Source organism: Gorilla gorilla, chromosome 1 (genome assembly GCF_029281585.2).
Source record: "Gorilla gorilla gorilla isolate KB3781 chromosome 1, NHGRI_mGorGor1-v2.1_pri, whole genome shotgun sequence".
Taxonomy (NCBI): domain Eukaryota; kingdom Metazoa; phylum Chordata; class Mammalia; order Primates; family Hominidae; genus Gorilla; species Gorilla gorilla.
In genome coordinates this window covers 217,746,566-217,817,793 of record NC_073224.2, presented here as the reverse complement: position 1 = coordinate 217,817,793, position 71,228 = coordinate 217,746,566, and the positions used below count along the sequence as shown (strand labels likewise).

The following is a 71,228-nucleotide window of genomic DNA, read 5'->3' as shown; positions in this document are numbered from 1 at the left end:
AATAATACATGTGTGTAGTTAGAAAACAATGCAGAAAGATGTAAAATGAAAAGTGTTTCCCCCTTCTACTGTTTCTGCCCTTCAGAAGTAAATACAATTAATTTCTTTGATAACTTTCTATTATTTGGATATGTCAGGTTTTATTTATTTATATCTGTATTTATGTATTTTTAATTTCCTCAGGGGGGTCATACTACACATCTATCGGGACCTTAGTCATGTTGTGATATGGACAGCTTTCTTACCAGTACTCATAAGCCTGCTTCATTTTTTACGTGGCGGCACCATTGAGTGGTTGACTGTACTTCAGTCATTTCCCTGTTGATGGTCACTTAGGTTGTTCCCAAGATTTTGCTTTCCCACAATGTTTCACCCAACCTTTCTTGGGCGAAATATTTTAGTCCAACTCACCCTAAGTGATTCTGCTTTTCCCTATTCACAACCCTAGGTTAGTAACAGCTTACTTTGGGGGATGAGCACACCTTATTAACTGAGCAAAAACCAAGATAATGTGAGAAGAATTGGTGTACTCCCAAGAATATCCAAGCTGCTGGGTCTAGAATCAATTAAAGTCTCCTAAGAAATGGGTCAGGGAACCTTTAGAGAAGGGATGACTAGGTGCTGGGTGCACGGCAGCTAGTCAGCGTTAGTGATTGTTGGCTTCTGTCAGTTGTTGCTCAGGAAACAGATTTGAGAGATTCTCTTAGGTGGGAAGGATTTTAAATGTCAGCTCTCCTGCTATGTATTATATGTCTGGAAAGGATTAGTTCTTTGAGGGAAGAGTGTATTAAAGAAAACAATGGGCCGGGCGCGGTGGCTCACACCTGTAATCCCAGCACTTTGGGAGGCTGAGGCAAGGCCGGTGGATCATGAGGTCAGGAGATCGAGACCATCCTGGCTAACATGGTGAAACCTCATTTCTACTAAAAATACAAAAAAAAATTAGCTGGGCCTGGTGGCACGTGCCGTAGTCCCAGCTACTCAGGAGGCTGAGGCAGGAGGATTGCTTGAACCTGGGAGGCAGAGGTTGCAGTGAGCCGGGATTGTGCCTGGGCAACAGAGCAAGACTCTGTCTCAAAAAAAAAAAAAAAAGAAAATGATGATCCTTGAAAAGTGACTGCATCATGGGGCTGTACCCTAATGTGAGAATTAATTTGGTCATTTCTGTTATTTGAACTCTCTTGTTTTAAAGTTAATTAACATAGGATGTGTTTTCCTGTAAATAACTCCTCTTTTGAACTGGGGCCCTAGCCCAAATGAAGCAAAGGCTTTTTTTCTAGCATTTTACAGGTATTTAATTTGCCTCCCACCCCGCCCCCCTCCCCCCACGGCTATAGCTGGTTTGATAATCCTGGAGCTTTCAAATATCCAAAGGGTTGGAAGTGTACTCTATTAGGATTTTGACAAGTCCCATACACTGATCAGAGGTGCTTCATTCTTGATCTTAACCTGGGTTCTTTTTTTTTTTTTTGGAGACAAGGACTCTGTTGCCCAGGCTGGAGTGCAGTGGCGTGATCACGGCTCACTGCAGCCTCTACCTCCCAGTAGCTGGGACTACAGGCATGTGCCACCACACCCAGATAATTTTTTTTTTTTGTAGAGACAGGGTTTTGCCATGTTACCCAGGCTGGTCTCAAATTCCTGGGCTCAAGTGATCCACCTTTTTTTTTTTTTTTTTTTTTTTTTGAGATGGAGTTTTGCTCTTGTTGTCCAGGCTGGAGTGCAGTGGCACGATCTCGGCTCACAGCAACCTCTGCCTCCTGGGTTCAAGCGATTCTCCTGCCTCAGCCTCCGAGTAGCTGGGATTACAGGCATGCGCCACCATGCTCAGCTAATTTTTGTAATTTTAGTAGAGACAGGGTTTCTCCATGTTGGTCAGGCTGGTCTCGAACTCCTGACCTCAGTTGATCCGCCCACCTTGGCCTCCCAAAGTGCTGGGATTACAGGCGTGAGCCACCACGCCCGGCCATAATTTTTGTATTTTTGGTAGAGATGGGGTTTCACCATATTGGCCAGGCTGGTCTTGAACTCCTGACCTCAGTTGATCCACCCACCTTGGCCTCCCAAAGTGCTGGGATTACAGGCGTGAGCTACCCCACCTGGCTTTCTTTTTCTTTTTCTTTTTTTTAAGAGCTCTCGCTGTGTTGCTCAGGCTGGAGTGCAGTGGCTATTCACAGGTGCAATCATAGTGCACTGCTCCTTTGAAGTACTTGTTAATGTTTGCTATTCTTTAATCATGATGAAAGAGATGGAGGGAGGTGGAAAGTCAGTAGATTAGATATAAATGAACTGACCTTATTCTCCTCTTTTAGCTCCTCTTCATAAATTGCTTTGTAGACATAGCAAATGTTATATAAAAATAGTTGGAGGGGCTGGGCGTGGTGGCTCATGCCTGTAATCCCAGCACTTTGGGACACCGATGGGGGCAGATTACGAGGTCAGGAGTTCGAGACCAGCCTGACCAACCTGGTGAAAGCCTATCTCTATGAAAAATACAAAATTTAGCTGGAGGTGGTGGCACGTGTCTGTAATCCCAGCCACTCAGGAGGCTGAGGCAGGAGAATTGCTTGAACCTGGGAGGCAGAGGTTGCGGTGAGCCGAGATCGTGCCATTGCACTCCAGCCTGAATGACAGGGCAAGACACTGTCTCCAAAAAAGAAACAAAAATGGTTGGAGGAAGCAAACACCCATGATTTTAAAGCCCTCTCCCAAGCAAATCATGTGCATATGCAATTCTTACTTCAGCATAATGTAAAACACTTCATAGTGAGAGACAAAATGAATGCACGATTCTCTAGCAAGGCCAGTATTCTTCAATCAGCTTTGAGAACCTACATTTCTTATTTTGGTAAACTACTGTCATGTTTCCTCAATTGTGTTAATTGATCTACCAAGAAGAAGACAAAAATAGAGTTTCTAGTAGCTTTATTAAGAAACCCTGTTAAGACTGGAAGGCTGATGGAACCTGGGTCTGGACCAGATCCGTGAGATCAGAGTGGTTTAACAGCTTTTATGGTCTGTTTTTGCTGATTCTTACTTTTCTGTTTGTGCCTAGAAGTCTGGAATGTTTTTTCTTAGAGTTCCAGAATTGAGACTGAAGTGTACCCAGAGACACAAAGAAATACAGAAGTCCAGAATGATCAAATGAGATCACTACCCAATGAAATGATGGGCCGAGGAGCCAGAAGTTGTCCTACTACCTGCTTTCCAGGTCCAGATTCCACGAGAGCCTTCTGGGCTCCCACCAGAGACCCTCAGTGAAGACTCTGTTGAAGACTTTAAGACCATGCTAGAAAGCCTCCCGGCAGAGGTTCAGGAAGTTCTGCTATGAGGATGCAGCTGGCCCCAGGGATGTCCTCAGGCATCTCTAGGACCTTGCTGGGCGGTGGCTGAGACCTGATATCCACACAAAGGAGCAGACTGTGGAAATGGCTGGTGCAGGAGCAATTCCAGGCTGTCCTGCCCGAGGAGCTCAGAGCTCAAGCACAGAGATGTCAGCCTGGAATCAGAATCACTGGCTAAGTCTTGCTGCTTGCTTCTTGCTCAGCCTACATATGAGAAGTCAACCAAGCGTTCTCTTGGATGCAAGATCCAACTGCACCCATGGGAAATCTGAACTTCCACTTTCTTTGAGCTTGTCTTTGGTTGTAATAAGAATCCATCAAAACCCATGTCTGGATCTCTCTTTGGCTGAGGCAGCTTTATTTCCTACAGAAAGAGTTTCTCTGTCCTCTTGTTAGGACAATCAGCCTGCTGCTTTGGGCTTTTCCAAGAGCCTATTTTTCATCTGCTGGATGCCTCTTTTTTTTTTGTTTTTTGCACTTTGTGACATGGTTTAATATATATTTTTTTATGTATCCAAAGAGGTAATCAACTTTAACTTTCAGAATTCATGAATCTTGGTTTGGTGGCATGAATGAAAGGTTATGTAACCCCACCAGTAACTCATTTGGGGTGCCCTTGAAATATTAAAGTTTGGTCCTCAATAAATATGTGCTGTGGTGATTAATCAGGTTAGCGCTTAGTAGTCAGCAATTGGAGACAGGTGAGATAATTATCAGGTGTAGATGAGAGCTAGCGATAAGAACTATGGCTGTGGTGTTTGTTGTGCTGGGAAATAGGAACAGTCCTGGCCTTTGTATTCAAAGTCAAGATTTAGATTGGACAGAACTGAGAAAGGGGTCAAACGGTCATAAGAGGTAAGTAACTTGTACACAGAGCTGTTTGATTGGCTGTTTCACCATGTCCATCACCTTTGTTCTATAGCTTGCCTTTCTGCAAGAGAACTTACTGTAAAGCTCCCCAACACTACTGTGTTTTGCTTTTTCCGTAACAGGTCATCTTTGTTTTTCTGTGTGTGGAGACCTGTTCTGTGGCTGACAGCTGACATAGAGCAGTAGCTGTGTCTGTGACAGGCAGGGTAAACAGCAGCTGCCTTCCCGGCACAACCCAGTTCGGAGGAACCTGTCTGCCTCTGTGGTCTGGCTCCGGGACTTGTAGCTCTGCTCCTTCTCTAACAAACTTGGTGCCACTTCAGAAACAGCTTTTGGTATAGGGAGTGGTCAGCTGCATGCTGGAACTCTTGTTGATTCTGCTAGGGTTTGTTGAGTACTTCCTGTGCCTCTGACTCTTCTAGAATGGAAATGTAAAACCCACTTTTAAGGAAGTGTGTCATTTTTGAAGAGAGGAAAAAGCATTAAAAATACATTGTTAGAAATGTTGGCCGGGCACAGTGGATCACTCCTGTAATCCCAGCGCTTTGGGAGGCTGAGGCGGGTGGATCAAGAGGTCAGGAGATCGAGACCATCCTGGTTAACATGGTGAAACCCCATCTCTACTAAAAATACAAAAAATTAGCCAGGCGCTGAGGTAGGCGCCTGTAGTCCCAGCTACTCGGGAGGCTGAGGCAGGAGAATGGCGTGAACCTGGGAAGCGGAGCTTGCAGTGAGCCGAGATCGCGCCACTGTACTCTTATCTGCCTGGGCGACAGAGTGAAACTCTGTCTCAAAAAAAAAAAAAAAAAAATGTCGGAGTAAAACCAGCCTTGCTTTTGGTATCTCGTTTGAAATAGCACCAAGATAAAATATTTTTTAATTTTAAAAAAATTACAGGCTGGGCGCAGTGGGCGCAGTGGCTTACACCTGTAATCCTAGCACTTTGGGAGGCTGAGGCGGGCGGATCATGATGTCAGGAGATCGAGACCATCCTGGTTAACACGGTGAAACCCCGTCTCTACTAAAAATACAAAAAAATTAGCCAGGCGCCTGTAGTCTCAGCTACTCAGGAGGCTGAGGCAGGAGAATGGCGTGAACCTGGGAGGCAGAGCTTGCAGTTAGCCGAGATCGCACCACAGCATTCCAGCCTGGGCGACAGAGCAAGACTCCGTCTTAAAAAAAAAAAAAATTATAAGCAGAGGAGAGAGGACAGTCAAGGTGGAGAAGTGACATTTTAATGGAATTTTGGAAGAGAAGTAGGAGATCGTTGGACAGAAGGCAAAAGCATGGGAATGCAATCGTATGTAGTGTTCAGGGAATAGTGACCGTAAGATTAGTTAATTATGCTTTCTAGTAACTAAGATAAGCTTTTCTTATCTTTTTTTGAGACGAAGTCTCACACTGTCACCTGGGCTGGAGTGCAAAGGCATGATCTCGGCTCACTGCAACCTCTGCCTCCAGGGTTCACGTGATTCTCCTGCCTCAGCCTCCCAAGTAGCTGAGATTACAGGCATCCACCACCACACCTGGCTAATTTTTTGTATTTTTAGTAGAGAAGGGATGTTGGCCAGACTGATCTCTGATCTCATGATCTGCCTGCTTTGGTCTCCCAAAGCTTGTACATGTGAACCACCGTGCCCGGCCACTGTAAGGTAAGGTTTTCTATCCTTAATTTGAATAGTAAAATGTAACATTGGCAAAGGAGTTAGTATCACTGATAGCGTTGTAGTATTTTGAATCATTCTGAAGATACTTCCTTTAGTCTGCAGGGATCCGGAACTCCTGGCGTTCAGGAATTTCCTGGCTTCCATCAATTTCTCAGCTGCTTCAGTGATCTAGGATTTGGTCTGCAAGTAAAGGACCTGGCTTTACAGGTGGACTCACAGATTTTATGACACGACAGCTGAAGTTTCTTTCTTTCTTTCTTTTTTTTTTTTTTGAGACAGAGTCTTGCTCTGTTGCCCAGGCTGTAGTGCAGTGGCGCCATCTTGGCTCACTGCAACCTCCACCTCCCAGGTTGAAGCAATTCTCCTGCCTCAGCCTCCTGAGTAGATGGGATTACAGGCACATGCCACCACGCCTGGCTAATTTTTGTATTTTTAATAGAGACGGGATTTCCCTATGTTGGCCAGGCTGGTCTCCAACTCCTGACCTCAAGTGATCCTCCCACCTCGGCCTCCCAAAGTGCTAGGATTACAGGTGTGAGCTACGGTGCCTGGCCTCTTTTCTTTTCTTTTTTTTTTTTTTTGAGACGGAGTTTTGCTTTTGTCACCCAGGCTGGAGTGCAATGGCACGATCTCAGCTCACTGCAACCTCTGCCTCCTGATTCAAGCGATTCTCCTGCCTCAGCTTCCCAAGCAGCTGGGATTACAGGCGCGCCACCACGCCCAGTGAATTTTTGTATGTTTAGTAGAGACAAGATTTCACCATATTGACCAGGCTGGTCTTGAACTCCTGACCTCAAGTGATCCACCTGCCTTGGCTTCCCAAAGTGCTGGGATTACAGGCATGAGCCACCGAGGCGAGCTTTTTTTTTTTTTTGAGACAGGGTCTCACTCGGTCACTGAAGCTGGAGTTGAGTGGTAGGATCACGGCTCACTGCAGCCTTGACCTCTTGGGCTCTGGCGATCTTCCTACCTCAGCCTCACAACTAGCTAGGACTACAGGTGTGTGCTACCACACCCAGCTAATTTTTAAATTTTTTTGGTAGAGACAGGGCCTTGCTATGTTGCTCAGACTGTTCTCGAACTCCTGTGCTCAAATGATCCTCCTACCTCAGCCTCCCAAAGTGCTGGGATTATAGGCACGAGCCACCCCGCCTGGTCAGCTGAGGTTTCTTGAATTGAGTGACCCTAGTACAGAATTCCTCAGCCTTGGCACTATTGACATTTTGGGCCAGATAACTCTTTGTTGTAGGGGCGTGCCCTGTGCATTGGAGGATGTTTAGCAGCATCCATAACCTCTACCTGCCAGATGCCAGTAGCACCTGTCTGGATGTGACAACCAAAAATGTTTCTGGACATTGTCAAATGTCCTGGGGGTGGGGGTGAGGGTGTATGCAAAATTGCCCCTGGTGGAGAACCACTGATTATGTAGGAGAGTTCATCATGGCCATTTGAGGGGGTCATGGAACTCAGCCCTCCAATCCCTGGCCTCAGGCTTAACGTTGAACTGAGAATGCTGTAGGAAGAGTGGGATATATAATAAATTAGTCTTTAAATCCCCATTATATGGCTGGGCGCGGTGGCTCATGCTTGTCATCCCAGCACTTTGGGAGGCCAAGGTGGGTGGATCACTTTAGGTCAAGAGTTCCAGACCAGCCTGGCCAACATGGTGAAACCCCATCTCTACTAAAAATATAAAAATTAGCCAGGCATTGTGGCGCATGCCTGTAGTCCCAGCTACTCGGGAGGCTGAGGCAGAAGAATTGCTTGAACCAGGGAGGTGGAGGTTGCAGTGAGCAGAGATCACGCCACTGCACTCCTGCTTAAGTGACAGAGTGAGACTCCATCTCAAAAAAAAAAAAATTCCTATTATGTGCTTGAGTAATACCACCTACTCTGGCAAATCTTAAAAAAGCTCTTGTCCGGGTGCAGTGGCTCATGCCTGTAATCCCAGCACTTTTGGAGGTCAAGGTGGGCGGATCACTGGAGGTTGGGATTTCGAGGCCAGCCTGACCAACATGGAGAAACCTCGTCTCTACTAAAAATACAACATTGGCTGGGCATGGTGGCACATGCCTGTAATGCCAGCTACTTGGGAGGCTGAGGCAAGAGAATTGCTTGAACCTGGGAGGCAGAGGTTGCTGTGAGCTTTGATTGTGCCATTGCACTCCAGCCTGGGCAACAAGAGCGAAACTCCATCTCAAAAAAAAAAAAAAAAAAAAAAGCAGCTCTTTGACGTAAAGACTAAATGCTATACCTCCCAATCGTCAACCTGTAGAACATTCAGTTGGGATGGTTTACTGTGTGCCAAAGTCTGCACTGATGCATCTATGATTCATTGAATCCTAACAATCATGTGAGGTAGATAGTAAATCTACCTATTTTACAGAGGAGAAGTCTGAGGACCAGCAGTTAAGCAATAATGGCTAATAAGTGTGGAGCTAGGATCTGAGCCTTAGATGTCTGTCCAAGGCGTGGGCCTTCATCCCTCATGTATGGAAATGTTAATTTAACATTTGAGAATATCCTGTATGCACAGTGTTTCTTCTTTTGCTATTTATTTATTTATTTTGGAGACGGAGTCTTGCTCTGTGTTCCAGGCTGGAGTTCAGTGGCGCGATCTCGGCTCAATACAACCTCCGCCTCTCGGGTTTAAGTGATTCTCCTGCCTCAGCCTCCTGAGTAGCTGGGACTACAGGCACCTGCCACCATGCCCGGCTAATTTTTGTATTTTTAGTAGAGACGGGGTTTCACCAATTTGGCCAGGCTGGTCTCGAACTCCTGACCTTGTGATCCGCCCACCTCAGCCTCCCAAAGTGCTGGGATTACAGGCGTGAACCACCGTGCTTGGCCCTTCTTTTGCTTTTTAAGAATCTCTATTTTACAATTTAAAATAACATTTCTTAGATTCATTTGATACAGAAAAAGTATGAAAAAAAAAATGTTCATAATCTCACTGCCCAGGTAATTCCCATTGACTTTTTTTTAAGAGCCTGGGTCTCGTTCTTAGCTGGGACTACAAGTGTGAGCCACCACACCTGTCCTGCAAGTATTTCTTTTACCTTTAAAAAATGTCAGTAGAGGCCGGGTGCAGGGGCTCACGCCTGTAATCCCAGCACTTTGGGAGGCCAAGGGAGGCGGATCACGATGTCAGGAGATTGTGACCATCCTGGCTAACACTGTGAAACCCCGTCTCTACTAAAAATACAAAAAAAATTAGCCCGGTGTGGTGGCGGGCGCCTGTAGTCCCAGCTACTTGGGAGCCTGAGGCAGGAGAATGGCGTGAACCCGGGAGGCGGAGCTTGCAGTGAGCGGAGATCGTGCCACTGCACTCCAGCCTGGGTGACAGAGTGAGACTGTCTCAAAACAAAATGTCAGTAGAGGCCATGCCTGTAATCCCAGCAGTTTGGGAGGCCAGAATGGGAGGATCACTTGAGGCCAGGAGTGCACGACCAGCCTGGGCAACATAGCAAGACCTGTCTCTACAAAAAAATTAGCTGGGTGTGGTGGTGTATGCCTGTAGTTCCCAGCTTCTCAGGAGGCTGAGGCGGGAGGATCCTTTGAGCCCAGGAGGTCAAGGCTGCAGTGAGCTGTGATTGTGCCATTGCACTCCAACTTAGGTGGCTGAGTGAGACCCTGTCTCAAAAAAAGAATATACATATATACATTTACATATTTATATATAAATTTAAATGTTTAGTTTATATAAATGCGTATATATGTAATATATATAAAAATATATATTTGCATATGGATAGAAAAGTCCAGGAGAATAGGATATAAAAAGAAAACTTAAAGGCCCTCTTCTCATTATTAACAGTTTCCTATGTATCCTTCCAGAAAATACAAATTATATATATGTGAGCAGAAAATACAAATTATGTGAGCAGATACACATATATATTCCTTTAGAATTTACATAAAAATATGCATGTTTAGTGCATATTTTTTCATTACTCAATAAGTCTTAGAGGCCTTTTGCTATCAACATACAGAGATTTACTTTATTTAAAAAATTGGTTGGGTGTGGTGGCTCATGCCTGTAATCTCAGCACTTTGGGGGGCCAAAGCAGGTGGATCACTTGAGGCCAGGAGTTTGAGACCAGCCTGGCCAACATGGTGAAATCCTGTCTCCTGAAAATACAAAGATTAGCTGGGCGTGGTTTTGGATGCCTGTAATCCCAGCTACTCGGGTGGCTGAGGCCCAAGAATCCCTTGAACCTCGGAAGCAGAGGTTGCAGTGAGCCGAGATCACACCACCACACTCCAGCCTAGGCAACAGTGCAAGACTGTCTCAAAAAAAAAAAAAAAGTAAAAAAAATTTTTTTGGCAGCTGTATGGCTGTACTTGGCCTTTTACTTTCCAGCAAGAAGTGTAAGGTAGAGGATTTAGGTATGGACTCAAACCACTGAGGCACAAGTGAGGTTTAGAGAGGTAACTGACAGAGCCAGGACTCAACTTTCACGTTCTGAAACCAGCTTTGGTTCCCAACAACCCCGTGGTACCAGTTCTTTGTTATGGAAGTGAATTTACAGATTAGATTGTCCCAAAGAAACCTAGTAAGTGGAGAAGCTACAGTTCATCTCTCGTTCCATCTGGCCCTAGCCTCATGCCCTTGCCACAAGGTCATACTACCTGAATGTCAAAGAATAGAGCAGCTCCACTGTTTGAAGGGCTCTGTGAGGATTCGGGAATAGAGGAATTCCCCATTTCTATCGCCACACCTCTGAGATGGTGCCTGTGTCTGTCATTGTTTCTTTAATCAATCTAGACCTCAGTTCTAAAGAACCCTAAAAACTCTGTCCGTGAATCTTGGGGGAAGGAGGAAGTCAATGTAAAATACTTCCATATTGTATTTCTAAGATGTCTATTTCCCCTTTGTGATTATTTTGACTGCAAGTTCCACAAGATAATAATTTCATCTAGTTATTGAAAAGTGCTCCTGCGAGATGGCTGCTGGGAAAAACCAGTGTTAGGACCACAAGGTAATATGAGATCCCTAGCAACTGGCTTGTGCCATGGAAAAACATGTCATCTGTTGGGCAGCTACTCCCTGAGCAGTGAGTGGGTGCCAGGCCCTGGCTGCCAGAGAGGAGGCCAGCTCCAGTGGGTGTGGGGGCCACGAGGAGTCGACTGTGGTAGTGATGGTGGTGGCTGCAGAATTCAAGTGCAGCTGGTCCTCCCAGAGCATCACGTGGGGTCAGTTTCCCTAGACAGCTCAGTACAATGCGCTTGACAATGACTTGACTCTTTTGCTAAGCATTCTCTTTCCACCCACTGCTACGCATGTATTAGACAATTGGACATTTTCCCTCAGCCTGGAATGCCCCTCCCTGAATCTTTGCCAGCCTACTCCTGTTTGTTTGTTCTTTATTTATTTATTTATTTTGAGACAGGATCTCATTCCTGTTACCCAAGCTCGAGTGCAGTGATCTTGACTTCCCAGGCTCAGGTGATCCTCCCACCTCAGCCTCCCAAGTAGCTGGGAGTACAGATGTGTGCCATCATGCCCGGCTAATTTTTTGTATTTTTAGTAGAGAAGGGGTTTCACCATGTTGCCCAGGCTGGTCTCAGACTCCTAGGCTCAAGTGACCTGCCTACCTCGGCCTCCCAAACTGTTCATTCTTTATGATGCAGATAGACACGGTCACCTTCATGAAGCCTTCTTTGATTTCTGCCTTGAACTAGCACTTGAAGCCCCCCTGTGAGCTCCTACAACACCTTAGCTTTAGTTCTTGGTACTTGCTCATGCAGCAAATAGATGTTACGTGCCATGCCCCGTTCTAAGCATCACACTGCAGTGCAGCATCTTGTTTGTGTCCCAGGCAGATTGTGAGCTCCATGAAGAGGGAGACTTTCTGTGTTCTTTGCATTGAACACAGGGCCTGCACCTGGGGGATCCTCAAGGAGCACTTTGACTTTTGTGGGAGACACGGGAGACATGGTTGTTCCTTTTTTTTTTTTTGAGACAGAGTCTCACTCTGTCACCCAGGCTGGAGTGCAGTGGCACAATCTCGGCTCACTGCAAGCTCCGCCTCCCAGGTTCATGCCATTCTTCTGCCTCAGCCTCCCGAGTAGCTGGGACTACAGGCGCTCGCCACCACGCCTGGCTAATTTTTTGTGTTTTTAGTAGAGGCGGAGTTTCACCGTGTTAGCCAGGATGGTCTCGATCTCCTGACCTCGTGATTCGCCCACCTCGGCCTCCCAAAGTGCTGGGATTACAGGTGTGAGCCAACGCGCCTGGCTTTTTTTTTTTTTTTTTTTTGCGACAGAGCCTCTCTCTGTTGTGAGGCTGGAGTGCAATGGCGCGATCTTGGCTCACTGCAACCTCCGCTTCCTGGGTTCAAGCGATTCTCCTGCCTCAGCCTCCCAAGTAGCTGGGACTACAGGTACGTGCCACCACGCCCAGCTAATTTTTGTATTTTTAGTAGAGATGGGGTTTCACCATGTTGGCCAGGGTGGTCTCGATCTCTTGAGCTTGTGATCCGCCCACCTCAGCCTCCCAAAGTGCTGGGATTACCAGTGTGAGCCACTGTGCCTGGCCACGGTTGCTACCTCTTAAGATATTTCCTTTTAGCAAACACAAGTATCCACGGTTCATCAGTGACCACTAGGTGCTATGTTGTGGAGGGAACAAGGAGTGAGACTAGTAGTCTCCTGTAGAAGAAGTAGGGATGGAGATAAGAACAAAACAAAACAAAAACAAAAACTACAAAGGGAAGGCTTCACTTCTCTGTTCTGCATCTGACCTTGCAGTGAGATGAGGTTAACTGCCCTTAGTTGGCTCTGCAAAGCTCAGGGGCCTCTTTAGGTGCCTAGCAACAATTTGACTACCCAGAATGGTGATTTTGAAGCTGGGTGTGGTCTCCTGGGCAGGAAGCCACCAACACCGCCAGAGCAGCCAGGGCCTCCCCTTCACTTCCTCTGAGCCCAAACTCCGCCTCCAATTGGGGCCAATACTTATTGTTTTGAGCCCTGTCTTAGAAACACAAATGGAAGGTTTCTAGCAACAATAACTTCTATCACTTAGATGTGTGATGTCAGACAAGTCATGCCACCTTTCTGAGCTTCAGCTCCTATACCTGTCTTGGTCCTGGCTTATTCTCAGGCAGGGTTACGCTAGCACAGCACCCCAGGTCCACAAATACTCAGTAAATGCTACTGTATCTGAATCCGAATCTGCTTAATTAGGGGAAGATTTAGTGAGTGACCTTTTCTCAGCTGTCCCTTGGATCTTGTTCTTTTGACCCTCTCTCTGCAGGCAGCTCCATCTTATGTCAAATTTCTGTACATCAAATCCTGTTCTTGGCCAGGCATGGTGACTCACACCTGTAATCCCAACAATTTGGGAGGCTGAGGCAAGAGGATCGCTTGAGCCCAGGAGTTCAAGGATAGCTTGGGCAACATAGTGAGATTCCATTTCTACAAAAAATAATAAAATTAGCCAGGTATGGTGGTGCACACCTGTAGTCCCAGCTACTCAGCAGGGTGAGGTGGGCGGATTCCTTCAGCCCAGGAGGTCGAGGCTTCAGTGAGCTGAGATTGTGCCACTGCACTCCAGCCTCGGTGACAGTCAGATCCTGAGTCAAAAGAAAATAAATACATAAATAAAGGCCGGGCACAGTGGTTCATGCTTCTAATCCCAGCACTTTGGGAGGCCAAGGGGGGTGGATCACCTGAGGTAAGGAGTTTGAGACCAGCCTGGCCAACATGATGAACCCCTGCCTTTATTAAAAATAAAAAAAATTAGCCGGACATGGTGGCGCGTGCCTGTAATCCCAGCTTCCCTTGAACCCGGGAAGCAGGGATTGCAGTGAGCCCAGATCGCTCACTCGGGAGGCTGAGACAGGAGAATTGCTTGAACCTGGGAGGCGGAGGTTGCAGTGAGTCAAGATTGTGCCACTGCACTCCAGCCTGGGTGACAGAATGAGACTCCGTCTCCAAACAAATAAAAAATAGGCCGGGCGCAGTGGCTCACGCCTGTAATCCCAGCACTTTGGGAGGCTGAGATGGGCGGATTACAAGGTCAGGAGTTCAAGACCAGCCTGGCCAACATGATGAAACCCCATCTCTACTAAAGATACAAAAATTAGCTGGGCATGGTGGCGTGTGCCTGTAATCCCTGCTACTTGGGAGGCTAAGGCAGGAGAATTGCTTGACCAGGACTCAGGAGGCGGAGGTTGCAGTGAACTGAGATCGCGCCACTGCACTCCAGCCTGGGCTACAGAGCGAGACTCCATATCAAAAAATAAAAAAAAACCCATAAGAATATATAATAAATTTCACATATGTATATAACATGCATCCTAAAAAGTGTACAAATCTTAACTGTATGGCTTAATGAATTTGTACGAAGTGGGCATACCCTTATTACCACCTTCCAGATCAAAATACAGAATATTACAGGCACCTCAGAAGCCTTCCTCAGGCCCCCTCCCAATTATTAACCTCCAAAATATTATTGCCCTAGTGTTGTCTGTTTCTGAACCAAAGGGAGTCATTAGTGTCTGTCTTCTTATGTTGAACACTTTGTCTGTGAGATCATCCATCCCCTGAGCATCCTGCTTTTCCATGCCTGTGTACCTGAACACGCCTGTTCTTTCTGCCAGGACACAGCATGCTCTATCTTGGCCCAGCCAGTCTGGGCAGCTCCTCCAGATGCAGATCAGACCTTGCTCCTTTGGGAAAACTTCCATGATCAGCTCTGAGTTTGAATCCCAGCCCTTCCACCTACCAGCTGCATGAATTTGTGCAAACATTACTAACCTCTCCATGCCTGACTTTTGCTGATAATTTATATATTTCAGAGCTGTTGTGAATTTCAAGTGAGATAATAACATACTAAATACTTAGAGCAGTGACTGGAGTGTAGGAAGTGCTTAACAAATGTTAGCTAGAACTATTGTGGATACTCTGCTTTTCCAATTCCTCTACACCTTATACATACCCTGTCCTAGTGCTTGTTTTAATTACTATTATTATTTTGAGATGGAGTCTCACTCTGTCACCCAGGCTGGAGTGCAGTGGCACAGTCTCGGCCCACTGCAACCTCCGCCTCCCAGAGTCAAGTGATTCTCCTGCCTCAGCCTCCTGAGTAGCTGGGACTATACAGGCGTGTGCCACCACACCTGGCTAAATCTTTTTGTATTTTTAGGAGAGACGGTGTTTCACTATGTTGGCCAGGGTGGTCTCGAACCCCTTACCTCGGGTGATCTGCCTGCCTCAGCCTCCCAAAGTGCTGAGATCACAGGTGTGAGCCAGAGCACCCACCCAGCCTCGTTTTAATTATTGTTTGTCCCACTGGGAGTCCTTAATTCCTTGAGTAGGGATTGGTCTTATGGTCTTATTGTATTTCTTTTTTTTTTTTTTTTTTGAGACGGATTCTTGCTATGTCACCCAGGCTGGAGTGCAGTGGTGCGCTCTCGGCTCACTGCAAGCTCCGCCTCCTGGGTTCACGCCATTCTCCTGCCTCAGCCTCCACAGCAGCTGGGACTACATGCACACGCTGCCACGCCCGGCTAATTTTTTTGTATTTTTAGTAGAGACGGGGTTTCACTGTGTTAGCCAGGATGGTCTCGATCTCCTGACCTTGTGATCTGCCAGCCTAGGCCTCCCAAAGTGCTAGAATTACAGGAGTGAGCCACCGCGCCCCGCCTATTGTATTTCTTTAACAGATTTCTATTGAGTATGCACTATATTCTAGCACTGAGGGTACAGTGATGAAGCAAGCCGTTGGATTTACTGGGTTTTACTTGGCTTTAATGTGAGGAGACAGTAAGAAAAATACAGAATTGAGACGATTTCAGATAGAGATAAGCACTATGAGGGAAGCAAAGCTGTGTGTGATAGCAGGTGGGGGGTGCTAGTTAAGCTGAGAAGGAGGAGGTCTTCTTGAAGAGGTGGTATTGGAGCAAATTCCTGTGGGGTGGAAAGGAGCAGGTGTGTACAGATAACCAGGGGGAACAGCAAGAGCAAAGCCTCTGAGCTAGGCGGAATAAATTCAGTGTGTCCGAGGAACAGCAACCAGGGCGGCATGGCTGGAGCCCAGTGAGTGAGTACGTGGTCCTGATGAGATTGGAGAGATGGACAAGGGCCTACAGGATGGGGACAGAGTTGCTCAGTTATTTCTGGACTTTACTCTTTCCCCTATCCTTTCTCATCCACCCTTGTTCAGTGACCCAGATTATCTTCGCCAGAGATGTGTAAGCAAGATGAAGGAGGCAAGCCTGGGCCAGTTAGAGAAAAGGCAAGAAGGAAACAGGTTTGGTGAGTTCCTCCCCTTTCTCTGCCTCCAGGAAGGGTCCAGGTCCCTAGACAAACATGATGTGGGCATAAGTGGAGGAGGGAGGCTGAACAGCTGGAGGGGCTGCAGAGGGAGCAGATCCCTTAGTGGAGGCAGCCCCAGCAGCTGTAACCCCTTGTGGTGCAGCAGGTAAACCAGGAACACAGCTGGAGTCCTGGCAGTAGGGTTGGGGGGCTCCTGGAGAGGTCTGGGCCATGACCAGCCAGGGGAATCAGGAAAGAGGGGTGGGCTGCGGTCTCAATGATATGAATTATACGACACATCAACCTTTTGGCAACAACAGAGATACTTTAATATAATTATTTTTAACTTTAATTAATTTTTATTTATTTTTTTGAGATGGTGGTCTCACTCTGTTGTCCAGGCTTGAGTGCAGTGGTGTGATCTTGGCTCACTGCAGCCTTGACCTCCTGGCTCAAATGATCCTCCCACCTCCTGAGTAATTAGCACTACAGACACACACCACCATTCCCGGCTAATTTTTGTATTTTTTTTTAGAGACGAGGGTCTTGCTATGTTGCCTAGGCTTTAACTTTTTTTTTTTTTTGAGACAGAGTCTCACTCTGTTGCCCAGGCTGGAGTGCAGTGGCATGATCTCCTCTCACTGCAACCTCCATCTCCTGGGTTCAAGTGATTCTCCTGCCTCATCCTCCCAAGTAGCTGGGATTACAGGCACCCGCCACCACACCTGCTAGTTTTTGTATTTTTAGTAGAAATGGTATTTCACCATGTTGGCCAGGCTGGTCTTGAACTCCTGACCTCAAGTGATCTGCCCGCCTCAGCCTCCCAAAGTGCTAGGATTACAGCCTTGAGCCACTGTGTCTGGCCCTAACTTTTATTATTTATTTATTTATTTATTTCGAGACAGAGTCTTGCTCTGTCACCCAGGCTGGAGTGCAATGACACCATCTTGGCTCACTGCGACCTCCGCCTCCCAGGTTCAAGCCATTCTCCTGCCTCAGCCTTTCAAGTAGCTGGGACTACAGGCATGCATCACCATGCCTGGCTAATTTTTGTATTTTTAGTAGAGACGGGCCCTGTTGGCCAGGCTGGTCTTGAACTCCTGACCTCAAGTGATCGACCTGCTTCAGCCGCCCAGAGTGCTAGGATTACAGGCATGAACCACTGCACCTGGCCTTTTATTTTTTAATGAACTATTACACATACGAAAAGCAAATAAAACATGTACCATAGAATAAATAATGATAAGGCAAACATCCATGTAATCATCACCCAGGTCATGAAATAGAACATTGCCAACACTGCCCCCCCAGTACTCCCATCCCTTCCAGATTCTAACCCCCTTTAGAGGCGGCCACTAGCTGAATTTGTATGATAATCACTTCCTTGGTTTTCTTCGTAGTTTTCGCCTATGAATCACACAGAAAGTCTTAAATTAGAATTTTCTCACACAAATCCCAAGCCTGAAGACCTTGGAGGAGAGCCTCTTTAATGTAGATCTTCTTCTTCTTTAGTAAATCTTGGCAGGCCCTTGGGGAGATGGTGGTGGATTTGCAGTCTTGCATTTGGCAGAGAATGCAGTATGAGGCTTCTCTCATTCAGCCAAAGTGTTCTAGGGATCTGAAGAGGACTGTGAGGGGCACAGCAATGCATCCAAAACCAAGCTTGCCCCTGGGAGCTTGCAGTAGGGTGGAAAAAGTGTGGGTAAACATGATAGCCCAGACAGAGGGCCTGGAGGGGGGCTCTGATAAGGGCTCTGGGGGTTTAGAAGAGCAGCAATCCCTTTTGGCAGTGGGAAGCAGAGCTGGCTTTGTGTAAGAGGTGGTGTCGTATGCATTCATGCATCATTTATCAAACATTTTTGAGGGATGGCAGTGTGCCAGGAAATTAGGTAAAAAAAAAAAAAATGAATAAGATCTCTGCCTGCTTATGGCCTAATAGTTTAGCATAAATAGATACAAATAATTCCAATATGAGATGCTTTAAATACAAAGTGATATAAGACTGATTGGTTGCCTGGGGTTGTCGGGAGATTTCAAAACTGAGGCCTAGGCTAGTCCTTGAAGGAGAGAAGAGTGGAGTTTGACAGACAGAGAAGGGAGCCACTGAATCCACAGAGGCACAGAGGTGGGAAAGGACACAAGGTGGATGCTGGCAAAATGTACAGTTCATGGTGGGAAGAAAAGTGGACTTGACATGTAGGATGGATAAGCAGGAAAGGTGTTTTAGGGAAGAGGATCAGCATGAGCAGTGGCAGAGAGGTGAGAAGTCATGGTTCCTGCCTGTATGATACTAAGTATTATACAGTCTAGCTGTAGCATAGGTGTGTAGTGGAAGGTGTGATGATTAATTTTATATGTCAACTTGATTGGGCCATGGGGTGCCCAGATATTTGGTCAAACATTATTTTCGGTGTGACTGCAAACTTGTTTCTGGATGAGATTAAGATCTGAATCAGGAGACTGAGCAAAACAAATTGCCCTCTCATCCAATCAGTTGAAGGCCAACATAAAACAAAAAGGCTGACCCTCCCTTGACTGAGGGAGAATTTTTCTTGCCTTCAGACTTCAAAGAGAAACACTGGCTCTTCCTCTGTCTTGAGCCTGCTGGCCTTTGGACTGGAACTGAAACATCAGCTCTCCTGGTTCTCAGGCCTTCAGGCTTGGACTGGAGCTACACCATTGGCTCTCCTGGGTCTCCAGCTCAGTGACTCACCCTGTGTATCTTGGGACTTATCCTCCATAGTCGTGTAAGTGAGCCAATTATAATAAATCTCTTATAATAAATCTTTCTCTCTCTCTCTCTATATGTATATTTTATATATAGAGATTATTATATATAATTTATATATTATGTATGATTATATAATATATAATTTATATATTATATATAGACCATTCTATATGTATATATAACCACTCTCTATATAGAGAATGGTTTTATTTTTATTATTATTTCGAGATGGAGTCTCCCTCTGTCGCCCAGGCTGGAGTGCAGTTGTTCGATCTCAGCTCACTGCAACCTCCACCTCCTGGGTTCAAATGATTCTCCTGCCTCAGCCTCCTAAGTAGCTGAGATTACAAGCACGCATCACTACACACAACTAATTTTGTATTTTTAGTAGATACGAGGTTTCACCCTGTTGGCCAGGCTGGTCTCGAACTCCTGACCTCAAGTGTTCCACCCGCCTCGGCCTCCCAGTGCTGGGATTACAGGTGTGAGGCACTGCACATGGCCAGAATGGTTTTATATGTAATATATAAATAATATATATTACCGTTCTATTGGTTCTGTTTCTTTGGAGAACTATGACTAATACAAAAAGAAAGGGAAATCACTTTGGAAAGGCAAAGATCGTAGAGGACATAGAATGTCTGGGTAAAGGTCTTAAATTTTTTTTTTTTTTTTTTTTTGAGATGGAGTCTCTCTGTGTCGCCCAGGCACTGCAACCTCCACCTCCTAGATTGAAGCGATTCTCCTGCCTCAGCCTCCTGAGTAGCTGGGATTACAGGCATGCACCAACATGCCCAGCTAATTTTTGTATTTTTAGTAGAGATGGGGTTTCACCATGTTGGTCAAGCTGGTTTCAAACTCCTGACCTCGTGATCTGCCCACCTCGGCCTCCCAAAGTGCTGGGATTACAGGTCTGAGTCACCGTACCTGACCAAAGGTCTTAAATTTTATTCTGAAGACAAAGGAGAAAACACTGAAGGTTTCTGAGTAAGGGAGTGACCTAATCAGAGCGATGATATAGGAAGATAAATGCTGTGCTTTGTCAAATGAGTTAAAGCAGAGATTCTTTTTTTTTTTTTTTTTTTTTTTTTTTTTTGAGACGGAGTCTTGCTCTGTGGCCAGGCTGGAGTGCAGTGGTGCGATCTCTGCTCACTGAAACCTCCGCCTTCCGGGTTCAAGCGATTCCCCTGCCTCAGCCTCCTGAGTAGCTAGGACTACAGGTGCGTGCCACTATACCCAGCTGATTTTTTTGTATTTTAGTAGAGACAGGGTTTCACCATGTTGGCCACAATGGTCTTGATCTCCTGACCTCGTGATCCTCCCGCCTTGGCCTCCCAAAGTGCTGGGATTACAGGCGTGAGCCACCGCACCCAGCCGAGATTCTTTATTTTTTTGAGACAGGGTCTTGCTTTGTCACCCAGGCTGGAGTGCAGTGTAGTGCACTGGCATGATCATGGCTCACTGCAGCCTCAACATCGCAGGCTCAAGCGACCCTCACATCTCAGCCTCCCCAAGTAGCTGGGACTACAGGTGCTTGCCACCACACGGTTTTTATATTTCTTGTAGAGATGAGGTCTCAGTATGTTGCCCAGGCTGGTCTCAAACTCCTGGGTTCAAGTGATCCTTCCGCTTCAGCCTCCCAAAGTGTTGGGATTATAGGCATGAGCCACCATGCCTGGCCTAAAGCAGAGAGCTTGAAGGGAGCCTCTAGAAATTAGATATGAATTTTGTGGGTATAGGATCTGTGATGCAGAAAAGGTTGAGAACTCCTGGATATACAAGGCTGTAGGGGCCAAAAGCAGACATAGGTGCTTAGACCCTGGAGTAGGTGGGAGCTGGAAGATGATTTTGATGGTGCTGAGTAGCTGGAAATTTGAAAATGGGGGTAGGATGCCGGGCGCGGTGGCTCACGCTTGTAATCCCAGCACTTTGGGAGGCTGAGGCGGGTGGATCACCTGTAGTCAGGAGTTTGAGACCAGCCTGGCCAACATGGTGAAACCCCATCTCTACTAAAAAAATAACAAAAATTAGCTGGGCATGGTAGCAGTTGCCTGCAATCCCAGCTACTCGGGAGGCTGAGGCAGGAGAATCACTTGAACCTGGGAGGTGGAGGTTGCAGTGAGCTGAGATTGTGCCATTGCACTCCAGCCTGGTTGACAGAGTGAGACTCTGTCTCAAAAAAAAAAAAAAAAAAAAATTGGGGATGGGAATAGGGGTTGGAAGAGGTATAGATTTGGGAGTTATTACCTAGAGGGTAGGGACAAGTACCTCATGGGCAGACAAGCAGGGCAGGGGTGGCAGTGATTCATCAAGAGTTTGGCAGTCATAAGCAACAGAAACCTACTCAACCTGGTTCAGGCAATAGAGGGAATTTATTGCTAATGTGACTGAAGATTGAAGCAAGACTGGATCTGATGGCTCATGCAATGCCACTGGGACTTGGTTTCATGTCTCCATCTCTCAGTTCTGTTTCCCCCTCTGTCTTGGTCTCATTCTCAGGCAGCATCTCTGCTTGCAGTGGGAAGCTGGCTGCCAGCAGTGCCACGATTACATCCTACTCTCAGCAAACAGAGATTCACTGAACTGAATAGTTGTGACCAAAGTTCCAGAATTAAATCTCATTGGGTCACATGCCTGTTGCTGAAATGGTGTGGCAACAGGGCTCTCTATAATGCTGTGATTGGCCAAGCCTGGGTCACGTGTCCATTCCCGCAACTAGAGATAGTGTCATCTCTAGAGCCACATGGATTGAGAGTTGGGGCAGGGGCTGCTCTAGGAGAAATGGAAGTGCTGTTACCAGAAGGAAGAATGGACACCGGAATGGTAGCCACCGGGAAGGGAGCCGGAGTCCCACAGGCTGTCCCTCCTGTTAACATGAGGCAGCTATAGCCGTGGGGCAGTAGCGGGGAGGCACTAGGAGGCTGGGGGCTGGGCCGGCAGTGAGGGACATGGTAGATTGGGTCAAGAAATAGTAACACCATTGCCACTGCTGTTTGGGGCTGTGAAAAGGTCTAGGAGGGTTCTTCTGACAAAAAACCTGACAACATAAAAGACATAGTGCTAAGTAAGTCCTTGTCCTCAGAATAAAGGCAGGAAAAGCTGAGCAGTTGGGTGACACCCCATCAAGATATTGCTGCTACTGGAAAGGGCAGACGTTGTCTGGGGACATTCATGGGATTGTGAGACAGGATGAAGGAAAGGGCACTGCCAGCTGGACTTGTGAAGGGAAGAAACAACCATTTTCCCCTCAAGTTTAAAAAATGAAGCTTATGCATTTTTACAATAGTAATAAATTCACAATAGCCCAAAACAACCCAAATTCCAACAGTAGGAGTCTGGGTAAATATTGTAATGCCCGGAGAGTAAAATGCAGCCTTTACAAATGATGCTTTATTTGACATGGAAAGATGTTCACAATGTAGTTTTTTTGTTTTGTTTTGTTTTTGTATTTTTCGTAGAGATGGGTGGGGGCAGGTCTTGCTATGTTGCCCAGACTGGTCTTGAACTCCTGGGCTCAAGTGATCCACCTGCCTCGGCCTCCCAAAGTGTTGGGATTATAGATGTGAGCCACATTAGAGGTAGGACTACAGCTGAAGCTTATCTTCTTGTTTTTTTTTTTTTTTTTTTTTTGGTGGGGTTTTGTTCTTGTTGCCCAGGCTAGAGTGCAATGGCACAATCTCGGCTCACTGCAACCTCTGCCTCCCAGGTTCCAGCGATTCTCCTGTCTCAGCCTCCCGAGTAGCTGTGAATACAGGTGCATGCCACACCCAGCTAATTTTTGTATTTTTAGTAGAGAAAGGGTTTCACCATGTTGGTCAGGCTGGTCTTGAACTCCTGACCTCAAGTGATCCGCCCACCTCGGCCTCCCGGAGTGCTGGAATTACAGGCATGAGCCACTGCACCTGGCTTTTTTTTTTTTTTTTTTTTTTGAGGCAGAGTTTCACTTTTTTGTCGCTTAGGCTGGAGTGCAATGGCATGATCTTGGGGTCACTGCAACCTCCGCCTCCTGGATTCAAATGATTCTCCTGCCTCAGCCTCCCAAGTAGCTGGGATTACAGGCACCTGCCACCACACCGAGCAAATTTTTGTGTGTGTGTTTTTTAGTAGAGATGGGGTTTTACCATGTTGGTCAGGCTGGTCTTCAACTCCTGACCTCAGGTGATCCACCAGCCTCAGCCTCCCAAAGTGCTGGGATTACAGGTGTGAGCCACTGTGCCTGGCCTGAAGCTTATCTTCTAATTTCTCTATAATAAACCTGCTTGATAGTGTGGTAGTGTCATAGTCAACTAGAGCCAGCCTCCTGAGTGCAACTCTCAGCTCTGCCACTGCTTGGCATGGCGGCTATGGGCAAGTCTCTTAACACCTCTGAGCTTCAGTTCATGTAACCATAAAGTGGGGGGTAACAGTTCTTAACTCATAGGGTGGCTGTGAGTATTAAATTAGCTACTACTACCTGCAAAGCTATTAGCCATACCTGCAGTAAACGCTAAAAAATGTAGTTCTTATTTTTGGGTAATTAAAAAATCCAAAAGAGGGCTGGGTGCGGTGGCTTACACCTGTAATCGCAGCCCTTTGGGAGGCCGAGGTGGGTGGATCACAAAGTCATGAGTTCAAGACCAGCTTGGCCAATATGGTGAAACCCCGTCTCTACTAAAAATACAAAAATTAGCCGGGCATGGTGGTGGGCACCTGTAGTCTCAGCCACTTGGGAGGCTGAGGCAGGAGAATTGCTTGAACCCAGGAGGTGGAGGTTGCAGTGAGCCGAGATCGAACCACTGCATTCCAGCCTGGGTGACAGAGTGAGACTCCGTCTCAAAAAAAAAAAAAAATCCAAAAGAAAATATGACTATAAGTGAATATACTGGAATTAAGTGTCTTTGTTGGCCAAATAGCTGTGGCAGTAGACAATAAATGAGCTGTTATTAAGATAAGCAATTTTTTTTTTATTTTTTTTGAGACAGAGTCTCGCTCTGTCGCCCAGGCTGGAGTGCAGTGGCGCGATCTTGGCTCACTGCAAGCTCCGCCTCCCGGGTTCACGCCATTCTCCTGCCTCAGCCTCTCGAGTAGCTACGACTACAGGAGCTCGCCACCACGCCCGGCTAATTTTTTTGTATTTTTAGTAGAGGCGGGGTTTCACAGTGTTAGCCAGGATGGTCTCGATCTCCTGACCTCGTGATCCGCCCGCCTTGGCCTCCCAAAGTGCTGGGATTACAGGCATGAGCCACCGTGCCCGGCCTAGGATAAGCAATTTAAGCGATTTTTCTCTAACATGGGGAAACATCTAAGAATAAGAGAGGGAAGTTCTCTATTTTCCTGAAGCTTTCATACTAGCAGAGAAGACAAATAATAGATACTGCGAAGATAGGATGATTGAAGAATGCAGTGATATAAATTTGGGGGAAGAGGAGGGAGGCAGAGCAAAGAAAGTTCAAGGCCTTGGCCAGACGTAATGTCTCACACCTTGTAATCCCAGCAGTTTGGGAGGCTGAGGCAGGCTGATAGCTTGTGTCCAGGAGTTCGAGACCAGCCTGGGCAATCCAGTAAAACCCTGTGTCTACAAAAAAATACAAAAATTACCCAGGCATGGTGGCACGTGCCTGTGGTCCCAGCTACTTGGGAGACTGAGGTGGGAGAATCGCCGGGATGTCGAGATTGCAGTGAGCTGAGATCGTGCCACTGCACTCCAGCCTGGGTGACAGAGCAAGAACGTCTCAAAGAAAAAACGACAACAACAACAACAACAAAAACAAGGCCTGTGGTTGGGGGAAGGTTGTAACTCTAAAAAAGACCCATGTGGCTACAGCGAGGGACACTGGGTGTAGGTAGAGATAAGAAGAGTGATACTCGGTTCTCACATCACGGTGGACTGAATATAGGCCCGGGGGAGTGAGAGACCATCCACCCCTGTGATCTGGGGCAAGTCACCAGCCCTTTCAGAGAAGCTTCCGTCTTCTCTGCAAAATGGGACAATACCTTGCTTCACAAGCTTGCAAGGATCAAAAGAACTGGTAGTGGGCCGGGCGCGGTGGTTCACGCCTGTAATCCCAGCACTTTGGGAGGTCGAGGCAGGTGGATCACTTACTTGAGCTCACGGGTTCGAGACCAGCCTGGGCAAAATGGCGAAACCCCGTGTCTGCTAAAAATACAAACATTAGCCTGGCGTGGTGGCAGGTCCCAGTGATCCCAGCTACTCGGGAGGCAGAGGCAGGAGGATCGCTTGAACCCAAGGGGTGGAGGTTGCAGTGAGCTGAGATCGCGCGCTGCACTCCAGTCTGGGCAACAGATCAAGACTGTCTCAGAAAAACAAACAAAAAAGAACTGGTAGAGGAAGCGCTTTGCATACTACCGTTCACAGTATTATTACAAATACAACCATTGGGAAAACATGCAGAGCATAGCCCCGAACTCACGAGCTGCGCCGACCTGCGCGTGCGCGACAGGCGGGCGGAGCCAGGGCAGTCCAGGCACCGCCTTGACCCGCCCCAGCCTCTTCCCCTTTCCTGTTCCTCCCACTTCCGCGGGCTCCCAACTGTGCGTCTCCTGCGCGGTGACGTCAGGTGCGTGCCCCTGTCCGGCAGCCGAGGAGACCCCGCGCAGTGCTGCCAACGCCCCGGTGGAGAAGCTGAGGTGAGTGCGGGGCGCGAGGTTCCCCGCGGGAGCGACCACCTTACCGTCCCGTCCTCGCCGTCTCCGTCCTCTCCCAGTCCTCGGGGACACCCCGTCTGCGGGATCGTGGGGGGGCCCTGGAGCACGGGTTGTGGGGGGAGTGCCCGGCTCGCGCTGCGTCCTCCGGGCGGGCGCGGGTCCGCGTTCTGTGGGGGAGCCGGGGCGGGGGTCGCGGCCGGGGAGGCAGGGGGCGCCCGTCTGCGGAGGGGCGCGCGGCCGGGGCTCGGGGCGCGAGCGGGACCGGGCTGTCACCGGCAGCGGCGGAAGGAAGGGGGTCACACCCATCCTGGGCGCCCGGGCTCCCCTCCCCCCAGCCCGGCCCGGCTGGCTCCTAAGGGCGGCCGGGGGCCTCAGAGCGACTCGCGGGCGCCTGGGCCGGGCCGGGCGCCGGTCCTCGGGGCTCGCAGGCTGCGTTCCGTGCCCTGCGCTCCGGCCTGGACTTCCTGCTCCGCCGGGCGCCGCCGCGGACATTTTGCGGCGGGGGGGGTGGGGGGGGCGGGGGAGGGGAGTGGCGTTGCGGCCGCGGCGGGGCGGCGGCTGGAGGGCAGCTCGCGGGCTGCCCGCGGCGGTGCCTGTCCGCGCTCCCCTCCGCGCCTGCCGCGTCCTCTGGGCGGGGTGGCCCCGAGCCCCGGGCTCCAGGCTGCTCTTCCTGCCGGAGGTCGAGTTCCTAGCATTTCCATCCGCTCCTCCAGCCCGCTCCCTGCCGATTTAGCTGAAGCTTCCCTTTCGGGGAGTTACCTAACCACCTCCCGAAGCCGTCGTTCTGCTGCTTGGTTAATTCCTCTTATCGGGGGGGAATTTTCTTTGTTCGTTTGTTTTTCCTCCCCTTTAAGTCCAAGATAAATGCAGTGTGGAAGATTACGTCATCGCGGTATAAGGAGTGAGACTTAACTCCTACAAGTCAGGGGCTTAAATTCAAACAGCATTTTGCAGCCTTAGTCGGTCACCCGGTGGCTTATCCTGCCTGCTTCCCAACACGTCGTATTCACAGATGATGTTTTGAAAGCTTGTTACTTGTGTTCATGACCGCCTTCAGTGCACCTAAAAGCTAGGAAGGTTTAAAATCCCAGGATTAATTTGTGTCAGGGAATAAAGTGTAACACAACACCGTCCACGGCCCCTTGCGTGGCATTAACTTTAAATAGAGGTCCCTTTGACTATACTAGAATGAAGTGGGTTTATTTGTGGGAACACTTTTCGGTCCAAAATGACTTTCCCGGACTGTTTATTCTCCTTTATGACTTACTGCATGCTGGGAATCTCCCTAGGTTGATTCAAGTGCACTTTTTGTGGTGAAGTTGTGTTGAAAAGAGGATCAGTTTATGCCTGATCTATGCTAGACATTTTAGTTTTGTTATTAAAAACGAGACTTCGATCTTTAAGCAAAAAACTTAATATTTTCATAATTTTGAGATCACAATTTTTATTTTTTTTGAGACAGGGTCTCAAGACGTTTCTAAATATAATGGATATTGCACTCCCAAGCTGCAGTGCAGTGGCGCGATCTTGGCCCACCGCAGCCTCCGCCTCCCGGGGTCAAGTGAACCTCCCACCTCAGCCTCCCGAGTAGCTGGTACTGCAGGCATGTACCACCATGCCCCGCTAATTTTTGTATTTTTTGTACAGACAGGGTTTCGCCATGTTGCCCAGGCTGGTCTCGGACTCCTGGGGTCAAGCAGAGATCACAATTTTTGTTCCCTAGGGTGTTTACATTCTAAATTTTGTATCCTTCCGCGACTGCAATAGTATCACACAAAAATGTTGACTCTGTAAAGCAAATGAGATCCAATTGTGTAATGCGTTGTTGTAAAGATAATTCATGTCGAAACAAATGCTTTCCCACTGTTTCTCATTTCTGTAGAGAACAGATTGGTAAACACTTAAAAGAAGTGTAGGTTCAAGGCAGCTTTCTGTAGTGTGTAGGCATTACAGACCATTGGATTGGTGTGGAACTTGAATCTTCTGAAATACATTTGTTAGCCTTGATGTAATATTTTAGGTATATAAAATTGGAACACATCTGCCTTATTTTCTTGAGCTTTCTATATTTAATGATTTTAAATAATATCAATTTGTATCTTTCCTTTTAGAAAATAACAGTAGTTTGAATTTATATATATATATATATTTTTTTTTTTTTTTTTTTTTGAGAAGGAGTCTTGCTCTGTCTCCCAGGCTGGAGTGCAGTGGCACGATCTCAGCTCACTGCAAGCTCTGCCTCCCAGGTTCATGCCATTCTCCTGCCTCAGCCTCCCGAGTAGCTGGGACTACAGGCGCCCGCCACCACGCCCGGCTAATTTTTTGTATTTTTAGTAGAGACGGGGTTTCACAGTGTTAGCCAGGATGGTCTTGATCTCCTGACCTCGTGATCCGCCCGCCTCGTCCCCTCAAAGTGCTGAGATTACAGGCGTGAGCCACCGCGCCCGGCCTGAATTTATAGTTTTTATACTGAGATGGAGATAAGAGATTGGTAATCAACTAAGTATTGAATGAGCTCGTTTTCGGTAATTTCTTCAAGACCAGAAAGGTATCACATCCTCTGTTTATACTCTTAAAATGTTTTCATGTTACAACCAATACCTGTTCGTATTAAACTTAATTTTTTGGGAATCTAAGGCAGATGTTATAGCCTAGAGTAGTATAGGGAGTTAAATAAAAAATTGGTGATTTTTTTTTTTTTTTTTTTGGAGACAGGGTCTTACTCTGTCGCCCAGGCTAGAGTGCAGTGGTGTGATCACAGCTCACTGCAGCCTCGGCCTCCCAGGCTCAACTGATCCTTCCACCTCAGCCTCTGCAGTAGCTGGGACTACGGTGCATGCAACCAGACCCGGCTAATTTTGGTATCTTTCGTAGAGATCGGGTTTCGTCATGTTGTCCAGGCTGATCTGGAATGCCTGAACTCAAGCTATCTGCTCCTGTTGGCCTCTGAAAGTGCTGGGATATAGGCATGAGCTGCTGTGCCGCTGACAGGCTTTCTTGGAAGTAAAAGACAAGTTGTGCTTTTATTTATAGATGTATTTTAAATGCACTTCTCTATTGTTTTAGAGTTTTTTTTTTTTGTTTTTGTTTTTGAGAGGATGAGAAACAATGAGCACCTTAGGCTACAGGGCTTCCTTTGAAGGGGAGAGAGGGTTAAATATTGTGTTAACATATCTTCCATGAAAATATCTCTCTGTATTAAAAGGCTTCATTCTGGAATTTTATGGTAATGCCTTATTCAGTGTTCTCTTCCACATACATTTCCTCATTAGATTGTAAGTTCTGTGAGGGCAGGGCTTTGGCCTGGCATGGTCACCCCATTGCTAATGCCTAGAATACTGCCATACATACAGTAGGTTTTAAGAAATATTTTTCAAGTGAATGAATTTGATGATGTCTGAGGGTTAACGTTTTCCCTAATATTCCATGGGCCTTTTTGCTGTGTTTCCTGAGACAGCTTTTGTGCTTGGTCAGCCATATCTTTATTTGGGCTCATTAAAGTAGTGATTACTAATCTACTCTTGCTTGACTTTTTCCATCTGTTTAGGTCAGTATCTTCTGCAGCTGCACTGTCTGGACAATTTACCATCACTTAGAAAATCTGTGATGACTACTAGTTCTCTTACACTCCTAAAAATTATTCACTTAATGTTTGTTTCCTTATCTTCCTTTATTTCTTTGTTTGCAAATAACTTTTACCACTTGTTCACTACTGTATCAGATTCCTGGTCACGTTATGCTTTGTGTCTTACTAGTTTCTACTTTTAGTTTCTCATACCTTCAGTCCAAAATATTTTTACTAAAGCAGTTTTCATTACTTGCCATTTCAGCTACCTTTGCTGCTGCTGCTGCTGTTTTAAGTCCTGAATGTCAAAACTCTTCTGGGACATTGATCTCAAACTGCTTATTCCGTGAAGTGAAACCAGGCTTTCTGCCACCAATGTGGCGTCCCTTTTTGCAATTTTAGAAAAATATTTTTTAAATCAAAGATTTGGCATTAGCCATTATACTAAAGTCCAGAACAATTTCTAATAGAGCAGAAAACTATATTGTTCAGCCATGGTATTCACTAAGCATTGGTGCTCTGTCACCTTAAGAGAAAGTCTGATTTAGGCTCTATTACTTACTGTTGTTCTGTAACGCTTTACACTTTAACCTTGCATCCTTTTCTGTAAAATTAAGCCATTGCCATTTGCCATTTCAATTCTGCTGTGTGTTCTTGATTGGTATATTGCTACTATAGTGATTAAAAGCATAGACTCTGGAACCAGACTGCCTGGGTTCAGATCCTGGTTCTGCCACTTATTAGGTATGTGCAGTCTAAGTAACGTCTTTGTGACTCAGGTTTACTTCCTCTAAAATAGGGGTAGCAGTAGTGCTTACCTAACAGGGCTGCAGTGTTAGGAAGATTGAATTAATATATATGAAGTGTTTAGGACTGTTCACTGGCACATAGTGAGTGCTGTATAGATTTTTGCTCTTGGCACAACTCTGAGGACCCTTCCCCGCCATCTTTGAGAAGCTGTGTTTCTCTCAAACATAAACATTTTAATAACCATCCTCCTCCCGGACTAATCTGATGAATCCAAAAACATTTCTTTTTTCTTTTTTGAGACGGAGTTTTGCTCTTGTTGCCCAGGCTGGAGTGCAATGGCGCGATCTCAGCTCACTGCAACCTCCGCCTCCTGGGTTCAAGTGATTTTTCTGCCTCAGCCTCTTGAGTAGCTGGGATTGCAGGCATGCGTCAGCGCACCTGGCTAATTTTGTATTTTTCGTAGAGATGGGGTTTCTCCATGTTGGTCAGGCTGGTCTCGAACTCCTGACCTCAGGTGATCCGCCCGCCTCGGCCTCTCAAAGTACTGGGATTACAGGCATAAGCCACCACGTCTAGCCCAAAAACATTTCTAAATGAAGTGGAGATTGCTTTACTTTTTTTTTTTCTTTTTTTTTTTGAGACAGTCTCGCTCTGTCACCCAGACTGGAGTGCAGTGGCGCGATCTTGGCTCACTGCAACCTCTGCCTCCCGGGTTCAAGCGATTCTCCCGCCTCGGCCTCCTGAGTAGCTGGGATTACAGGTGTCCGCCACCACGCCCGGGTAATTTTCTTTTTTTTTTTTTATTTTTTTTATTTTTTTATTTTTTATTGATCATTCTTGGGTGTTTCTCGCAGAGGGGGATTTGGCAGGGTTACAGGACAATAGTGGAGGGAAGGTCAGCAGATAAGCAAGTGAACAAAGTTCCCTGGTTTTCCTAGGCAGAGGACCCTGCGGCCTTCCGCAGTGTTTGTGTCCCTGGGTACTTGAGATTAGGGAGTGGTGATGGCTCTTAACGAGCATGCTGCCTTCAAGCATCTGTTTAACAAAGCACATCTTGCACCGCCCTTAATCCATTCAACCCTGAGTGGATACAGCACATGTTTCAGAGAGCACAGGGTTGGGGGTAGGGTCACAGATCAACAGGATCCCAAGGCAGAAGAATTTTTTCTTAGTACAGAACAAAATGAAAAGTCTCCCATGTCTACCTCTTTCTACACAGACACGGCAACCATCCGATTTCTCAATCTTTTCCCCACCTTTCCCCCCTTTCCATTCCACAAAACCGCCATTGTCATCATGGCCCGTTCTCAATGAGCTGTTGGGTACACCTCCAAGACGGGGTGGTGGCCGGGCAGAGGGGCTCCTCACTTCCCCGTAGGGGCGGCCGGGCAGAGGTGCCCCTCACCTCCCGGACGGGGCGGCTGGCCGGGCAGGGGGCTGACCCCCCCCACCTCCCTCCTGGACGGGGCGGCTGGCCGGGCAGAGGGGCTCCTCACTTCCCAGTAGGGGCGGCCGGGCAGAGGCGCCCCTCACCTCCCCGATGGGGCGGCTGGCCAGGTGGGGGGCCGAACCCCCACCTCCCTCCCGGACAGGGCGGCAGGCTGGGCGGTGGGCTGACCCCCCCACCTCCCTCCCGGATGGGGCGGCTGGCCAGGCGGGGGGCTGACCCCCCACCTCCCTCCCGGACAGGGCGGCAGGCTGGGCGGTGGGCTGATCCCCCCACCTCCCTCCCGGACGGGGCGGCTGGCCGGGTTGAGGGGCTCCTCACTTCCCAGTAGGGGCGGCCGGGCAGAGGCGCCCCTCACCTCCCGGACGGGGCGGCTGGCCGGGCGGGGGGCTGACCCCCCCACCTCCCTCCCGGACGGAGCGGCTGGCCGGGCAGAGGGGCTCCTCACTTCCCAGTAGACGCCCGGGTAATTTTCGTATTTTTAGTAGAGGTGGGGGGGTTTCACCATGTTGGTCAGGCTGGTCTGTAACTCCTGACCTCACGTGATCTGCCTGCCTCGGCCTCCCAAAGTGCTGGAATTAACAGGCGTGAGCCGCTGCATTCCGGCCTCCTTTACATTTTTATCCGTTACCTTTACCATTGTCATAGAAGCAAGGGTGTCAGGCCTCAGGTATGCAGTATAGTCTGTGGACCCATCAGCATAAGCATCACCTGGGAGCTCATTAGAACTATCAGGATTCATCCCAGTCTTACTGACCCAGAATCTTATTTTAATGAGATCCCCACATGATTTTTATGTGTATTAAGGCTTGAAGCACCCTCTTCAGGACTGCTAGAGTGATGTCTCAAATTTCGGAAACAATGTGAATGCTTTATTTCATTTTATTTTCCTATGGAAGCATAACCTGGTTTATTTTAAGCAGTGTACCACAATTTATTGCAAGGATCATAATCTGAAAATGAATCTGAAGCATATTTAGTTTTTAAAGGAATTGTAGTTTCCTGCCTATTATGTAGAATTGCCTCATGTCTGCCCATTATCAGGAACTAATGTGTTATTTAAAGTTTTTTTTTTGTTTTTTTTTTTGTTTTTTTTTTGAGATGGAGTTTTGCCCTTGTTGCCCAGGCTGGAGTGCAATGGCATGATTCTCCGCTCACTGCAACCTCCACCTCCCGGGTTCAAGTGATTCTCCTGCCTCAACCTCCCGAGTAGCTGGGATTACAAGCATGTGCCAGCATGCCTGGCTGATCTTGTATTTTTAGTACAGATGGGGTTTCGCCATGCTGGGAGTTTCTCCATGCTGGTCAGGCTGGTCTCAAGCTCCCGACCTCAGGTGATCCACCCACCTCGGCCTCCCATAGTGTTGGGATTACAGGCGTGAACCACCGCACCCAGCCGAATTACGTATTTTTAAATTTTATTTTTATTTTTTAGAGATAGAGTCTTGCTATGTCACCCAGGCTGCAGTGCGTGGTGTGATTATAGCTCACTGTAACCTTGAACCCCTGGGCTTAAAGGATCCTCCAACCTCAGCCTCCCAAGTAGCTGGGATTGCAGGCACGCACCACCACACTTGGCTAATTGTAAATATATATATATATTTTTGTTGAGATGGGGCCTTTTTATGTTGCCCAGGTTGTTCTTGAACTCCTGGCCTCAAGTGACCTCCCACCTTGGCCTCCCAGAGCTGTGGGATTACAGTTGTGAGCCTCTGCACCGGGCCTTAATTTTTTTTTTTTTTTGAGACGGAGTTTTGCTCTTGTTGCCCAGGCTGGAGTGCAATGGCGCAATCTTGGCTCGCCGCAACCTCCGCTTCCCAGGTTCAAGTGATTCTCCTGCCTCCACCTCCTTAGTAGCTGGGATTACAGGCATGTGCCACCACAGCACGGGGCCTATTATACATTTGAACTTAAGTGACATTTTATTGAAAACTAATTGTGGTGTCGAGGAATGGTCTAAGCATATGATTAGGATAATTCATATTCATTATGAAAACTTAGGTGAAATACAGACTTGGCATTTAGCTTGTCGAATGTAAACATGTTTTCTGCTTTCTTTGCTAAAATCATATTTCCAATTTCAAGGGAAAATGTTAAGAACCAAAATCATCTTTTTCAGCTACCCGCCTGAAAAAATTATTGCTATTTTTCTTTTTTTTTTTTTTTTTTTTTTTGAGAGTCTCGCTCTGTTGCCCAGGCTGGAGTGCAGTGGTGCGATCTTGGCTCACTGCAACCTTGCCTCCCAGGTTCAAGTGATTCTCTTGCCTCAGCCTCCCAAGTAGCTGGGATTACAGGCGCACACCACCATGCCTGGCTAATTTTTGTATTTTTAGTAGAGATGGGGTTTCACTATGTTGGACAGGATGGTCTTGAACTTCTGACCTCAGGTGATCCGCCTGCCTTGGCTTCCCAAAGTGCTGGGATTACAGGCGTGAGCCACGGCTCCCAGCCTGTTATTTTTCAAGGGCCAGATTGAATTTATTTCTCTGATGTTTCCTTTTTCCTTCTTTAACTATATGGTGTAGGAGAAATTCTCCAGGACTATCCCTGAGAGCTGGGGGATCAGTGTCTCAGGAACACCTGTGTTTATTACCTGTGTCGATTCTCTGTGTCTTAAGTGGCCATTTGAAGCCATCTACATCCTTTTCAATTAAAAGATTATCAGTAGGCTGGGTGCGGTGGCTCATGCTTGTAATCCCAGCACTTTGGGAGGCTGAGGCAGGCAGATGACCTGAGGGCTGGAGTTCAAGACCAACCTGGCCAACATGGTGAAACCCCGTCTTTACTAAAAATACAAAAATTAGCCATGGTGGCATGCGCCTGTAATCCCAGCTACTTGGGAGGCTGAGGCACGAGAATCGCTTGAACCTGGGATGCAGAGGCTGCAGTGAGCGGGAATGCACCACTGTTCTCCAGCCTGGGCGACAGCTGAGACTCCGTCTTAAAAAATTAAAAAAAAAAAAAAAGATTATTGCAATTCATTACTCCTTGTGGAAGGAGGAGAGGTGTCTGAGAACAGATCAAATGAGGAACAGATGATGAAACCAGAGGGAGATGGAGGTGGAATAAAAGAATATTATGTTAATTAGTGTTAAGGGGTATGAGAAAAGAGGATAAATTTAGTAGAAGAAAGCATAAACAAGATTTCAGCTATGGTTCATTTGCTTTGCTGGAAGACAGTTTAGGAGTATTTGTAATATTTTTAGTTTGTTTTTAATCTATATAAAAGCAGATGAGGAGTGGGAAGTGAAAGAATAATGTTACTTGAATAACATCTCTGGCTTCAGGGATTTTCATTACAACTTTACTAGTATTTGTTTCATTAGTTGAATACTGTTGGAGAAGAACTCAGTTTTAGATAAATTCTGAAATGGAATTAATACATTCATATCACTTGCCTAAAAAACATTTTTATTATAGGGTTTAAGATTAACAAGATTTTAAAATAAGTGATTAGATTTTAGAATGTGTAAAGTTTGGTTTATCAGATAACTTGAAAGGATAGTTCTATGGATATCAGTGTTTTTTTATCTTGCTATTTTATTCATGCTGTTTCTTTGCTCTGTTCATCATAGGGGCAAAGGAAATGTTAGATCATCCTAATAGTTGATAAGCTAGTAAAGATGAGGGTGGGGGATAATTTTAGAGTAAGGCCTGTGTGGCTTAGTGTGTTTCAGAATATCTGAAAGACATTTCCATGGGCTTGGGTGTCAGATAAATTAGAAACCCGCCGGGCAGAGTGGCTCGCGCCTGTAATCCCAGCACTTTGGGAGGCCGTGGCGGGCGGATCACCTGAGGTCAGGAGTTCGAGACCAGCCTGGCAAACATGGTGAAACCCCGTTTCTACTAAAAATACAAAAAATTAGCCGGGTGTGGTGGCATGTGCCTGTAATCCCAGCTACTCAGGAGGCTGAGGTAGGAGAATCGCTTGAACCCGGGAGGTGGAGGTTGCAGTGAGCCGAGATTGCACCACTGCACTTCAGTCTGGGTAACAAGAGCAAAACTCTTGTCTCAGGAAAAAAAAAAAAAAGAAACCCTTTATTATATCTTCATCCTGGAAATCATAATGTATATAAGTTTATTTTAAAGGGTTAGGGGAGTTAGATGGTCAATCAGTTTAACTTCATGTTTCTTTCTTTTTTTTTTTTTTTTGAGATGGAGTCTTGCTCTATCGCCCAGGCTGTAGTGCAGTGGCATGATCTTGGCTCACTGCAACCTCTGCCTCCCGGGTTCAAGCAATTCTCCTGCCTCACCCTCCCGAGTAGCTGGGATTACAGGTGCTCGCCACCATGCCCAGCTAATTTTTGTATTTTTAGTGGAGATGTTGGCCATCTCCACTTTAGTGGAGACCGTGTTGTCCAGGCTGGTCTCGAACTCCGGACCTCAAGTGATCCGCGCCCTTCAGCCTCCCAAAGTGCTGGGATTACAGGCGTGAGCCACTGCGCCCGGCCTAACTTGATGTTTCTTAAACTTGTTTGATGGCGTTTCATCCTCCCCATCACCCCTATGGAACACCCTTTTTTATTTTATTTATTTCTTTTTTTTGGAGAACGGATTCTTACTCTATCACCCAGGCTGGAGTGCAGTGGGGTGATCTCGGCTCACTGCAACCTCTGCCTCCTGGGTTCAAGCAATTCTGCCTCAGCCTCCCGAGTAGCTGGGACTACAGGCATGTGCCACCATACCCAGCTAATTTTTGTATTTTTAGTAGACCCGGGGTTTCACCATGTTGGCCAGGCTGGTCTCAAACTCCTGGCCTTAAATGATGTGCCTGCCTTGGCGCCTCCCAAAGTGCTGGGATTACAGGCGTGAGCCTCCATGCCTGGCTGTTTGACCCATTTAAAAAATGGCTTGTGGTATATAAGACAAATTGTTTGAGAATCTGAATGTAGGTACTTCTACCTCATCAGCTAGAACAAAGAAAGTCTAAATAATCATAGTTTGTTTTGTGGTTGGCATCTCACCTCATAACTTTTAAAAGAAAGGTTCTCAATTTGTCACATTTGCTGCCTAGGTAATGTAGTGACTTATTTTATGCTGCAAATGTATGCTTGTTTAGGATTTCTGATATAGGCTGGCATGATTTCATTCTTGTAGACTTACGACCAAATTACTCTGTACTGATTCTGAAAAGATTTGTCTTTTTGGTGCATGTATAAGAACATAAGTTGCCTGATCTTAAGAGTTTTTTTCTGGTGGATGTGGTGGCTCATGCCTGTAATCCCAGCAGTTTGGGAGACCTAGGTGGGAGGATTGCTTGAGGCCAGCAGTTTGAGACTAGCCTGGTAGCCTGGTCAACATCGTGAGACCGTGGCTCTATTTAAAAAAAAAAAAAAAAAAAAAAAAAAAAGATTTTTTCCGAACTTATCCATTTGTCTATGGTACAAACCTATCCTCTAATTTTTCAAACCAAAAAACTTCTTTATAACTTTGTCCTTAAACCCTCCACCTCCAATCTGATGACCTATTCTCTATTTCTATGCTACTGCCGCAGGGCAGATCCTCCATTTCAATCTTAGATTATTACCCTAGTTTCTTAGCTGACTTCCTTGACTATCTGGTTGTCTTTGGCAGTCCGCCTTGGAATACAGGCACAATATTGATACTCCTAAAACACTGTTCATGGATATGGAAGAAGTGACTGTTCTGCTTAGCTTTTAGAGTCTATATGACTTGGACTCATAGTTTTTTTTGTTTGTTTCTTTTTTCCACTTTGCATGCTTGCTTGTGCCTTTTCTCCTGATACTCCTATCTAACTAGAGATTTATTTTCGCATTATTTTAGATTACTCTCCCATGTTTACTCTGAAAATCTGTGGCACTCGTATTTCATAGTGTAAAATTGTAGCAATCTGAGACTACTACAGTTGTTACCCTCTTCTCCTTATAACCAGTAAAGTATACTAGATGATGTAGGATGAACTTTCTAGCATAGAATTTGGTACAGAGTAGGCATTTAGTAAATTATTGAAATGTGTTAAAGGCCTTTGAAGGCAAGATTTCTGTTACCCAGTGTAATGCTGTAGTAGGCATTTAGATATCTTACTTAGATAACTTTTGTAATAAGTTAATGGAGTTGGTTCTTGGAAGAACGAAATCCTATTTTAACAGATGTTTTAGGTCCTAACTTGTGTCCTAATTAGAGAGGGTCTGTTAGGTGCTTGGGATCTTGTTCTTCAACCGCACACATACCAGCACAACTACTGTTACATTTCTTTTGCGCTTTTTTCCCCTTTAGAACAAAAAAGGATTTAACGGTTATGTGCTTCTGATAACATTGTATTACTTTGTTGGTAACCTTCACAACTTTTTTTTTTGAGACAGAGTCTTGCTCTTGTCATCCAGGCTGGAATGCAGTGATGCCATCATGGCTCACTGGAACCTTCGCCTCCCGGGTTCAAGTGATTCTTGTGCCTCAGCCTCCCGAGTAGCTGGGATTACAGGTGCGAGCCACCACACTGGCTACTTTTTGTATTTTTAGTAGAAATGGGGTTTTGCCGTGTTGACCAGGCTGGTCTGGAACTCCTGACCTCTTATGATCTTCCCACCTTGGCCTCCCAAAGTGCTGGGATTACAGGCGTGAGCCACTGCGCCAGGCCTTCACAATCATCTTTAGTATGTATAACATTTCATCCTGTGGTGTATTATTACTCGTTTTTTTTTGTTACATTAACTGTTTTGATGATATAGCATCTCATTGTTTCTTGATAAAGTATTTCCTTCTTTTTGGATAAATTACCTGAAGTGGAAATATATGTGTAGGGCATTAAAAAAACAAAAAAACAAAAAACCTTGTGTTTTCCTAATATTTTGAGGGAAAATCTTACTGTAATCTTTCTTTCCTTCTAATCAAATACTCTTGTGAATGCTCTTTTTTAAAAATTTTTTGAGATAGAGTCTCGCTCTGTCACTCAAGCTGGAGTATAATGACGTGATCTTGGCTCACCCACAGCCTCTGCCTCCTGGGTTCAAGGAGTTCTCCTGTCTCAGCCTCCTGTGTAGCTGGGAGTACAGGTGTGTGTCATTGTGCCTGCTAATTTTTGTATTTTTAGTCGAGACGGGTTTTGCCACGTTGGCCAGGTTGGTGTGGAATTCCTGACCTCAAGATCTGCCTGCCTCGGCCTCCCAAAGTGCTGGGATCACAGGTGTGAGCCACTGCGCCTGGCCTTGTGAGTGCTCTTATTTTGTTTTCAGGGGTGTATAATTGACTTTCACTTTGATGGAGTTTAGAACACAGCCTGCTATAGAAGATTGCCTAGAGAAGATTTTTTTTTTTTTTTTTTTTTGAGAGTCTCACTCTGTTGCCCAGGCTGGAGTGCAGTGGCGCAATCTCACTGCAACCTCTGCCTCCTGGGTTCAAGCAATTCTCTGGCTTCAGCCTCCTGAGTAGCTGGGATTAAAGGCACTTGCCAGCACGCTTGGCTAATTTTTGTATTTTTAGTAGAGACAGGGTTTCACCATGTTGGTCAGGCTGGTCTCGAACTTGACCTCAGGTGATCCACCCACCTCGGCGAGCCACCGCTAAATTGCCTGCATATTTGGATTATTTCACGTTGATAGTAAGAGTTCATAGTTGAGTGTTAAGTGCTCTTTGCAGAGTGACTGACAACCTGTGATGGTGATACTATTGTCTCTGTTTTACAAAGGAAGCGAGGCTTAAAAGAGTTTTAAGTAGCTTGCCCAAAATCACACAAGAATGGGAATATGAGCTTTAGGGCTGCTTAATTGAAAGCATATGCCCTTTACTGCAACTCTGTAGTCTTCCTTGGGCATGTTAGAGACTTGAGAAATACTTGCTGTGTGATTAGGATATTTCGTCTCTTAAAATAGGGCGAGGAGGGTTACAGCCCTTTCTGTAATATTTTGAATCTCTTGGCTACAAATGTGACACTTATTAAATTAAATTGCTCTTTGAGATTGGAATGAAGGGATTTCTGAAAGGATTGATAAAATTAGCAAATAACCCTCTCTAGTAGAAGCAAGGATTTTTCTGAGTTCCCTCTTATGCATGATATTTAGATGCTTTTACTTAACAACTGTTCTGATCTTTTTAGGGCTGTTTCTGCAGATTTTAATTTTGCATAAGAATAAGGTGCCATATTAGGTATTTACTCTCTGCTAGGTGGTGTACCAGTTGCTTTATATACATTACTTCATTTCTCTGTAGTGGTCTTGTGAATTAGATGTCAATTTGTAGAAGAGAAAGTTAAGGCATAGAAGTGAAGTAACTTGCCAGGATCATACACATTGAGGTGGAGCTAAGATTGGAACCCATATTTGCTTGTCTTTAAAAATCTCGTCTTTTTTTGGGGTGGGGGGAGGGGTCAGAGTCTCTGTCAACCAGGCTGGAGTGCAGTGGCATGATCTCAGCTCACTGCAACCTCCTCCCGGGTTCAAGCGATTCTCAAGCCTCAGCCTCCAGAGTAGCTGGGATTACAGGTGTGCGCCACCACGCCTGGCTAATTTTTTGTAGTTTTAGCAGAGACGGGATTTCACCATGTTGGCTAGGCTTGTCTTGAACTGCTGACCTCAAATAATTGACCCACCTTGGCCTCCCAAAGTGTTGGGATTACAGGCCACTGTGCCTGGGCGTTTTTTTCATATTACTACTTTAGTCAACAAAGTTGTAAAAGACATTTAAGAATTTTATTTTTTCCTGCCCTTAATATACTGTTCAGTATTGTATTGGCTGCATTGGGAGGGGGAATAAAGAAGTATAAGCCTAGTTGTTCTCTCAGAGAGCTTAAAATCTATTAGAGGGGCTGGGTGAGGTGAGGTGGTACATGCTTGTAGTCTCAGCTACTTGGGAGGCTGAGGCAGGAGAATCGCTTGAGCATGGGAGGCAGAGGTTGCAGTAAGCTGAAATTGCGCCACTGTGCTGCAGCTTAGGTGACAGAGTGATACCCTGTCTCCAAAAAAAAAAAAATCTATTAGAATAAACTAAGCATATGTGACTAAAAATAACATGGTTAATTACTCCGGTGATTCATTTATTCGGTGAGTGTGTCCTGTGTGACTGGTATTGAGCTATTTTGTGGGCATACAGCAGTTATTACCTTTATGGAGATTTCCTTATTTTTAAAAGTCTGTTTCTACTGCCATATGACAGATAAACAAGATAATTATAGATTATGACCTTACAATAAAGGAAATAAGGTAATATGAAAGGAGTGTAAGGAGGGAGAGCACTATTGCCCTGGATAATGTGGTCAGGGGAGGACTTTTGGAGGAGATGATGGTTTGAGCTGAGATCTGGAGAGTGAGAAGCCAAAAGCTTTAAGAGCAGGGGCAGGAGTGTTGTTGGTAAAGACTTCAAGGCATGGTGGGGTGCAGTGGCTCACACCTGTAATTCCAGAACTTTGGGAGGCTGAGGTGGGCGGATCACCTGAGGTTGGGAGTTTGAGACCAGCTTGACCAACATGGAGAAACCCCGTCTCTACTAAAAATACAAAATTAGCCGGGTGTGGTGGCACATGCCTGTAATTCCAGCTACTCGGGAAGTTGAGGCTGGAAAATCGCTTGAACCTGGGAGGCGGAGGTTGTGGTGAGCAGAGATTGGGCCAAAAAAGATCTGAAGGCAGGACAGAGCCTGGCACGTTTGGGGAGGTAAGAGACCTGTGTAGCTAGAGCATGGAGAGTACAGGGGAACGGAGCATGAGAAGGTTTGAGAAGGCAAGAAGAAGGGCCTTGCCATGGGTTCTGTTTAGTCCGTTTAGGCTTCTTTAACAATACCATAGACTGGGTAGCTTGTAAATGACAGAAACTTATCACAGTTCTGCATCCTGGGAAGGACAATATTAGGGTGCTGGCGTATTTGATGTTTGGTGAGGGCCTGCTTTGTGGTTCATAGATGCTGGTTTTTTCTTTTTTTCTTTTTCTTTTTTTGACAGTCTCACTCTGTTTCCCAGGCTGGAGTGCAGTGGTGCTCTTAGCTCACTCCCACCTCCGCCTCCCAAGTTCGCTTTGGTGCTCTCAGCTCACTGCAACCTCTACCTCCCAAGCAAGCGATCCTCCTGAGTAGCTGGGGTTACAGGCATGCGCCACTGGCTAATTTTTGTATTTTTAGTGGAGACAGGGTTTCACCAAGTTGGCCAGGCTGGTCTCGAACGCCTGACCTCAGATGATCCGCCTGCCTCGGCCTCTCAATGTGCTGGGTTTACAGGCCTGAGCCACTGCACCCAGACCAGTTTGTTCCTTTTCGCTGTGTCTTCTTGCATGGTGCAAGGGGTAGGGGAGCTCTCTGGGGTCTCTTATAAAGCCACTAATCCCATTTGGGGATGAGGGGACTCTGCCCTCTGGGCCTAATCACCTCCCAGCAGTCTCACCTTCTAACAACATCACACTGGTGATCAGGTGTCAGCTTTTGAATTTTGGGACACAAACATAGCAGGAGGTCAGGCAGTTGGGGCAGTTTCAATACCTAGACTAGTTAGGAAAGGTCTCAGAGAAGGAGAGGTTTTGTAGTGGAAGGGTAGCTTGAAAATAGGGTGAGTTGTAAGGCCAGACACCCAAGATTTGGCTGAGATGGGAGGATCCCTTGAGCCCAGGAAGGTTGACGCTGCAGTGAGCTGTGATTGAGCCACTCCACTCTGGCCTAAGTGACAGAGACCCTGTCTCAAAAACAAACAAAATCTTTAGGAAACCTGTATATTTGAAGATCAAGGGCTAAAAATCCACTCAGTACCATTTAGCAGAGGATGTATGACATCCATTGCACATCTATTTCAAAAACAGCATGTTTCCAAAATTATACATCTCTTTACAAATAAACGTTATAGTATTAATAACTATAGAGGCACCATCAGAACTAGTTACGAAACATGCTGCTAACTTTCACAAGGCATCTCAGAGCCATCTCTTAAGTTGTGTATTTTGATCCTGGGGCTTTAAGAACATTTTCTTTGCTTTAATTAGTTGTAGGTTTCCATTTTCATTGTCTTCATAATTGGCTTGATCTCCCTTTTTGGCAGACTTTTTTCCTGTTGTCCCCACCAAGGTCTCATATTCTAGCCATTTCTTCTAGCCATTTCTTCTTCATCTGACACGTAAAATTCCACTGTTTCATCTTCAATTTCTGCTTTGTTCTTAGTATTCATCTGAAGCACTAATTTCTCAACCTCAGGAGTAAATCTGATGAATGAAATTCTTTCCATAGAAATGATCTTCACATAACAAGAGATGCTGCTCTTCTGTTATGAAATTCTTTACTTACTAAGCTCTGGCAAATCTGAGTACCAGTGCTCTTAACTAATTTTATTTTCTTCCTCTTCTAGTCATTTCTTAGTTTCTGAGTCCAGTCCTCTTTGCATGAACTTCATGTGCAGCAGGTTCTTGGAGAACTTGGTCTTGTGCTCAGGTGCCATGCTGGCTTCAGCTTGTGCTGTGTTCTGGCCACCTGCTGTTTCTTAGTTAAGAGACTAGAATGAGAAATTTACATGTAAGGATGTCAGTTGGTAGTATTATTGAAGGAAGAATATGTAGGGGGTGATGCTTGTTTATTGTCTGTGTACCCCACTGGAATTGTTGCTCCAAGAGGGCGTGAACTTTGTTATGTGAATTGTGGGGTGTGCCTACGTATAGGACAAAGCTTGGCACATGGTAGGTGCTTAGTAAAGGCTTGTTGAATGAATGAGTAGATCTACAAGTCTTGAGTATTTTGAGGAAAAAATCTTATTGTAATCTCCATTTTATTCCTTTTTTTTTTTTTTTTTTTTTTTTGAGACAGAATCTCACTCTGTCCCCAGGCTGGAGTGCAGTGGCACAATCACGGCTCATTGCAACCTCTGCCTCCTGGGTTCAAGCAATTCTCCTGCCTCACCCTCCCAAATAGCTGGGACTACAGGTGAGTGCCATCACACCTGGCAAATTTTTGTATTTTTGGTAGAGACTGGGTTTCACCATGTTGGCCAGATTGGTCTCGAACTCCTGACCTCAAGTGATCTGCCCGCCTCAGCTTCCCAAAGTGCTGGGATTATAGGCGTGAGCCACCACGGTTGGCTGAAACAGGGTCTTGTTCTGTTACCCAGGCTGGAGTGCAGTGGTGTGACTACAGCTCACTGTAGCCTTAACCTTCCTGGCTCAGGTGGTTTTTCACCTCAGCCTCCCGAGTAGTTGGGACTACAGGCACATGCCACCACTATTTTTTTTTTTTTTTAAATTTTTTGTGGAGATGGGGTTTTGTCATGTTGCCCAAGCTGGTCTTGACCTGCTGGGCTCAAGTGATCCTCCTGCCTTGGCCTCCCAAAGTGTTGGGATTACAGGTGTGAGCCGCCACACCCAGCCTTGGTAGAGGTTTTTTTGTTTGTTTGTTGTTGTTGTTGTTTTGAGATAGCGTCTCCCTGTGTTGCCCAGGCTGGAGTGCAGTGGCATAATCTTGGCTTACTTGCAACCTCCATCTCCTGAGCTCAGATGATCTTCAGCCTCCCAAGTAGCTGGGACCACAGGTGCATGCCACCATGCCCAGCTAATTTTTGTATTTTTGGTAGAGACGCAGTTTTGCCATATTGCCTAGGTTGTTCTCAAACTCCTGGCCTCAAGCAATCCACCTGCCTTGGCTTCTCAGAGTGCTGGGATTATAGGCTTAAGCCACTGTGCCCAGCCTCTGGGTAGGATTTTCTAAGCAATGTTGTATTCTTAATTGAACATGTAAAAAGTAAAGTAGAGATTCCTCTTCAAAGACTTCCCCCACATCTAATCAGAAATAAATAGTAACTTCTCTTAAAAGCAAAATTTATTCAAAGACCTGTGCTAACATTCTTAAATATCTGCTAGCTGTAATAAATAAATTAGTGTACTTTATGTTCTTAGCTCCCACAATTTAGCCTAAATATTTGCCCTGGCATGCTTATACTGGTCCAAGCAAGCATTAGGTCATAGCCTGTTTAAAGGTATTTTTACCTTTCTCAGCATTCCACAAGTTACTTCCTCCTTCCTTTGTTGTCCTCTGCCTTTGCCTCTTTTTTTTTTTTTTTTTTTTTTTTGAGACAGAGTCTTGCTCTGTCGCTCAGGCTGGAGTGCAGTGCCATGATCTTGGCTCACTACAAGCTCTGCCTCCTAGGTTCATGCCATTCTCCTGCCTCAGCCTCCCAAGTAGCTGGGGCTACAGGCGTCCGCCACCACGCCCAGCTGATTTTTTTGTATTTTTAGTAGAGGCAGGGTTTCACCATGTTAGCCAGGCTGGTCTTGATCTCCTGACCTCGTGATCCGCCTGCCTCGGCCTTCCAAAATGCTGGGATTACAGGCGTGAGCCACCACGCCTGGCCTTCTTTGCCTCTTTTTAAAAGTTGTAAGTTGCTAGCCTATCAGGACAAATACAAAATGTAAGGTCCCGTTCCAGCCAATAAAAACTGGACACAGCAGTAGGATAGACACGTTAGGTTATAAATGACCCTGTTTCCTTTGCTCGGTGTACTTTTGTGGCAAAACTGCTGGCAAGTGTATCCTTTCTGCAGAAGGTATAAATGGCCTTGCTGAGAAAATTAAATTTATGTTCAAGTGCTATTTCTTTACGGCACTGAGGAACATGCATTTCTTTTTTTTTTTCTTTCTTTTTTTGAGATGGAGTCTCGCTCTGTTGCCCAGGCTGGAGTGCAGTGGCGCGGTCTCAGCTCACTGCAAGCTCTGCCTCAAGGGTTCACGCCATTCTCCTGCCTCAGCCTCCCGAGTAGCTGGGACTACAGGCGCCTGCCACCACGCCCGGCTAATTTTTTTGTATTTTTAGTAGAGTCGGGGTTTCACCGTCTTAGCCAGGATGGTCTCGATCTCCTGACCTCGAGATCCATCTGCCTCGGCCTCCCAGAGTGCTGGGGTTACAGGTGTGAGCCACCGCACCCGGTCAGAACAAGCATTTCTAGCAAACATATAAGGCCAGCTGTATGCTTTTTGTTACATGTCTTCTGTGATATAGAAGCAAACAAGAAGTTCTGCAAACAAGACAGTTTGTTAGCACACTTGCATACGTGTGTGAATGCATGGAATACATTGCTGTGGTTTGAGTACTTTTGGTTGCCTAAAAATCACATGCATGGGTAGATGTTTAAAAAATTGTACGTTAGATATGCTACTATAACTTACAGCAGAAGGTTATATAAGCTGCATTTTCCAGAGTGGCTGGATTTGACAGGAGAGACAAGTAGTTTTGATTTTATTCTGTTTAATCCTACAACCAGACTAGTCCTTCTGTTGAACTGATAAGGAAGATTGTGAAATTGGGTCATTCTCTTGATTCCTGTAGTGCCTCTTCTTTCTTGTATCCTAAGTATGAAAATGGGTTACTTCAGGGGCACATGTATTTCACATGAAGACAACTGTACTTTTAGTGTGTTTTGGGTTAGAGTGAATGTGGTGTCAGAAAAAGAAAATTCAGTTCTGATACTAACAGTTTAATTCTGATACTCCCATCCCACAGCTTAAGGGCTCAGTCTTGGAAGACTGCCCTCACTTTAGGCAGCAGCTACAAATGCAGTGCCTAGGCTACCTACACCTCTGCCCAGTAGACTACAAATTTTGGGATTCCCATGGCCCTTCTTAGGTTCGATTATTAGCTAGAACAACTCACAGAACTCAGGAAAACGTTTTACTTACCTTTTTTTTGGGGGGGGATGGAGTCTAGCTCTGTCGCCCAGGCTGGAGTGCAGTGGCGTGATCTCAGCTCACTGCAAGCTCCGCCTCCCGGGTTCATGCCATTCTCCTGCCTCAGCCTCCCGAGTAGCTGGAACTACAGGCGCCTGCCACCACGCCCGGCTAATTTTTTGTATTTTTAGTAGAGACGGGGTTTCGCCATGTTAGCCAGGATGGTCTCGATCTCCTGACCTCATGATCTGCCTGCCTCGGCCTCCCAAAGTGCTGGGATTACAGGCGTGAACCGCTGTGCCCGGCCGTTTTACTTACCTTTATGCCTTTGTCATAAAGGGTACAACTCACGAACAGCCAAATGGAAGAGATACATAGGGCATGGTTGTGGGTGGGGAGGGCTTCAAGTGACCTGCTTTCCCCTCACCTTGAAATGTTCACAGACCTGGAAGCTCTCCAAATCTCCTGTTCTGGAGTTTTCATAGAGCTCAGTTTCTAGCCCTCCTCCCCTCTCTGGAGGTTGGTGCATGGGGCTGAAAGTTACATCCCTCTAGTCACTTTGTCTTTCTGGTGACCAGCCCCATCCTGAGGCTTCCTAGCATCCCTTCCACCGCCACCCTGTCACTTTATTAACATAAATTCAGGTGTGAATTTGTTATGAAAAACAAGAGACACTCAGCACTCAGGAAATTCCTAGGGTTTTTAGGAGCTCTCTGCTAGGAAGTGGGGACAGAAACCAAATATTGCCAAATATTTGGTGTATTACCAAAAATTTGACTTGCCTTTTATTCACAGTTACTATTAATACTTGACATAGTTTTAAAAGAGGTGTAATCTTATTGAGAATATAAATTTTTTGTAAAACTTACTAGCAAATATTTAATCTCAAATCTTAAGGTTGCTGTCTGTTTGTGCCTAGAATGAATCATGGGGCACGGGAAAATAGGGCATTTGTAGCTGGGAGTATCCCCTTCCTCCATACAGATCGTTTGCTCAGGGATTGTCTGGTGGAGTTTAGATGGCAGCCAGCCAATCATAATGATACCATAGAGAGGGTTCCATAACCTTTTAAAATCTGTAGCCCGTGGACTTAAAATTTCAGGTGCTATAGCTCTGAGATTCTTAAAGGATGTTTGAATTCCCATAGTGTTAAGAACCTAGAAGAGGCCAGGTGCAGTGGCTCGCGCCTGTAATCCCAGCACTTTGGGAGGCTGAGGTGGGTGGATCACCTGAGGTCAGGATTTCGAGACCAGCCTGGCCAACGTGGCGAAACCCCGTCTCTACTAAAAAAATACAAAAATTAGCCAGACATGGTGGTGCGTGCCTGTAATCCCAGCTACTTGGGAGGCTGAGGTGGGAGAATCGCTTGAACCCTGGAGGCGGAGGTTGCAGTGAGCCGAGATCACGCCATTGCACTCCAGCCTGGGTGACAGAGCAAGACTCTGTCTCAAAAAAAAAAAAAGAAAAATAAAAAACCTGGAAGATATGGGTATTGGAGGGGTAGATGCCAGGAAGGAAAGAAGGAAGATATACCTTATTTCACAATTTTATTTCCTTATGATTGTATGATTGGCAGAATCATTTTAAAAAAAATATTTGAGACAGTGTCTTGCTCTGTCATCCAGCCTGGAGGGCAGTGGCACAATCATAGCCAACTGCAGCCTTGGACTCAAGCAATCCTCCCACCTCAGCCTCCCTGGTAACTGGGACTACAGGTGTGTGCCACTTCACCCAGCTAATTTTTTTTTGTAGAGATGGGGTCTCACTCTGTTTCCCAGGCTGGTCCCAAACTCATGGGTTCAAGCAATCTCCCCACCTTGTCCCCGCAAAGTGCTGGGATTACAGGTGTGAGCCACCATGCCTGACCCTGCAGAATCATTTTTTATGCTGTAAATTGCCCAACCCCAATTCTAAGTTGTGGTACAAATGAACTTCACTGTTAAAAAGAGGTATGATTCAGTTATTGGTGCAAAATAACTTAGCTTTTCTTTTTCTTCTTTTTTGAGACGGAGTCTCGCTGTGTTGCCCAGGCTGGAGTGCAGTGGCGCCATCTTGGCTTACTGCAGAGCGCCTCTGCCTCCCACGTTCAAGCGATTCTCCTGCCTCAGGCTCCTGAGTAGCTGGGACTACAGGTGCGTGCCACCATGCCCAGCTAATTTTTTGTATTTTTAGTAGAGATGGGGTTTCACCGTGTTAGCCAGAATGGTCTCCATCTCCTGACCCTGTGATCTGCCTGCCTCAGCCTCCCAGAGTGCTGGGATTACAGGCATGAGGCACTGTGCCCGGCGCAGAATAACTTTTCTGGTTAGCAGAATGGTAATTGTTTCTATGTGGCCTCTTTGCTGCCGTAGTGATTTGACATTATTTAATAGGAAATTAACATAGGGTATATGAACATGTCTGGCTTATATATATTGCAAAACCCAAAGTCTCTCCCCTGATTGCTCCCTTTACCCACCCCGATCTGTGGAGTATCTGGTAACATTAAGAAAAAAAATTAAGAAAAAAAGAAATAGAGGTCAGGTCTTAACTATGTTGCCCAGGCTGGTCTTGAACTCCTGAGCTCAAGTGATCTTCCCACTTTGGCCTCCCAAAGTGCAAGGATTACAGGTGAGCCACTGTGCTCTTTAATACATGTGTTAAAGGGCAAAACTACAACAAATTTAAATCTCACTTGGCTTTATTGTGATTTTAGAGTTGGGCAGTGTGCTTCATTCCACAAAACAGAGTTAAGTGTTCGAAGGAGCTGAGCAGAAGAGGTTGGCTTAATAGAAGAGCTGAGGAAAGGGGAAGCAAAGAACAAAGGGCCTATTAGTTGTTTCAGAGCTACCTTTCTTGCAAGGCAGGGACAGGGAGAAGACAGAACAATAGAAAAATAACTGATTAGTTAATATCAGGTTACTTCAGGCTGCTTTTTTTGGTGTAAGGGTTAAAGCAGAGGGAACTTCATTATCATTCCAATTGAAGATTGAAAGTGGCCTGTTTGGTAAACTGGCTGTCATCTCTCCTGTTTCTCAGAAGGTCAGATAACAACTAAGTTTAAGTTTAGTGATGTGAAACTTTAGCATGAGTAACTCCGTTTTGATTTTTAGTCTGGTCACTTGGGGCCTAGTGCAGGAGATTAGTCCACAACGGTAGCCTCCTATAGTTTTTATTTAACATATGAAACAATTATTAATACATGCCAAATGCTTTGCAGAATAGTCTTAATTAGAACTTGACTCTGAAATGACCATCTTTGTAATGTAACTCTACATTTGACTACATTTGTACTGAGAACAATTAGTATAATCTTCCCTTGATATTGCAGGGGATTGATACCAGAACTCTCCAAGGATACAACAATCCTGGAATGCTCAAGTTTCTTATATAAAATTACATAGTACAGTTATCCATCTGTATCTGTGGGTTCTGCCTCTGTGTACATGGAGGGCTGACTGTACTGTAATTATCTTGGAGATAAAAAGTGTTACGAGTTTCTAAGAAGCTTGGAATTGCTGTTTTAAAATTCCTTATATTGACTTTAAAGTTACCATTACTTGTTGAAGACTAATAATTAAAGCAGTGGCCTTTGTATTTGCAGTCTAGTTCACATACATGCATACATACAGGTGTGTGTGCACGTGTAACTGAAGAACAGCTTTCACAAAATAATATTTAGCACACTGTGGAATTGTTACAAACTGGTTGGTTGTGAGTCCCCTGTTAAGCCTGGGTTCTGGAGTCAGAGTGGCTCTACCACACTCTAGCTATTCAACCTCTGTGTAGCTTGGTTTCCCCTTCTCTAAAAATGAAAACAGTACTACCTTTCTCATAAGGTAAACTAAGATAATACATGTAAAGAACTTGGCATACAGTACATGCTTAGTACATGTTAATTTTCTCTGATACAGCCTCTTCTCTTTCATTATAAAAATAAATTCGCTGATTATCACACCACTTTGGACCTTTTAAAAATAACACTTAAGAAGTTGAAACAGCCAGGGATCAGAAACTTAGAAATGGACCTTATTTGTTATTGTAACTTATAGCAAGTCATTGTTTCTCTTATTGGGTTCTTTTAGCCATAATAATTGTGCTAGTTCTTTTCTTGCTCTGAGTGCCTGAACCTGTTGCTAAGTGAGGAAGAAAAATCCATATGTAAGTATAAATAAACAAATGTCTTTAATCTTTTTGCAGGTCAACATCAGATTTGAAATATTTAAAGTGGATACAAAACTATTTCAGCAATGCAGACAATTAAGTGTGTTGTTGTGGGCGATGGTGCTGTTGGTAAAACATGTCTCCTGATATCCTACACAACAAACAAATTTCCATCAGAATATGTACCGACTGTAAGTATAAAGGCTTCCTTCTGTTAGTAAAATGTTGTAAAATTTGATATCCTTTTGAAAACGCTTTCTCTATGTGTACTGAATTTTTTTCTGTTGTCTGCCTTTGTTTCCTGTTTTTAAAGATCTTGACTTCTCATGGGTAAATTGTATACACTTTAAACAGCTGAAAAATCAGTGGAAAGTCAGAAGGGGTGACACAGGGTTTGCAAGAAGTGCTGGGAGGCAAAACTCCAGTAGACAAGATTCTAACGAGTGGTGGTCTCAATTTGGTGAAGTATGTCCTACATCTTGGAATGAGGTGACTTTTTTTTTTTTTTGATATTTTGGCCAATTATTGATCAGTACTTGGAGGTCTCCTGGGATACCATTTGAGGTCCCGTAACTTGAGAGAAAGTAGTATGTGTCTCCACTTTTCTTGTGGAGCTGTTCGCTTAGCAGTAATGGAGCTCCAAACTGGTTCTTAGGGGCAGAGAAGAGAAGACCTGTTATGTTTCAAGAACACCAACAGAATCCTTTGGGGGTCACCCCCACAACTGTTCTTTTCTTTTTTTCTTTTTTTTTTTTTTTCGAGACGGAGTCTCTATCGTCCATTCTATCTGGAGTGCAGTAGCGCGATCTCGGCTTGCTGCACCCTCCGCCTCCCGGGTTCAAGCAGTTCTCCTGCCTCAGCCTCCTGAGTAGCTGGGATTACAGGTGCCCGCCACCACGCCTTTCTAATTTTTGTATTTTTAGTAGAAACGGGGTTTCACCATGTTGGCCAGGCTGGTCTTGAACTCCTAACCTCAAATGATCCACCTGCCTCAGCCTCTCAAAGTGCTGGGATTACAGGCGTGAGCCACCATGCCTGGCCCCATAACTGTTTTTTAAATCAACTCTTTGGAATGGTAGAAGGAAGATGGGAATAACAAAAATATTGAAGTGAGAGAGAGAGACAAGAGTTAGAGTAACACTCATTTGTGAAAGGTAGTGAGACCCTGTCTCAAAAATAAGGAAAGTTTTTTTTTTTGAAGGGGGGAGAATTTGAAGGTGTTATTAAACACTAAAATCACATTGATATTTTGAATTGGCTCATTTGGAGACAAGATAAATGGAAGACGTTTTGAGGTTCAGTGGACTTACAGGGGACATTTAGAGGTACATGAATTTTGTTTCAGAGTGAGGACAGCTATCAGAATTTTTCTGTTTCAGTCTCCATTGAAGTTATTTACTTGTAAACATAATTTCTGAGTCTTTTATGACTTCGATCTTCTGGTGTTATATTTTAAGTGGGCTTGTGGGTGTTTTATATGTATGTTTGTGTGTACATCTCTGGAAAAGTGATAGAGTGGAAGGAACAGTAGTAGTAGAATAAAATTTTAAATGAGCTGATTTAGGTAAATGAATAGACCATGAGGCACAAATAGTGTTCTCATGGTACCTGTTGAAGTTAATATGGAAATGGATTTGGTGTAGAATGCATTTAAGTTCCCATCTATGAGTTGGGGCTTGCCATTTCTAGAGTAATAGAAATTCAGAGCTGGATGGGACAATATACATTGTCTTACCTGTCTCTTAATGGATGAGGGTACTCAGGCCCAATTTAGGGATGAGACTTAGAAGTCTAAGTTTAATTACTTAGCGTAATTACACTAGCATAAGTAGACTTTGGAATGGAAGCCAGCTTTTCTGATTCTTAGTCTAGTTTTGGATATGAACAATCTAGTAAAGGAGGGTTGTTTTTGAGTCTCTTAAGTGTGATTTAAGAAAATAATCTGTTTGGTTTGAGAGCTTAACCACATTCATTCAATTTCTTTGTTCCTGTTTTTAAGAACCGACTTTCCTTTAACTGTCATCTCCCTCATGCCCTTGCTTCTCTTCTTTACATTTAAATAAGCTCTTGAACAATCTGTTAAAACATAAGTCAGAAAATCAGAGTAGGTACCTAAAAGTTAAGTAGGGCTGGTCTTAAAATGTGGCATTCTTCTCCTAGTTGGAAAGCTTTGCTTTTCTTTTTATAGATATCATTTAATTTTTAAATTTTTATTGTAAATTGACAGATTATAGTTGTATATGAAAGCATTGCTTTTCAATTGTAAATTAATTCTAAAGACTCCAGAATTTGTGTTGGGTCTTTTCCCATTTAGCATTGTTAAACCTCCCATTTTCACAAATAACTTCGTACAACCAGTATTAGCATATGCTGTACTGAATTTGATAAGGGTTTTATGGTCTATTTACATATGAAGCATCTTGTTAAAGAAGATGTCTTAGATCATGCAGTTTGTGCCCGATAACATGAATTTTACTCATAAAGTTCCCACCTGGCCGGGTGCAGTGGCTCACACCTGTAATTCCAGGACTTTGGGAGGCCGAGGCAGGTGGATCATGAGGTCAGGAGTTTGAGACCAGCCTGGCCAACATAGTGAAACTCTGTCTCTACTAAAAATACAAAAATTAGCTGGGTGTGGTGGCATGCACCTGTAGTCCCAGCTACTCAGGAGGCTGAGGTGGGAGAATCGCTTGATCCCAGGAGGCAGAGGTTGCAGTGAGCCGAGACCATGCCATTGCACTCCAGCCTGGATGACGCAGTGAGACTCTGTCTCAAAAAAAACTTCCCAGCAAATAATCTGCCAGCTTTTTCTTGGACACTTTGAGTACTTTGAGGGAACCGTTATTTCTCTCAAATGGGCTTGTTTATAACAAGGCTCATCTTTTCTAGGACTCTGAAAGGAAGAAAGGTCATGGATCTAGGATATTTTATTTCTAGATGAAAAGGAAGTGGTCTATGAAGAAATAATTTCTTAGGAATCAGATTGAATGTTGAGGTAGACCACTGTCTGAAAAGTTTCAAACTTGAACAGGTTCATTTTGTGTAGCTAGAGGACTCTGCTCCTGTGACACCTCTAAACCTTCTCTGGCTCTTTATCCAGGCTGCTGGGGTAGAGCAGAAATCCCAGAACACATCCTTTGTCTTTTTCCAGGAATCATTTAGCTCATGCAAGGACTTGGTTGGCAAGATTGGTTATATAAGGATGATGGATGGACTAAGGGACGATTAAGTCTTAGCAAGGAAACACTGCCTTAGCTTTAGAGTTGTCCTGTCCCATTTTAACTCTCTCCTTGCACACTAACAGTGTTGTATTTTTTTGTTTTTAGGTTTTTGACAACTATGCAGTCACAGTTATGATTGGTGGAGAACCATATACTCTTGGACTTTTTGATACTGCAGGTGAAAACTTAATGTATTTTATACTGTTTCGATCTTTAACAGTTGCTAGTTGTCTGTCTCTTGTGGACATTTTGAGAAACTAGCACATGAGCAAAGTACTTGCCTTTCGTTATTAGTTAGCAGGATTGAATATAATGATCGTTGATGCTTGACCAAGGAGCAGTCCCAGACCTGGGTTGGCAAATAGGAGTTTGGAGTACCCTGGGTGAACAGTGTAGTAGATGAAGTAGAGTGAGACTGGAGTGCATCATACAAGCTCCAAGGTGAACAGTGTAGTAGATGAAGTAGAGTGAGACTAGAGTGCATCATACAAGCTCCAAATTGAACTAAAATCCTGATGCGTGCACCTTGCAGAGAATTGGGGACTGCATTAGTGGTTGGGGAGGGACTAAGGGAATGAATTCATAGGAATCATGCCCACTGATTCTCTCCCTTTACCCCTACCTGCTCCTTTTTAAAGCCTAGAGTTTCCTAAATATGCCTAAGGTTATAAGGTCGTAAGCCATTTACAGTATTTATTATTATTACTCTCTTGGTATTTGAAGGCGTATTCAATTTATGTGTCTAATAACATGTTTAGTTTCTTATGATAGCTTATTTTAAACTGTATCTGAAAATATTTTGAGAGTGAACTGTTATCTGCTCACAGTATTGACATTTGTCAGCTATCCAAATTGTAAGAACAAATTACTTTCTTCCTTAAATGTACCTAATTCCTCAGTGCTATTTCTTGTTTTCAAGAGTGGCTGCACATCTTAATTTCTGACTTTTCTCTATGTGCCGTCTTATTATCAGCTCAGTTAGCCAGAGGAAAATCTCAGAAAGATATCCTTTAGAGTATCTTTAGAATGTAGGAATTCTAAACTTTGTGCTTTGAGTTACTGTTACTGTTTGCAAGTTAACATGTTGCTCCCATGGAATGTGGTGTTATACTGTGTACCACGAGGAACTGTTTGGATTTAATTGAGAACGTGAAATGGAGAGACAATAAAGATTAGAGAAATTTTTAATACATTAAAATCATAAAAGTAATGGTATATTAAATTTGGAATATAGAGAAAACAATGACCCATAATCTCATGATAAATGAGGGGTTTTCTTCTGTGTTCATTTGTGTCCAAAGGCACAGACAAATTTTTTTTTTTTTTTTTTTTTTTGTTGAGACGGAGTTTTGCTGTTGTTGCCCAGGCTGGAGTGCAATGGTGCAATCTCGGCTCACCGCAACCTCCGCCTCCCAGGTTCAAGCGATTCTTCTGCCTCAGCCTCCTGAGTAGCTGGGATTACAGGCATGCGCCACCATACCCGGCTAATTTTTTTGTATTTTAGTAGAGATAGGGTTTCTCCATGTTGGTCAGGCTGGTCTCGAACTTCTGACCTCAGGTGATCCGCCCGCCTCGGCCTCCCAAAGTGCTGGGATTACAGGTGTGAACCACCGCGCCTGGCGAGAAAAGATAATTTATGGCTACTTGTGGTTGAAAATTAGTATTTTCACATTTCAAAGTTTATTATTTATAAGCCTTTACATTTTCTGGCGAGTACTTTTGAAAGCTTTTTTGATGCGTAGTGCAATAAAAATCATTTTAAGGCCAGGTGCGGTGGCTCACGCCTGTAATCGCAGCACTTTGGGAGGCTGAGACACAGGCAGTTCACCTGAGGTCAGGAGTTTGAGACCAGCCTGGCCAATATGGTGAAACCCCATCTCTACTAGAAATACAAAAATTAGCCGAGTGTAGTGGTGTATGCCTGTTAAGTCCCAGCTACTCGGGAGGCTGAGACAGGAAAATTGCTTGAACCCAGGGGGCGGAGGTTGCAGTGAGCCGAGATTCTGCCACTGCCCTCCAGCCTGGGTGACAGAGTGAGACTCCGTCTTTAAAAAAAAAAAAAAAATCGTTTTAAGTGTTCAGTGTGATGCATTTTGCTGACCCTCCACCATAATAAAATGTGTAACATTTTTATCACCCCTCAAATTTTCTGTGGTGAGTCCTTTTACCACTGAATGGTGTTGGCACCCTTATCAAAAATTATTTGACCATATATGTGAGTGTTTATTTCTGGGTTCCCTTTGCAGTCAGCCCTGTCCCTTGACCTGTTTCCAGGCAACCACTGATCTGCTTTCTTTGTTTCTACTGTTTTGCTTTTCTAGGGTTTCATATAAATGGAACCATACAGTATGCAGTCTTTTGTGTGACTATTTTTACATAGCATAATGTTTGTGAGAGTTGTTCATGTTGTGTGTATTGGTAGTTGTTTCTTTTGATTGCCGAGTGATATTCTGTTCTATGAATATATCACAATTTTGTTTATCCATTAACAAGTTGATGGATGTTTGGGTTCCAGTTTTAATACTGGTGCTATGAATTGCTTCCACGTTTTAGCTATTTTGAATAATGTTGCTATCAACATGTGTATACAAATACCTTGTTGACACCCTGCTTTCAGTTCTTTTGGGGTATATACCCAGAAGTGGAATTGTTGGATCATGTTTTTAATTTTTTTGAGGAACCTCCGTATTGTTTTGCACAGTGGCTGTCCCATTTTATATTCCTACCAACAGTATGTGGGGTTTGATATAGTCACATTCTTCTGTTCGACACTTATTTCCTGTTTTTTTTTTTTTTTTAATTGTAGCCATCCTAATTAGTGTGAGGTGGTATCTAATTGTGGTTTTGATTTGCATTTCCTTAATGATTAGTGATGTTGAGCATCTTATGGCCATTTATATATCTTTGGAGAAAGGTCTGTTTAATCAAGTTCTTTGCCCATTTTTGAATTGGGATTTTTTTTTGAGGGTAAGTTTTAGGAGTTCTTTGTAGATTCCGTGTATTAATCTCTTATCACATACACGATTTGCATATATTTTTTCCTGTTTTGTGGGTTGTGTTTTTATTCTGTTGATACTATCTTCTGATGTATAAAATTTTCACAATTTCATGAAGTTTGTCTATTTTCAGGTGGTTTGGTGTGATATCCAAACAAATTATTGCCAAGTCCACCTGAATCTTTTGCCCTATGTTTTCTGGGAGTTTTAAAGTTTTAGGTCTAACATTTAGACCTTTTATCCATTTTGAGTTAATTTTAGTATATAGTATTAGGTAAGGTTTCATCTTTGTCTTTTGCGTGTGAATATGTCATTTTCTCAGCACCATTTATTGAAGAGTCCTTTTACCACTGAATGGTCTTGGCACCCTTATCAAAAATTATTTGAGCTAGGCTAGGCACGGTGGCTCACACCTGTAATCTTAGCACTTTGGGAGGCTGAGGTGGGCAGATCACCTGAGGTCAGAAGTTTAAGACCGGCCTGGCCAACATGGTGAAACCCTGTCTCTACTAAAAATACAAAAATTAGCCTGGCGCGGTGGTGTGTGCCTATAGTCCCAGCTACTCAGAAGGTGGAGGCAGGAGAGTTTCTTGAACTGGGGAGGTGGAGGTTGCAGTGAGCCGAGATTGTGCCACTGCACTCCAGCCTGGGTGATAGAGTGAGACTCTGTCTAAAAAAAAAAAAAAAAAGAAAAGAAAAATTATTTGCCCACATATGTAAGGGTTTATTTCTGGGTTCTCTAGTCTATTCCATTGTCTTATATATCTCCCTATGCCAATACCACACTGTTTTGATTATTGTAGCCTTCTAGTTTTGAAATCAGGAAATGGGAGTGCTTCAGCTTTATTCTTTTTCAAGATTATTTTGTCTATTGTCCCTTGTTTCAAGATTACTATCCCTTGTTGGGATTTTGATAGGGATTGCATTGAATCTGTAGGTTGCTTTGGATAATGTTGACATGTCAACAATATTAAGTCTTCCAGTTCATGAATGTGGGATGTGTTTCCATTTATTTATGTCTTCTTTAATTTCTTTCAGCAGTTTTGAATTTTTTGGTGTCCAAGCCTTTTGCCTCTGATTAAGTTAATTCTAAGTATTTTTATTATTTTGAGTATCTATAAATTCTTGCTAAATTTGTTTTCTAGGCTTTATCAGTTTCAGATACCGGTCTTATATACACGCATTAACTAAATATGTGAACCTGTGTTTGTAGTCATGATGGGCAGTGGATTTTGTCATCTGGGTTTCAGTGAGGTTTTTCTTTCCTTAGATGATTTCACTGTTATTGTTTCTTTACCATATCTGAGATGGAGTCTCACTCTGTCACCCAGACTGGAGTACAGTGATGCCATCTCGGCTCACTGCAACCTCCGCCTTCTGGGTTCACGTGATTCTTCTGCCTCAGCCTTCCAAGTAGCTGGGATTACAGATGTGCACCACCATACGCGGCTAATTTTTATATTTTTAGTAGAGATGAGGCTTCATCATGTTGGCCAGGCTGGTCTCGAACTCCTGACCTCAGGTGATCCGCCTGTCTCGGCCTCCCAAAGTGCTGGGATTACAAGGATTGATTTTTAACCATTTCTGTAGCAAGAGTTATTACATTTATTATTGGGTTTCTAATGGACACAAAGATTGAACACCACAAACTAGTAATAAAAGCAAATAACATAATAGTAAATTCATTGCTGTTCTGAGTGCTTGAAGTTTGTAGAATTAGCTGATTGAGAATATTGCCCGCATATTATATTACAAAGCCATACATTTTATTAGATAAGTAAGTTGCTTTTTAAGTAATGACCAGCATGCTTTTAACACTTTGAGGACACCAAGATTCAGTTGCTGAATTCTCTCCAATATTTTTCTTTTTTCTAGGGCAAGAGGATTATGACAGATTACGACCGCTGAGTTATCCACAAACAGATGTATTTCTAGTCTGTTTTTCAGTGGTCTCTCCATCTTCATTTGAAAATGTGAAAGAAAAGGTAAGCTGATCAGATACTCTTGCCCTAAGAAGATCATCTCAGAATTTCTACTGACCTGTTATAAATAGCATTAGAGGCTTGTTGATTAACAAAGGTGTATTTTAAAATACCTTTTTTTAGTGGGTGCCTGAGATAACTCACCACTGTCCAAAGACTCCTTTCTTGCTTGTTGGGACTCAAATTGATCTCAGAGATGACCCCTCTACTATTGAGAAACTTGCCAAGAACAAACAGAAGCCTATCACTCCAGAGACTGCTGAAAAGCTGGCCCGTGACCTGAAGGCTGTCAAGTATGTGGAGTGTTCTGCACTTACACAGGTAAGGATGGCATGAAACCCCATGTGTATTTATGGTCGAGTCATTTATTAGAGCGTTAGGATACAGGAGTTATTTCTAACAGTGATCAGCAGTGCTCAAAGATGCCCAGCAAGAATATGAACAGCTTCATATTGTATGTTCTTTTGTTAGAGGCCTCTGTGTTTTTTGGAGAATATTATTAGTTCCTAAACCCCTTGTGTTGGTAAGCTCTCGTACTGAATGATTCGCAGTGGTCAGGGTTGTGTTAAAACAAAAACCTTACGGTAAAGGTTCAGATAAGCACAAACTTGCAAGAGAGGATGTGAATGATTTTTTTTTTCTAAACACTTAAATTTTCATCTAAATATGTCTGATCTTTTCTTGCCAATTCTGACAATTGATACTATACTGTTTCTTGGGCAATTAAACCAGGATAGGGAATTAGTCATAATAATTGAGACTTTAATGTCAAAGAAGGCAGCCATGGCTATTTCTGCCACAGTTCTCAAGCATGCTTTATATAGTGCCTCTATTCCTATATTTTTGGAAGTATTCCTTCCTCATGCATTCCGGCCGTTTTTGAGTGATTTAATTGGAACTCCTTTTGTAGTTTGATGGGAAACTCAGATTTTGAAGATAGGGAGCAATGTTAGGGTATTTGGAATGGGACTTGTAACTGATGTGTGTGGTTTAAACTTTTTCACCTTCATGATATCGCTGATTCCGTCCTTTGAGTGCTGTTCTGGGGGCAAAGGAAAAAGTTACCGAAATAATTAGCACAAAAGTCTTATGTTCTACTGGTACTGGTGCTTTGAAGTTTGAACAGTGAGCAGACATGCCTAATAGGGCAAGATTGAAGGGTGGAGGTTTCTAATAATTATATTAAACTCATTATATTTATGCTTATGTTTTCAGGTAATTCAGGTAATTCATTTTTATTGTGTTTCTAAAAAACACTGTTGGATTCTTAACTACGCATATACTAGGGTAAATGGCATATATGATTACTTATTACATATGCGCTAGGTATTTAGTTTATAGGGCCTAGTGCATAATTTAATAATCAGTTTAGTACTTGGTTGGATATTTACAGATTAAACTTTTATGCTTAACTGGGATATCCCTCAAAATAACTTCGAGGCCTAGTATCAGATGATTTAAACACAATCTTCTAATCCTCGTTTTTTTGGGCAGTTTAGTGCTATTATAGAAGCAGTTATTTAAAAGTTTAGAAGATTTTACACCTTCTCATGCACAGCACTGTTTTGAGAGTTTTAAAAAATGCCTGGTGCTTCTCTCTGTGTTTTAGTAACATTCCCAGAAAAGTGTGCCTGTGTGTGTATATTGGAGACAAGGGAAAGTCATGTGTGAAACACTTCATGTCCATGTTAGACACTAATTCTGTGTGCTTCTGATGCATACCTCTGTTCTCTATAGGGTTGCTTTGAGGGAAGACACATAGGCCCTGTGGATTCACTTTTAGGTTACTAGTGATGCTTTAGATAATTGGATGCTTTTAATGTAAGATTTTTATAGTATCAACAGGTGTATATAGTAAATCCGTTTGTAGAGAGTATGAAGTTTAAAAGGTCTTAGCAGGTACATTTTTCTTACCACAGTTTGAAGTATGGAGAAGTCAAAAGAGGGGAAGTTAGAAAATGGGGTCTGTGGTTGTGTTTGGGAGCTAGAACTTTGAGGCTTACAGATTCTGTTTGTTGATTCCTCTAAAACTAAAGTCTTAATATAAACAGATGGTGGTCAAGCAAAGATTAGTTTTGTTTCATAGAGCATTTGTTGATCTTCGTCCACGGTAAGCAAGAAAGGAATTCCTTCTTGTTAAGGGATACACTCCAGTTTCTAATAGTCCTCCTCCTCTTTTTTTCCTTATAAAGTATATTTCCCTTTCTGTACTCCTTCCTTCCTTTTATATTTTACTGCCAGAGTTGGTTCCTAGATGTGTAGAAAGAATTGCAGTGGAATTTTAACTTTTATGTGGCATTTCTACTTTGTAAATGATGTAGAAAGAGGAAGGCTTTTTAACTTTTGCTGCTTTTAAAGAATTTACTGCTGTTTCTGATTTATTTTGTGTCTAATGTGACATGTGGTGGGTACCAGTCCTGTGGGATGTCATGGATGGGGGCAGGGTGGAGGTGGGAACACTTGGGGTGGTCTGGGGTTGGCACTTACAATTGGAGCTGTGTTCTGGGACTTTTAGGACATATTTACTTGGGATCAAACTGATCAAACTAAAGAACATGTGAAACAACCTTGGGTGGTAAACTTGTGGCTTCAGATTTAGGTGATTTTAGGTGAGTCTGTAGACCTGGGTCCTAAGTACCAGCAATGCTGAGTCACACTGTCATGTTGGAGTTTCTGGCTGAGGTGTAAGTGTATTTCTGTATCTTAATTCCCGTAAGATCTGAGAATATTCTTCGTTTTCACTCCATGCTTTATGCTCTGATACCCATGCAGACATCTTAAAGCACTGGACTGCTTGCTAAAACTCATTCTAGGACCCCATTCTTTGTTTTCTTATGACTTGGGTGGTGGTTACTTGCTCTAATAACATTGCTGAATAACTGAAGTGTATGCTGTTTCTAGAGTCTGTTCTTTAAACTCCTTCTAGTTGGTACTGTTGCACAATTAACACTTTTTAAATGTCTGAACCTTTCCGTTCTGGGAAACCAGTTTACTCTGAAATCTTGATTAATCACATTCAGATATGTCATTGAACCTAGAAACACATAGCATGCCTGTTAGTCTGCTATTTGTGTCCTTCAGTTATTCAGGGGCTGAATTCACATAAGCCTGAAATTGTAATAGATTTATTTCCAAAATGTGTTGGAAGTCAACATATTGCATTTTAATAAAAATTGCTTTCCTGCTCAGTTAACCTTGCGTGAGGTGAAGTTTTTGGTCAGTTATCTACTCTCCCGGTTATAATGGGCTTAAGATCTAGCAGTCTAGCATTTTTCTTAAGGCACATTGCTTCTGTGAATTCAGCTCATTTAATCCGGACTGCTGTTGTACCTGCTAGTCTTTCTAATCCTCTAACCTGGCTGCTATTCTCTCTCCTCCCCTCTGTCTTGTAGAGAGGTCTGAAGAATGTGTTTGATGAGGCTATCCTAGCTGCCCTCGAGCCTCCGGAAACTCAACCCAAAAGGAAGTGCTGTATATTCTAAACTGTTTTCTCCTTCCCTTCTTTGCTGCTGCTTCCTGTCCCACTACTGTAGAAAGATCGTTTAAAAACAAAGGAATAAAACCATCCTGTTTGAAAGCCTCTGCGTCTTTTTACTCACCACCTTAGAGCAACCTCTGTATTAGTTTTTGATCAAGAATGCAATATCATAAATTTTTTGTGATCAGTAGTCAAGTTGGACTTGTTTTAACGTTCTGCTGCTTGAGTTGCCTGATGCTCAGAGCTTTTTGGTTTGGATTACTATTCCAAAAGGGAACTTGGTCTGGCATTAAGAATGTCCTCTTGGAGAAAATAACAAGAGTTTTAACACTTCTAGATCTTAGTTCTAGATGGAGAAAGTAACACAAACATCATTTTACTCTTATGATCAATTGTTAATTGTAATTGCATGACAAACCTTATGGAAAAGGGGTGACCTTCTAGTAGAGTGTAATGGGGAAGGGAGGATTCTTTTCTGGTTTTCCTTTGTGCGGTGAAACTTTGTGTTGCTGTTGCTTTGGCTGTCTGTGCTGTAGTGGAGTATTTGTCAGTCTGGGGTGGGGAAGATATTGATGTATCTGCTACTGCTTTATGAGTTCATTTGTTACATTATCTTTTAAGAATAGCATCCATTTAAACAGTTGACTTACAGTTTGTTAATGCTGAGATGTAAAGCTGCCACCTTTATATTTTCCTGCTTCTGATTTTATTGTGAGGGAAATATACAATTGTGGTTACCTTCTAATTTTGAAATTAAAAATATACAACCGTTTGTATAAATGCCTGATGAAGCTTTATTCCTGTTGCACTGACTGGCTCTAATTTTACGTATGTATCAGGTACCCACATTTTTGCTCCCTTGAATCTCCTTGACTCTGTCTAACTGGTGGGATAAAGGGAGTTCAAAGTGACTATCTTTGCAGCTACCATAATCACCCTCTCTCCCTCTTTGCCTGTGCCTTCCATAGAATAAGGATGCCACTGACCTGTGCCCGTCCTCTCAGTCCTCTGTTTCATATCCAGCTGTTTCATTTCAATGCAGAGCTGCTTCCCTTGTTTTTATGTAAAATGTTTCAGCAGCACATTACAAAACTCATACTGAATAAGCAAATGACACATGTGCTTGTTTGCTTCTTGTGACATACATTGGTCTGCGCAAAGCTTTCTCAAAGGACCACTGTCTCACTCATGAATATCTGCTCCTCTGCTCCTGAATTGCTGAATCCTTCCAGTGCCCTGGACAAATCTTGGTGAAGTGAGATTACTGTGTTGAGATTCAGGGTTGTTTTTAATGTTTCTTTCTTTGCCAACTCTTGGGGGTTTGAATGTTTTAAATTTGAACTCCAACTTTATTATACTGAAAATCAGACCGCCCATTTTTTCTTTCTACCCCTTTTCAGAAAGGCCTAAAGAATGTATTTGACGAAGCAATATTGGCTGCCCTGGAGCCTCCAGAACCGAAGAAGAGCCGCAGGTGTGTGCTGCTATGAACATCTCTCCAGAGCCCTTTCTGCACAGCTGGTGTCGGCATCATACTAAAAGCAATGTTTAAATCAAACTAAAGATTAAAAATTAAAATTCGTTTTTGCAATAATGACAAATGCCCTGCACCTACCCACATGCACTCGTGTGAGACAAGGCCCATAGGTATGGTCCCCCCCTTCCCCCCCCAGTACTAGTTAATTTTGAGTAATTGTATTGTCAGAAAAGTGATTAGTACTAGTTTTTTTTTGTTGTTTCAAAAAAAAATTTTTGTGCGTGTGTTTTTTTTTTTTTTGTTTAAAAGCAAGGCATGCTTGTGGATGACTCTGTAACAGACTAATTGGAATTGTTGAAGCTGCTCCCTGGTTCCACTCTGGAGAGTAATCTGGGACATCTTAGTGTTTTGTTTTGTTTTTTTCCCTCTTTTTTTTGGGGGGAGTGTGTGTGGGGTTTGTTTTTTAGTCTTGTTTTTTTAATTCATTAACCAGTGGTTAGCCCTTAAGGGGAGGAGGACGGATTGATTCCACATTCCACTTCCTAGATCTAGTTTAGAAAACATGTTCCCCATCTGGTGCTCTTAGGAAGGAGTATAGTAAATGCCTCATTTAATAACATACTCCTTTTTGAAAGTTGCCTTTTCTCTCCACCCTTGAGTAGATCCAGTATTTGATGAAACTCATGAAAGTGGGTGGAGCCCGTCTTGCCCCTCCTCTTTTCTAGGACGCACTATATGTGACTGTGACTTTCAAGGACATTTGTTTGCCATTTGCTGATTTTTTTGGGAAGTTAATTTCTAACTTCTTTCACTGATAAATGAAGAGAAGTATTGCACCTTTGAAATGCACCAAATGAATTGAGTTTGTAATTAAAAAAATTTTTTTCCCTTTCAGTCATTGTCTTATATGCTTAGCATAGATTTGCAGCTCAGTAGTATATGGTGTTCCTAGAATGCAGCTGAAGACCTGGTATGTAGAAGAAATACGAGGGGTGGTGCTAGAAGACAGACATCTGTGGAATGATTCACATCCTCTCAAGTTAGGAGGATGGAGGCCTGCTTCATTAAGAAGCTGGGGGTAGGGTGGGGGTGGGGAGAACACTTAACAACATGGGGACCAGTCAGGAGAATCCCCTTATTTCTGTTTTGCATATGAGGAACCCTAGAGCAGCCAGGTGAGGCTCTCTAGTTTAATAAAAATCATGGAAAGAGTCTTAATGCAGACTCTTCTTAAGTGTTAATAGGGATTTTACCAGCTTATTTTGGTTGCAGTTTCCAATTTTTAAAAATGTTGAGGTAATCTTTCCCACCTTCCCAAACCTAATTCTTGTAGATTCATTAGTGTTGAACCAGTGCTTTCTCATGTCTCAATTCTTTGTATATGCATTCTTTTCAGATGTATTAAACAAACAAAAACCCTTCACAAGCCAGCCTGAGGGTTGTTATTTTCCCTCCGTCTCTTACTTTTCAGATATTGAGGAGTGGGAATTTGACTCTTGATAACATCAATTTCTAACAAACTTTGGGATAAAATTTTAAAGCTTTATTATTTTTATTTTCTGGCATTTTAGTTTGAGATAATATTTAGCCCTCTATATGTTCAGGTTTGTGCTTTCTCTAAGTTTGACCCTTCCCTTAAATACCAAGTAGGTCCATAATAATTCTTAGTGAAGCAGTGTTCAGGAAGCTCACTGCTCATGGTGGAAGGAAATGTCAGTGTACCTTTAATCCATAGATCATTGGAAAGCAGCTCATTTTTCCCCAAGTTTTCTGCATCAGTGGTTCTCCAACTGGCGTGCAGCTTGAACAATGTGATTTTTAAGTTTTCCAGGCATTTCTAAAATGTAGCCAAGTTTGGGAATCACCACACCTAGTTGGTTATCTCAAACTACTACTATCAGAATACAGGTTCTGTGCTGCGAATCTGAATATGGGATACATTTTCTTTAGGTAGCAAGAAAGGTTTATTTACCTTTAGGGCATTATACTGATCTTTATGAGAATCTTAGAAACTAAGAACCCTTAAAATCAGTTAAGGTTGGTACACTGTGGCCTCATTTTGATATTTCTGTGCATGGAGTCATGTTTGGCATGATTTGCATACTGTGCTAGAATTAAGCTGGGTTGGTTGAGAAGGGGTTAGGAAGAGGCAGATGTAAGCTTTAACAGTTCTAACCAAGAAATGCATCTTATTTATTCCTTGTTGACTATACTAGGGAGAGATACCTGGATCATGTGATACCCTGGAAAGCAGGGACATACGTATCCTTAGTGTAGTCAGGGGCGTATAGGTCCTTGACTATTGCTATATCTTTGTCCTAAAGCATTGCTTGACATGATATGGCTCTAGAAGTAGTCATTGGATGGGTATATTATTTTATAAATGAGTAAGTGAAATAAAGCAGGTCATACAGTTGTGTCAACAAATTATCCGTGTATCAGAAGAACAAGGATGACGGGGATTGATTGAAGCTAATGTTTTCTTAAATATTTTCAGATTGATTTCTGCATGTCAGAAGAACTTGGGTAGCAAGTGGATGCAGCTTAGGTTTTCCATTTAAATATTGTTTTCTATTTGACTTAACAAACTTGCTTATAGTCGTGGCTTAGAAGGTGAGTGATATTCTCCAGGGAGTATGATTTAGAGGCTGGAAAGGGTTATTGAAAATAGTCCTTACAGGCTTAGTTTGTGTCAGAATTTATAGTATTTAATACGATGTTAATATATTATTGCTATTTATAAGTGTTTTACTGAAATTCTTAGAAATAGATTTTATAGTTAAAGCGATGTTCTTCAAGCTGGACTCTATGCCACAAGGGGAGTGTATTCTAAGGGGGAAGAAAAGGATTGTGGTTTAAAAGAACAATTGTAATATTTCCTTCATTCTGAGGTGTATTTTTCTCACATTTTCATATTGTAATTAGGATACCTGTTAACATTGGTGTACATTTAATGTAGTAGTACTTTTTCTCCTTTTGCCCTGCAAGTTGTCACTAAATTTGTGCTATCATAATTGTTACCTTCATAGAATGCTTAAATAGTGGTACTTCTTTTACTTGTTAGGTTTGGACTATTTTCCTTTTCTTCTTCCATTTGTGAGGTAAATTAGTGGTTATTTTGGTGCTGGGTGCTAAGAAACTCGCAAAACAAGGGCCCTGCTCAAGAAAGATTGAAGCTTAGTCCCTGCTGGGTACAAATTTAGAAATTTGTTATATAACTGTGGGGGAAGGGACAACATTTCACCAGGAAGTAGCAACTCCATCATCTTTCAGGAAGGGCTGATGGTTAGGGCATCTCTGAATGATTATTGGAGGGAAGTGGCTTTATGTCACACTTGTTTTCTGTAAGTCTTACTCTGTATCCACCCAACTTCAGATCATGGTGATTTAATTACATGGCCCAATCATGTTTTCTTTCCAGGGCTGCTTGAATGCTTGAATACTTTTTTTTTTTTTTTTTTGAGATGGAGTCTCGCTCTGTCGCCCAGGCTGGAGTGCAGTGGTGCAATCTCGGCTCATTGCAAGCTCCGCCTCCCGGGTTCACACCATTGTCCTGCCTCAGCCTCCCGAGTAGCCAGGACTACAGGCATGTGCCACCATGCCTGGCTAATGTTTTGTATTTTTAGTAGAGATAGGGTTTCACCATGTTAGCCAGGATGGTCTCGATCTCCTGACCTCGTGATCCGCCCGCCTGGGCCTCCCAAAATGCTAGGATTACAGGCGTGAGCCACCGCGCCTGGCCAGAATGAATACTTTTAATTACTACTATGAGTCTTTTTTCAAAGTGCCTCCACCTTAAAAAAAATTCCTTATTTTATTCACTTGCCAGAATAATGTTGCATTTAAACCGTGCCAACAGTAGCTTATTAAAACGGCATTTATTTTTCTCATTCATGGGTCAGCTGAACTTGTCTCTAGCCTTCAGATTGGGCTCAGGTGGGCTTTGTGTTTGTCATTCTGGAGCCTAGTTCCAGAGAGCAGTGGCTGCTTGAGTGTGGACTTGCTTATGGTGGGCCAAAGAGGGGCCAGGGAAAGCGCATTTACACTTTCTCGTATTCCATTGCCCAGAGATGGCATATAGCCGATCCCAAGTCAGTGCTATTCATTAATTTTTTTTTAAATTTTATTTATTTATTTATTTATTTTGAGATGGGGTCTTGCACTGTTGCCCGGGCTGGAGTGCAGTGGTGGCATCTCCGCTCACTGCAACCTCCACCTCCCAGGTTCACGTGATTCTCCTGCCTCAGCCTCCTGAGTAGCTGGGATTACAGGTGTCTGCCACCGCGCCCGGCTAATTTTTTGTATTTTTAAGGGAGACTGGGTATCACTATGTTGGCCAGACAGATCTCAAACTCCTGACCTCCTGATCCGCCCTCCTCAGCCTCCCAAAGTGCTGGGATTATAGGCATGAGTCCCTGCGCCCGGTCTATTCATTCATTCTTACAGTGAATTAGTAAATTCAACAAATAGGTTTTTTAAAGCAATTAAGGCACTGAGGATATACAGAGAGTAAAATAGATGTCTCCTGACTTCTACTTGGAATTTTCTTTCCCTTACAGTTTTGATAGCTGCTTTCTCTTGAATAACTATGTCATCTCTTTCCACTTTGCATTGCTCTCAAGAGAGTAATGTAAAAGTTTTATCTGTGCATGCATATTCATGACACATTCATTTGTCATTATTTATCAAAAACCTGTTCCCTTCCCTGGCACTGGAGACATTGGAGAATGACAGTCTCAAGCAGTGCAGAGATGTAAGCAGGCAGAGGTAAGGACTTTGGTCTCAATAGCCTACAGGGTGCTTCATCCACTCACTGTATTCTGTGTGCCTGTGCCGCGGTGCAGGTGGTCAGTTGGAACCCCTGATGGGTATCTGGGCCACTGCCCAGGCTGCACAGAGCCTTTGTGCAAATTAGAAAAGGCCCTTCCAAAGATACTTTATGAACGACTTGTAATAATTTAGTGATTTTATTTTCCAAAGCAAGGCATTTGGTTGCTACCTGCTAGAACTGTTACAGTAAATACACAGATCTATTTTGTGAGCAAATAGTGCTGCCTTGGATGTGGTACCCTTGTGCAGTGCACAACTTGGACAGTTCATACACAATGTTGTATTGAGATGATTGTTATTCTACATTGTATTTATTTAGATAGTGGGATTGAAAATAGGCTAAGATGGAGAACTGGGTGGGGAACAATTTGTAATCCTTTTTAGTTCATATGTCACAATCACAGAATTGAGACTAGCTAGTTTAAATCCCTGCATCTTGCACATGGTGAGGAAAGGTGAGGACATTTAGATGACTTTTGCCTGTCACCACACAGCTGTATGGTAGCAGAGCTGGGCGTGAAACCTGCATTCCTGGCCTCTCCTTTTGTGGTGCTTACAGTGCTGTGTTAGGTCCAGTTTTACCTCTTAAATCTGTATTATTACTTTTTTTTCGAGACCAGATCTTACTCTGTCGCCCAGGCTGGAGTGCAGTGGCGTGATCTCAGCTCGCTGCAATCTCTGCAATTCTCATGCCTCAGCCTCCCAGGTAGCTGGGACTACAGGCGTGAGCCACCATGCCCGGCTAATTTTTGTATTTTTAGTAGAGATGGGGTTTCACCATGTTGGCCAGGCTGGTCTTGAACTCCTGACCTCAGGTGATCCGCCCGTTGCGGCCTCCCTAAGTGCTGGGATTATAGGCGTGAGCCACTGCGCCCGGCCTGAAATGTGTATTCTTAAGTCCGCCTCTCAAAGTTGAGTACTGCATTCTTGCAGCTCTACCTAGTTTCTCCTAGAATCTCCCTGCACTTCTTGTTTTGCTGCCATCAGGTAATTTGTGCATTAGAACTAGCTTGGAACAGAATGGGTAAACTTCTGTGAAGTTAGATACTTGCCTCTTAGAGGCATATCCAGTGAGTGTTTAAAGCCCTACGTTATAGAAAAATGTGAAGTATGTCTAATAAAGGAGTACAGTGGAAGGTTTAAAAGCACATTGCTGATTAGGGGGGTCAGGATGGGAGGAGAGCCCTGATTTTAATGCAGTGTCATAGTCTCATAGGTGATTTCCCCAAAAGCAAATAAATGCTCGATGGATTTTGGGTCCACCATGCATCTCTGAAGTAGAAGTGACAGATTTTCAAGGCTAAGGTAAGTATAGCATTTTCTTAACCCTATTACAATAGAGCACAGGATCATAACTGTTCTGTTTGCTCTGATGCGTCCCACAGAGCAGTGCTTTTCTCAGTGTGAACTGTGGATCACTTGTCTCAGTCATCAGGATTCCTGGACCCTGTAGGATTTACTCTCAATCTTTAGGGGTAGAGACTAGGAGCCTACATTTTGAACAAGCATCTTTTTATTTTGATGAAGTTTGCATTATTACTCCTAACAACGTGCCCTTTGGCAGGTAGCTTCCACTTTTCTGGCCTCATTATCTGTAAAATTGCATACTTAGTTATCATTGAGGTCTCAAATGCAGTTCGGGTTCCTGGTTGGTGAACAATTAGATGGGAAGGCTGAAAAAAAAAATACTCCTGAGATTCTGAATCTGTAAGTATGCAATGGGACCTGAGAATCAATCTAATTTCTAAAAGATTACCAGATAGAACTTTGATGAGCTATGTTTAGGGACCAGTGCACACCTTGGTAATAGAACCTTTTTGAAACTTTGAAAAAGTTAAAAGGGTTCTGTGTAATGTTACCTAAGAAGCTTATTTTTAAAAAAGGAAAGCAGTGCTTAGGGCCATATTGTTTTGAAATAGGATCTGAGCACCATTTAAATTTTTATAAATTATTTTTTAGAGGCATCACTTCTTTAAAGCCCATCAGATTAATGTGCCATTGGTTTGAAAACCATGACATGAGATGATTTCTTAAGGTTTTATTTGTGTCAGACATGAATTTTAGAGTATTTCTGGGCTATAGGTCATTACAGCTTTACTTATTTATTTTTTGGAGACAGGGTCTCACTCTGTCACCCAGGCTGGAGTGCAGTGTCGTGGTCTTGGGTCACTGCATCCTTGACCTCCCCAGCTCAAGCGATCTTCCCACCTCAGCCTCCCGAGTAGAAGGTACTACAGGTGTGTGACACCACGCCTGGCTCATTTTTGCATTTTATGTAGAGAGGGGGTTTTGCCATTTTACCCAGGCTGGTCTCGAACTCCTGAGCTGATCCACCCACCTCGGCCTCCCAACATGCTGGGATTACAGGCATTAGCCACTGTGCCCAGCTGGGTATGGATTTCTGAGTGGAGGGAATGTGAACAAAGGAGGGCCCAGGCATGTTTGCAGAGTGGCTGGGGGCCCTGCTTCACCACGGCATAGGGACGGGTGCAGTAGGAAGAAAGGTAGCCTCAAGGCCCCCATAAATAAATTGGTGCATTAAAGAAGGAATATTAATCACATCCAGGAGGGCTCTGCCCTGACTGCTGAGAATCATGAAATGGGGACATATTCTGGCGAAATAGCAGCTTTGTTAATTGAGCTCTTACTGTGTGCCTTTGCACTGTGTTAAGCACATGGTGTTATCACACTTGCTACTCACAACAGTTCTGAGGTTGATAGTACAGGTATCTTCTTTTTATGGAGTAGGACTCTGAGACATCATAATTGCTTGGTATCTGCAGCCAGAGTTGGAAATCCTATCTGTCTGATTTTGGAAACTGTGTGCTTATCATTACATATCTTATGCGGAAATAAAATGTATATGACTAATTACAAAGCTGAAAATCGTAGTACAAGCATCATATAGTGCACAGGGCAAGCAAAGCAGCATAAAAGGCTTCATCTGTAAGGGTAGGTTTGTTGGGTAGGAGCTTTTTGGGGGAGGTGACTTTAGGATCAGTTGTAGCATGAGAGAATATGACACCTTCTTCCTTTAGAGAATCTAAAGGTGTAGCTTTAGAGGATTGTAGGGTGCCTTTGCCCATTGTGTCATTTGGTCCTTCTTAAAATTTGAGTGTTTATTCTCTACATGGCACTCTTTTAAGCCTTTGTGTGAATTAACTCAGTCTTCTCAGCAATCCCCCATTTTTTCATATGTGGAAACTGAGGCATGTTATGATACAAAGCTTGTCCAAGAATTCAGAGCTA

General features: G+C 44.0%; 1 protein-coding gene and 1 pseudogene across 10 annotated transcripts; one reads left to right on the top strand and one right to left on the bottom strand.

Moving 5' to 3' along the window:
• Nucleotides 1-25,290: 25,290 nt before the first annotated feature.
• On the top strand, nt 25,291-64,575 carry CDC42 (cell division cycle 42). 10 transcript variants are annotated; one of them, XM_055387293.2, is made up of 7 exons: nt 25,408-25,502; nt 47,859-47,984; nt 50,032-50,186; nt 53,322-53,394; nt 58,088-58,197; nt 58,318-58,515; nt 63,073-64,575. In XM_055387293.2, exons 3-7 carry the CDS (start codon nt 50,082-50,084, stop codon nt 63,160-63,162), a joined length of 576 nt encoding a protein of 191 aa, XP_055243268.1. In that variant the 5' UTR covers nt 25,408-25,502; nt 47,859-47,984; nt 50,032-50,081; the 3' UTR covers nt 63,163-64,575. The 10 variants fall into 10 exon arrangements, with proteins under 10 accessions (XP_018867865.1, XP_018867871.1, XP_055243268.1 ...); XM_063701997.1 differs by lacking the exon at nt 25,408-25,502 and adding an exon at nt 43,010-43,123; XM_063701998.1 differs by lacking the exon at nt 25,408-25,502 and adding an exon at nt 47,483-47,567.
• On the bottom strand, nt 42,127-42,644 carry LOC101138991 (M-phase phosphoprotein 6-like; annotated as a pseudogene).
• Nucleotides 64,576-71,228: the final 6,653 nt, after the last annotated feature.

Excerpts from the sequence above, each read along its gene's own strand:
- CDC42 (XM_019012320.4), top strand. The coding sequence starts at position 50,082 with ATGCAGACAATTAAGTGTGTTGTTGTGGGCGATGGTGCTGTTGGTAAA. Across the intron at positions 50,187-53,321 it reads CATCAGAATATGTACCGACT|GTTTTTGACAACTATGCAGT; the intron begins GTAAGTATAAAG and ends TTTTGTTTTTAG. Across the intron at positions 58,516-63,072 it reads AGTGTTCTGCACTTACACAG|AAAGGCCTAAAGAATGTATT; the intron begins GTAAGGATGGCA and ends ACCCCTTTTCAG.